At 42.9% G+C, this 72,089-nt stretch overlaps 1 protein-coding gene across 1 annotated transcript; it reads left to right on the top strand.

The window, feature by feature from the left end:
- Positions 1-12,961: 12,961 nt before the first annotated feature.
- On the top strand, positions 12,962-71,238 carry LOC101161713 (probable global transcription activator SNF2L2). Its single transcript, XM_023958129.1, has 34 exons — positions 12,962-13,086; positions 14,962-15,214; positions 16,796-16,925; positions 17,001-17,384; positions 18,507-18,605; positions 18,697-18,943; positions 19,293-19,419; positions 30,989-31,162; positions 31,248-31,421; positions 31,746-31,916; positions 32,228-32,278; positions 32,522-32,652; positions 34,400-34,457; positions 34,612-34,709; positions 35,038-35,185; positions 41,763-41,926; positions 44,068-44,134; positions 44,209-44,319; positions 46,389-46,631; positions 47,703-47,816; positions 48,943-49,047; positions 49,137-49,223; positions 49,867-49,913; positions 50,792-50,958; positions 51,676-51,839; positions 52,074-52,301; positions 60,415-60,492; positions 62,879-63,097; positions 66,573-66,796; positions 68,203-68,308; positions 68,374-68,475; positions 68,647-68,773; positions 69,521-69,651; positions 69,803-71,238. Exons 2-34 carry the CDS (start codon positions 14,981-14,983, stop codon positions 69,836-69,838), a joined length of 4,746 nt encoding a protein of 1,581 aa, XP_023813897.1. The 5' UTR covers positions 12,962-13,086; positions 14,962-14,980; the 3' UTR covers positions 69,839-71,238.
- Positions 71,239-72,089: the final 851 nt, after the last annotated feature.

Below are 72,089 nucleotides of genomic sequence, written 5' to 3'. Positions count from 1 at the left end.
AGTCTCTCAAATAACCAGTCCAAGCAGTCCAAACAAGAGCTTGACCGGGCTGTTGTGGAGTAAGAAAATGTTAGAGGAGTTTGGTGAGGCCACGGGAAAAGACCATCGGTCGGCTTTGAAGAGATTCTGGCAAACCATTCGGCACCAAAGGAGGGTTATCAGCGTCTCAGAGTCCCCACAGACCAACTGGAGGAAAATTGTTCACTGCAAGATGCTTTTCCAAAAGTATTCATAAACGTGACGCTTCTGACATGAATGTGTATGTGGGAGGAGCTACCGCCAAAAGGTTTACCAAATGAACAGATCCAGGTTGTCCTGGTTTTATTTTTCTCACCAGATTTTAACACTTTGGTTCACTTCTCTTTGAGATAGTTCACTATTCATTAGTTAAAATCCTGACATTTAAAACATCAGTTTCAATTAAACAGCAGCTCAGTTGAAGACACCCTGCAGGCATGTAAACAAGTCATTAAGTAATGCCAGTTATTTTCCTGATGAAAACAAACATCTCCGTCTGATTAGATCCTGTTCTCAATGTCTGGTGCGTCGTGGGCGGAGCCTCTCTGGACTGATGGGTTTTGAGACTCGTAATGAGGTTTGCTGTATTAAACGCAGTTTTGCCTTTACCCCCCTCAAAAATAATCTATATTTTAAAGAAATTAATCTTACAATTTTAAATTTAACTTAAAAGCAAAATCAGTTCCATTTTAAATTGCTACGTTTTTTTTGATAAAACAATTCACATGTAAAGGCAGTTTATAACCAAGACGCCATTCTGACCGGCATTTTGAAAATAACATTTTCATTTTCTTAAAACTTTATTTTAAGAAGAATTATGAATTGGATTTCTGATTTCATGCTAAGTTGCAAAAGGTATTTTTTTAAATCAAATTGAAAATTGAATTGCTACTTGAGAGTAAAAAAAGAATTTAAGGTTGATAAAACTTCACAGCATAACTAATTGAATGAAGGCAGCATTATGTCAAATAGCAGTTTTGCTCTCATCTGTATTGTTTATTTAAATAAATAAAAATGAATTGCTCAGAGTGCGTTATTCCTCAGAGCTGTTGGCATTTGCTGATAAAGAAATCTGCATTCTGTTCACTTTGTGATGGAGATTTTGTATTTATTTATTTAAGGGACAATGCATACAACAAACAGTGTAGAATACTCTAAAAGTAATGAGACACTGTAAATATGCAGTAGTAATATTTTTAAAGCAGAAGCTCGAAAATGTGTGTAAGACGCACAGGAAGTAGTTTTTAGTAACAGGCACTGTTCCAACTCATCTTTAAATCATAAATCCTTCATGGAGGGGACTTCCTCCCTGCAACCCCGAGCTTCTGACCTCAGGTGCATCTGAAGCTGCAGAGCTTCCGTTTCAGCTGCAGGAACTACAGGTCACTGCTGCCACCTGCTGGTTACTTTCTGAACTGCATGAAAGACCACAAACTAAGATAAAAATTTTTCTGTTTCAAAATAAAAATCCTAAGAAACCTGACTGAGTCACAGAAATGGTTTTATAAAACTTTAAGGATTTAGGAGATCCCAATTAGTTCACTTGTAGTTTGTAAATCTCGATTGGAATAATTTTTTAGGATTATTTAGTGCAACTTTCCTGAAATAGAAAACAAATGGGGCCCACATTTTTAGAATGTTTTTCCTAAAAACAACCACAGGTGAAGTTATACAGTTTGAGGACTAATAACTTCAGAATGTTCTACTCAACTGTCAACATCCTCCATGTTGTGTTGCGTGTGAAACAGCATTTATTCTCTATGCAAGCATCAGTGATTCAGCAGAAACTTTAGAGGAATTTCAACTCCGGTTAAAACTTTTCCTGGATGTATGAGAGCAACAGTTTCATAAAGGAGGGAATTTGAGGAAAATAAGTATGATCATGTCAATATTTTAACCTCATACAGTCAAAAATAGAATTTAAATGAATTTGGTTTTTTAGAATTTTAATCTTTCAGTATTTAATTAAAAAAAACATTTTTAAAAATACAAATGAATTTTTGGGGATTTTCAGTTTTTTTATCTGAAGATTTCAACTTTCAGCCACTGAAAATTGAATGAGACAGAAAATGAGAACAAAAGAATTGAGCAATAAAATGTTTCAAATCAAATTTTCAAAAGAGACTTAAAACAATATGAAGAATAAAAACATGTTTTTTTTTAATCCTGAGCAGATGTAATGAATATTTAGTCACCAGACAATGAAGTCATTATAAACTGACCTGGGACCAGTGTAAGGACTGGAGAGCAGGTCTGATGAGGGTCAGCCGTTTGGGATCAGGCTAAATCCTGAATCTTTCCTAAAGTACAGATAGAAAACAGTTGCAGCGTCTAGAGACACAAATCCAGTTCTCTAATTCTGAGATTGGTTTCACAGACACGACGTCCCCATAGATTGTTTTTTTTACAGTTGATCGACGGCCGGAAAGATGCAGGTCTCTGATTCTGTTCAGGATCTGCTGAGCTGAAAAGTTTGGATCCTAAGAAACAAAGAATGTTAACAACAGCAGCTGCTGGAAGCCTTCATGCTAAAACCTGCAGGACGACTTTCAGTTATTTTTTAGCTTTTCCATTTAGGATTTCTTTTTTTTTTGTTATAAATTCTTTTAAAGATAATTCTGATTTTCTAATGTACTTCATTTCAGCTGCTGCCTTCAGGGACCCCACAGGGATTTACCGTTTCATGTTTTACGTCGGATACTCACCCGACAACCCTCTGCATTTATCCGGACTTGGGACCGGCGCATGGAAGCACTGGACGCTGCTCCATGTGGTTGCATTACCTAAACTAATCTATTTTTAATCATACTGGCACACACGTGTTTAACGTTATAACACCCGGTAACATTAAGTTAAATATTGACATTTTATTACATTTATTGTGAGTTTTCTAGCTATATTCATTATGTTTTAAGACAGTATCTACATAAACTGTACTGTTTTTTATTTAATACTTCAGTTTTTTAGAGTTTGTGAACTCAAAACATTTAAACCCACTGGTACTTCAGTGATTACTTCTGACATTTAAATTATTTGGCACATTTCCACTTCCTGCAGTTCCTAACCTTCAGTTTTTACAAACATTTTTGTAGAACAAGTTTTCCTGATGATGCTTCAGAAAACGTCCTCCACAGACAAATGATCACATGCAGCAGGGATCCGGATCTCATCCCCGCCGTTCCAGCAGGTCCAAAGAAGACAAACTACTTATTGAGAGTCTGTGAGGAGTGTGGATGATATTCTGTAACCGTTCTTTTAAATAAGCGTCAGCTTCTCCAGATGGACAGACGCAGCCTTTGTCGGGTTTGGTTTGAATCCGTGCTGCGGATAAACCTCCTTCAGACGCGTCAGATGGTCATGCAGCTGCTAAAGGGAACAGAAGAGCCCCGTTCACCTCATCCATTGTTTAAGACAGGTCTGTTATGGTTGCATTTGTTATCCTTTTCCAGCCCTGATCTATGATCCAACCAGGGGAATTGGATCATCCGTTTGTGTCTGAGATCAGAAGAGGGATACCCGTCCACCATCACTGCCTTGTCCTCCAGATTCCTGGTAGTATTGACACTTTTCCCATTGGAACAGTTCTGTTCATGTTTGTGAAAATTTCCCCGCAGACAGAATAAAAAGTTCTTCTGTCTGGACCTCAACCGACAAGAACTTCTTTAGATTTTAGTGCTGTGCCCCCCCCCTTCAAAAGGTTGAAGAAATCCAAACTTCAAGAAATAAAAATTTGCTGGAAGATCCAAACTTCATCATCTGAACCTCCTTTAGGTAAATGTTTATCCAGAAAAACACACTTTAGGATATAAAACCATCTCAATCCCATTCCAGATGTTATTTTCATAAAACCACGGCTGAGAAATTTAAATTAAAAGATGTTCTGCCATCAGTTTGTTCCACAGAGAAGAACATGTCAGGAAATTGGTGACAAGTGGATTTTTGTTTAAATCCAAACCAGCTGTGGAACGGCAGGAGCTTCCCTTTGGACTAGAGGTTCTCCCCCCAACTCAGTCCCCCAAGAACAAAGAATGAGAACATTTCTGCATTTTGACCAGAAAACACAGATTCAGGTCCTTCCACAGAATCCCTGTGGAAGGACACTGTTGTAACTGCTGTAGAGACGGTTTTGGTTCTGGACCACACCAACAGAACCTTCAACCCGTCAAACCAACCTTTACAGAGATGTTTTAAAGTTTAGATGGAACCCAGAAAACTGTCCCGACAGACCACACAGCATCACTGAATCCAGTGAAAAACATCAAACGTTTGTAGAAAAGCCCGTTTTTAAGTCGGGGAGTCATTTAGTCCAGTCACATCAGAGTCTGATCGACTCCACGGCGCCTCCTGCAGGTTCTTCAGCTCATGAATTCGTGCAGAAACCTGTTGGTGAAAACTCCTTTAAAACCAGAGGCAGTTTTTTCTGCCCCCAGAGGGCAAAGGGTTAGAGAAGCAAAGATGTGAAACGTCTGAACATCAGGAAGCCAAACACTGGAACACGCTTCTTTCCACATGCTTCTAGTAAACGTGTTCAGCAGGAGTTCAGACATGCATGAAAACTCTGGAAACCATCTCTAGAAAACACCCGTGGTGCTTCTGAGGTGGAGGACTTTGAAAACCCTTCATGTTCAACCAGATCAATGAGCCTCATGACTGACCAGAGCATCAATGAACCACCAACCATCAATATGATCAACAGTTTTTCATCCAGGTGGACTGGAGTGCCACGCTGGAGTCGGTAACAAAAAGAAAAGAGGGTTAGAAGTTTGAAGCGTTTTGTCGTAATATAAATGAGTGAGAAGAGGGTTAGGGTTAGTAAAGAGATTCATCCCGAACACACCTGGAATCAGGTAAGAGATGCACCTCTTACCTCCCTTTAGACAAAGACCGACATCAAAGCATCAACACTGTAACCATTTTTGTTTTAATATGAAGGTTTTGGTTGAAATTGGCTCCAGACCAGCTCCTCCTGTGTTCAAACTCCCACCATGCAAACCACATTCAGAAGGATGTTCCAGCTGGAGCAGAGCCTTCTAGAAGAACCGACCCATTTGGAACCCAGTTTGTTCAATAACCAGGATGAGATGTTGGTGAACCTCGGATCCATGGACTATACAAACCTGTGTTTTCCACAGACATAATCCAGAAACCTGGAGGCTGTAGAGGAGGAATCCTGATCCAATCAGAGGCAGGATGAAGAAAAAGACCGATTTAAGGGTTCACCAGGACAAACGGTAGAGACCAGACAGCCTCCATGTCCAGTTACAGGGTCAGGTTTATGAGGCAACATTTAGGAGGAATTCTGTTCATTCATGGGATGTTGAAGATATTCTAAACAGGTTAGAGGTCACTGCAAAATATACACTTAAAAAAAAAAGCACAAAGTCAGGCAAAGATATCAAACTTTCACTTGTTGGGACATGTTTGTCAGTTCAACCTGAACTTCCTGTGAATTTTTATTCAGTTTTCAGACTCAAACCCAAACAGAGTCCTGTTGCATCACAGGGCCTGGTACCTCCAGAGTCCAGAGCTTCTGTTTTGTAAATTACCCACCTTCTGTTTTAAAGACTTTTCAATCAACCATTTAGCAGATATCCCATAATGAGTCACTTCTACTCCACATGGATCCAAATCAAACTAATTGTTTTCAGTTCAGTTCATTTGTCCCGACAGGTCACCTGAACTCAAACCCGTTCATCCTCTCAGGTGTGTCGTCTGAGTACAGGATGGGTATAAACTTAACTGGAAACTCCAAATCCCAGAGTTCTCTCTGAACATGGTCTTTAGGTTGGTATGTCAGGAACTGCTTCGCTTCCAGTCCCATTCCACGCATGTCAAAAAGAAAAGTGTCCAGAAACTATTTTAGAGATTTGGCTTCAGCTCAGTCAAGTCCAAACTGTAATGCTCTGTAGCATCTTCAGTCTTATGTACATATGTTCTCCCCACTCCTCCATTGGTCTCTGGAACATGTGCGTTCTCTGTAAAGAGTATCCGTTCAGAACCTGTACCATTTCTCAAGCAGCTGCAGTTGCCCAAATCCTTTAAATACATTGGATTTGCTGAAAAGTCTTACATCTCTTTAAGGTTTGGCACCAGTTTAGGATTCTTCAACTTTCTGCCAGAGTCCAGGTTCTGCTTCAGGTTGATGCAGTGGATCCTTCAGAGGCTGCAACAGGCTTCATGCAGCTCAGATTCAGATGATGGAGTCAGTTCACGGACAAAGTTCCTCCCAGGAACAGAAACTCCAGGTGTTTTTCCTTTTGCTGAACACTTCAGTGACGGGTTTTCCAGATGTGGTTGAACTTTCATGATTAGTTAACCTCAATCAGGTTTCTAGTCTTTGTTCAAACTGTCCCGTTGGCTCTTAATGGTACAGTCCAATCCAAACCAATACTGGAATTCCATCCACAGTTCCAATAACTTTCAAAGCTTGTTCCTGCTTTGTAACACGTTTGTATTTGACGTTTCCATGAAGTGAACATCGTCTGTGTGCGACGGTTTAGTTCCAAATCTTTACATTCAGTGTCCTGTAAGGTCAGTTTGTCTCCATGCGTCTGCCTGCCTCCGATTGACTGTTCAAGTCCCATCTCTGTCAGCGTTCTGGTGGGAGAGTGGATGAGCTGCAGAAATCTTCCACTAAAGAGAACTCAGAGTTTCTTTTAATCTGCAGAACACAGAAGCTTCTCCTCCTGGGTTCGGTTTCAGGTCCAAAGTTCTCTGGAAGCTGCTTCATGTTCGTTTACAGACTGATGTCCTAAAGACTCTCAGCTCTTTAAACCACTAAAGTTCAGAGGTCATGTTAGACCCTCTGCAGGGAGGCCTCCCTTCTCATGACAATACTTTAAACCTGAACCAAAAAACATTTAGAAAGGAGTTTACTTAAGCATACTAAAGACTAAATATTTAATTTTAAATTCTTTTTCTTCACATTTAATATTTAGGCTAATTTTAGGTTTGTTACTGTACAAGTCCTGCTTTTTGGATGAGTTTAAGTTTACTGAATTATTTAAAGTTAATGTTTTAAAATTGTAGAGACCAAGAGATGGTTAGGAAAGGGAAAGGGTAGAAAAGCAGCGCATAGGAAAGCTGGACGGGCATGAAATGATTTAGAGAAACATGATCCAGAACAGAGAAAAGATCTCTGCAGGTGGAAAGGAAAAAAAACCTGGAAAGGAGAGCAGAAGAATCAGCTTAAGGCGTCAAAAGATTCAGACAAAGAAAAGCATCTACAAGAACCAGACAGACAAAAGATCCAGAATTTAGAAGAGAACCAAAGCAAACCCAGACGGGTCCAACACAAAAGACCAGAGAAACACCAAGCGTGTTTAGATGAAAGATCCAAAGATGAAAGAGAGATCAGAAGATGTAGATTCAGGACCAGAACAGAGGAGACCCAGACATGCATCCATGCAGCACCAACACAGGTGGATGTGGCAGACGCGGTCGGCATGCAGTCCTCCCTGATCTACAGCTCCCTGGTTGTGGGCTAGGCTTTCACAATCACGGACACGACCGCACCAACAGAACCACAAGAACCAAACCGTCAGACCAGCATTAGGAACAAGTCAGGGTCCAATGACCCACCATCATAAAAACCATAATCACAACCAAACACTTTCCGAGTCCAAACCAGACAGAACCAGCACAATAAAACGGCTCAACCACGGCGGGAAGGCCGGGCGCCATAACAAAAGAAAAAAAACTGGGTCTTACCTTTCGTAGCACCACCTGAAAAATAATGCACAAACTGATCCAACCACAGAAAAAGGAAAGGACAGAATCTCTGACAAACCTCCAGAACTTCACTGATGCAGCTCCAGCCCAACAACCACAACCCTACTGGTCAGAAGAGCTTCAAACTACAGACCTGCAGGAACAGAACGGGCCTGAAGATCTGATCCTGACCAGACTGGACTCAAAGCTGAGAGCAGACTGTAAGCTGACGCTGAACCTCCACTTTAACCTGACAGACGGACAGGAAACGGCATTGAAGGTGACTTTAGCACAGATGAGGAGGAGCTTAGAGGACCAGGATCCAAGAGGGCAGATCCTACCGCAGGAGGGGAAGACACCCGACACGGGAAAATGCAGTTCAACGGCGCAAAAACGGACGCAAACGAAATAAACAGACAAGAGGCACGGCAGCCAAAGGGAAAGGAAGTGTAGCACGGCGGCCACAAAAGAGGCGGCACGGCGCCAGAAGGTCATAGAGCAGCGGCACGGCGCCAGAAGGTCACAGCGCAGCGGCACGGCGCCCTTTAAGGACAGAAACAGCAGGTAAGACCCAGATGGTACGTACCTTTTTTAGGATCTCCATGCAATGAAATGTGGGTGTGTGCATTAAAACCAGTGTCTCACGTACCTTTGTGAAGATCAGGGTGTAAATGAAATCTCAAAAATGTCGAAAATGTAAAACGACGGAAGCGAGCGCGCAGATGGATGAGGCTGGTCCACGCGAGGAAAATTCAGGAATTTAAAAATAAATCTTCCTGTTCCAGTTCGTTTCATATTCGACGGCCGCAAAGTTTTTTTTATTTGTTAAGAAACTCCATGAAAGGTCAGAAGGAAACAAAGTAGTTTCAGAAGCAGATCTGGAAAAGGTTATTGCTTCCAAATACATTGCAGCAGGAAAGGTCCTGAGACCACAAGCTCCATCCTCACTGTGAGCAATGAACAGCAGAGCTGGAAACATCCCATAAACCTAAAGGACGTCACCTTCAATGCAGCTTAGAGACGGAGGAAAAGAGCGGCGCGGCGGCCAGACAAGGAAACCAAGGACTTACCGGCTGAAGATCTTCCTGAGGAGAAAAAGAAAAAAAAAGGTTCATTAGAAGTTATTTATGACAAACAGAAATGTTGTTTTCTAAGAGTTCTGTCTAAAGACATTTAGAGTCAAAGCGCCGACATCCCACTGCTGGCAGAACAGCTAAGACTCAGTGGCAGAGCTGCTCTTCCAGAGTCTCCATGGTCGGCGTCTTTCAGGGTTTAACTGAACGTGGTGTTTAAACAGTTACCTCTCTGTTGAAGTCTTTGTGCTTGAGGCCCACCTGTCATTCTCCTGGACAGGTGCTGTCCTTTGCATGAATTCTGGGGAGGGAAAGAAAAGAAATCAGCCACAGTTACAGTCCGCTTCAGCCACATCCGGTACCGGCCCGCGGGTCACTGCCGCCCGGGTCACTTGGTACCGGGCTGCAGACAAAAACCAAGTCTGCTCTGCACACTATGCAACTTAATGTTAAAGGATGCTACAAAATAAAGTTCCATTTACATTGGATTCAGGTTTGTCATTACTCATCTATGTAGTAAATATCAGATTTGATGGTATAATTTTAGTTTGTAGTATTTATTCACTAAAACCTAAAGTTCCACTCCGATCGTCCTGATGCCGTTTTTATGGACTTAGTTTCTGCAGAGCGGCAGGAGTTCATTAGAAATTCACCTCTGAGTTGCGGGCGGGACTGTTGGCACAGTGAGCCTTCATTTCCCATCAACCCTTTGTCTGCATGCTCTCCCTCTAGCTTACAGCCCCCCCCCCCCCCCCCCCAAACATAACAGTGGTGTAACAAAAACAGCAGCAACATCAAAACTATCCATCCGTCCAGTTCTGATCCAGATTCCAGCTCAGACCAGGAGAACAGAGACGTTCATGGATCTGTTGGCCTCATCATTCTCAGCTATTTGAAAAGGGAATTACTCAGAAACCTGATTTGAATGTGAATCGCCTTAATAAATGCCCTCCATCATAAGAAAAATGCTACAAGAATACGTTAAAAACACCAAAAACACCATTTTAATTGGAGTGGATCTTGGGAAAATCTACATCACATTTGAATGGATCCTTCACAAAACGAGGAAAGTTTAAACCAACTGTAAATATTGAAGATTCAATGAATGAAAACTGCTGTGGAGAATTTTTCCACATCAGGTAAGTTTACTTTAGTTTGATTAAATTCATTTCCATTAAAGAATCTAAAGACAGTTTCAAATCATCTCGAAACTACGTTCTATAACTTATAAGAGCATTTTAATTTGAAAATGTTGATTTTCTGGAAACCAGAAAAAATCTGGACAAGGAAAAAAAAATTGAAGACCACCGACTAACACCAGAGCTTTTAAATTAAGAGAAAAATCTAAAAAAAAAAATGTCCTAAACTGAACCGAACCTTCTCTGGGTCTCATGTTCTCCATGACGGAACCTCTAAAGTTCCTCTGGCAGGAGAACGGCTCCAGAAAAAACAGAAGCTCAAAGATTTTCACCAACAAACCGAACAGAATGAAGATCCACTGACCTGCAGCTCCGCCGGAGCCGCGTCCCGCAGAACCGAGCCACTCAGGCGCAGCTGGACCCAATTACCTTAATGAGGTCTCTGCAGCAGGTGAGCAGAGCACGTGACCAGCAGCTCTTCCGGGATAGCGACCAATCCCATTGCAGGTCAGATAGTGACGCCTATAAATTGGAGAAAGTCCGCCAGAAAAGAAGGTTATGGTTATTCTGCAAATTCGATTAAAAAGAAGAATAAGAAGGTTATTTTTATGAATATTGATTTTGAATCGTATTAGGCAAATATTCATTAAAAATGAAAAAAGAAGATTTAGTTCATGCAAGATGGTAGTGTCAAACAAATTTTAAAAAAAAAGTCATTTCAACAAATGCTCGAAAAGTTTTTTTTTCTTTTTTGGTTCTTTGCTGGCTTTAAGATTTGTATGTATTTAAATTTTTCTATTTCTTTTCCCATTGCAATTACACATTTGTTGTACATTTTTTTTTGTCAATAAAATTTTTTCCTTGAAAGGTTAAGTGTAGTGCTGAAAAACATATATATATATATACACAGTGAGGTCAATAAGTATTTGATCAGCCTGTGATTCAGCAAGTTCTCCCCTTAGAAAACATGGGGGGGTCTAAATGTTTCATCATAGCTGCATTTCCACAGTGAGAGACAGAATCTGAAGTAACATTCAGAAATCACGTTGTACGATTTTATTAAACAATTTATTTGTATATTACTGTGACAAATAAGTATTTGATCACTTGAGTTAAACAACTTTAATATTTGGTCCAGAAGCCTTTGTTAACAGTTCCAGAGGTCCAACGGTTCCTGTAGTTCTTCACTAGGTTTCTACACACTGCAGCAGGGATTTTGGCCCATTCCTCCATACAGATCTCCTCTAGATCAGTCAGGGTTCGGGTCTGTCGCTGAGCAACAGTTTCGGCTCCCTCCAAAGATTCTCTATTGGATTTAGGTCTGGAGACTGGCTAGGCCACTCCAGAACCTTGATCTGCTTCTTACGGAGCCCCTCCCTGGTTTTCTTGGCTGTGTGCTTCGGGTCATTGTCCTGCTGACAGACCCACCACGACCCGTCTACAACGCTCTGACTGAGGTCAGGAGGTTTTTGACCAATATCTCCCAATCCAGAGCCCCTTCATCCTCTCCTTAATACAGTGCAGTCGTCAGAAAAACAGCCCCAGAGCATGATGCTTCCACCCCCGTGCTTCACTGTAGGTATGGTGTTCTTGGGATGATGCTCCTCCTTCTTCCTCCTCCAAACACGCCGAATGGAGTTAAGACCAATAAGTTCTGTTTTGGTCTCATCTGACCACCAGACTTTCTCCCATGATCCTCTGGATCATCAAGCTGGTCATTGGCAAACTTCAGACGGGCCTGGACATGGGCTGACTTCAGCAGGGGAACCTTCTGTACGATACATGATCTTAAACTGTGACGTTTTAATGGATTACTTATAGTAGCCGTGGAAACGGTGGTCCCAGCTCTCTCCAGGTCATTGACCAGCTCCTCCCGTGTCGCCCTGGGCTGATGCTTCACCTTCCTTAGCATCATCGATACCCCACCAGGTGAGATCTTGTGAGGGGCCCCAGTCCGAGGGACAGTCATCATTAGCCTCTTCCATTTTCTGACAATTGCTCCATTGCTCATGTTGGTAGTTAGACTTCTGACTGATTGGGGGGGGGGGGGGGGGGGGGGGGGCACAGGTATCTTTATGCAGGCTAACCACCTCAAACAGGTCCCACTCATTTAGAATCAGAGCAGAGTGGAGTTGGACTATTTCAAAGCAGAACAGCAGCTCTTTGCTGCTCAGAAATCTATCTGATCATCAAGTGATCAAATACTTATTTGTCACATTAAAATACAAATAAATTGTTTAATAAAATCGTACAACGTCATTTCTGAATGTTTCTTCAGATTCTGTCTCTGACTGTGGAAATGCACCTATGATGAAACATTTCGACCCCCCCATGTTTTCTAAGTGGGAGAACTTGCTAAATCACAGGCTGATCAAATATTTATTGACCTCACTGTATGTGGTGGATGTGGCAGTACCAAGCGATGGGAACATCAGGAAGAAGGAACATGAGAAACTGGAGAAATACCAGGGACTCAGAGAAGAACTGGAGAAAGCCTGGAAAGTGAAGGTGACAGTGGTGCCTGTGGTAATTGGAGCACTGGGGGAAGTAACCCCCAAGCTGGAGGAGGGGCTACAACAGATACCTGGAAAGACCTCAGACCTCTCAGTCCAGAAAAGAACAGGAACAGCTAAGATACTGCAGGACCCTCAAGCTCCCAGGCCTCTGGTAGAGGACCCCAGCTTGGAGGAGAAACCACCTGGGGAGGGGGAGAGGGGCGTTTATATATAAATAAATTCTTGTATAACTCATATATTTGAATACTTTTTGTATAAACTTCAAAGAAGTGTTGCTTGCGTTCTACTATTTTACTGTAGTTTTTAACGCATCAAGGCTTTCTATTGGTCCGTTAAGGCTGGTTTTGGCTACAAATGAATGCGGCAGCATCACTAAAAGTCGGGGTTGTTGCAGGTTGAAGTCCCACAGCAGTTCCACGCCCAAAAGCCTGGCTAGATGATTGACAGGTTTGCAGCCAATCAACCTGCAGGTGGGCGGGACTTCCGCTGACATGAACAAATCAATAACAGCGAGACGAGAAAACTCTTCGTGACAGCAAAACAACACGGAGGGGGGGTGAACTTCGCATTTTTTTGGGAAACATTGCTCTAATTTTGTGTAATTGTGGACATTTCCAGATCAGCTTAGAGGTAAAACCGCTCCAGGTGCCTCGCAGTCGGTATATTTTGACCTTTAACCCGCTCACGCGCTGCTAACTGTTGAATTCTGCGCGGAATGACGTCCGTATGAGCAGCGCTGCGGCTAGCATGCTAATGTAGCTCATCTAGCTAGCCTTTAGCTCGGGTCAGACCGAGCGAAACGCGTCCAAACGTAAACAGGACCGCATTTCCGGTCAAACATTCCTAGACTTTACATTAATTTGTCATGACTAAAGGCTGACGCCGAACGGGGATCCGCGATGGCCCCGTGGTTTGGGGAGAGCCACGGTCCAATACGGGACGGTTCCACAGACCAGAACCCGCGTTTCTGTCGAAGCACGGACCCGAACAATGGACCGAACCGGGATCAGAACTGTTCTGTTCATGCATGCGGGTGTTTATCTGCTGTCAGTGCGGCAAAGACCGCCGTGACGTCCGGAACGTTTGAGCCTCGACCGGACGCTGGTTTGTGGCGGAACCGAACGGAACAAGTTCGTGTTTGTTAGAAATACTGATATGGATTTGATCTAATTATTGATCAGTCAGCGGAACCTTTAGGCATTCATCGATATATTTCATTGTTTCTAATTAAAAAAATATATAGATAATAATAATTTGACTTAAAAAATAGGAGTCGATTTAAAGATTCTTTTTGAGTTCCTACCAAAATGTACATAAATGTATTTTTGTACATTTATTCTTTTGTTTCATTATATTTTCCATGTTTTTCTAAGAACTAACAGCTAAATGAACAAAAACATAAAACAACAACAGAGTTAATGTCTCAGGTGGATGGAAATGTGTACAAATTGCAGAACAGGAAAAAATAAAACAACTAACAAAACATTATCTATTTATATACATGAATGCTTATATAATATGTGAAAAAGATGACATCATTCCAGTTGAATACATTTTTCCCAAATCAAATGAGTCGGAATTGCTTCTTGGTTTTGAAGTTGGTTAATGTTCCAGTTTCTGATTGATTTCTGTCAGAAGATGCTGGAATCTAAAATGGATTTAGACCATTTGACTTTATGGATATAGATTCTTGCTAATAATAAAACAACTGTGCAACAAATATCATTTCTTTGTCTGCTTTGTCATTAAGGTAAATTATTTTACATATGAAATTCAAAAATATGTTTAGTCAAAGCAGATGTTCTTTTGAAACTGGAGATTCTGACCAATCAGCATCAACCTTGCTGTGCATGGCTGTGATTGGCTGGCTTTTGGGCGCATTTGCAAAGTGGCGCCCTGCTTCGTTTTGGGTGGAGAAGAGAGCGAACATTGTTTTGTTTGCACGTATTGTTCAGTTTCAAGTGCAAAATAATTTTTTGAGCACACAATTTTTTATTTTCGTATTTTGCTCAAAACAGTGAGTGTTGGAATAATGGCACAAATAACACTCCATAAATAAAAACTAGATGGCAAAGAAAAGCAAAAGTATATCTAACGAACTAATATCTACAGATGTTAAAGTATTGTTTCCCTTTAAATGCATAAACTACATACTTTAATATTCATACTTTAATAGTTTCATATATCTAGATTTGTTTTTTAATGTCTTTATGAATATTAAATTAACTAAATAATTATTATTCATTAATGTAATTATTAATATTTCATGAACAGAATAGTTTTAACTTCTGCTTTTTAATATAAATTATAAATCAGAACCCTTGTTTTTCTTTTGCATCAATTGTTCTGTAGACCAACTTTTAGTTTTTATGGTCAGAAATGGAGAAGGTTTCCGGTGGTTTTTGTTCTGCAGTTTTGATGTGAAATAGTTTGGGACCCATCCAGATCTGCAGGCAGGTCCTCCACATAGCGACACCATAACCAAAAGTCTCTGTCCTCCCACAGGTGTCACGCGTCCCGGTCCATGTCCACCCCGTCGGACACTCCAGGTGGCATGTCCCATCCTGGCCCTTCCCCTGCGGCGGGGCTTTCCCCGGGGCCCATCCTTGGCCCCAGTCCAGGCCCAGACCGCTCACCAAGTTCTGTTCACAGCATGATGGGGCCCAGTCCGGGGCCCGGAACGCCCAACGCCCCTCATGGGATGCAGGGTCAAGGACAAAGTGACTACTCTCAGGACGGCATGTATCCTATGCACAAGGTGGGATGTTGACTTCAAGTAGCAAAACCGACTTTTTGTTTGTTCGCTTATCAGAAATGTTTAGATGCATGGTGGTGTAGTGGTCAGCAGTCTTGCTGCGCTGCAAAAATAAGACCCTGGTTCAATTCCCGGCTGGGTCCTTCCTGTGTGGCGTTTGCATGTTCTCCCTGTGGATTAACGCCTTTTCTTTCACTTTAATGTGAGTTTGAAGAGCAGCTTTAAAACATCTTCCTGATCTTAGAAAGTTCTTTATCTTTTACCATGTTGACTCATATCTGGCTAAATAGCAATCATAGCGTTTCCCCGCTTATTGGTGCGTCACGTATTCTCAGAATTCTTTTCAGTCACATGACTCCTCCGGTTCAGCTCAAAAGCTCAGACAACTCAAGACGCCTGTATGAGACTTTTAGGTCCTTGGAAGGTGCTGCGGGAATTTCTGAGGAAGGGGGGCGGAGATGAAGAGCACGCCGGCCGGTCGGCTTCCTGGCCGGCTGCTAAAGAATATTTGACAGCTGGTTCCAGCGGTTCCTGAACCGGTATAACCGAGGTTTGTGCTCCTGCATGGAGAAACGGCAACAGCTGACCCAAAAGAGGCCATCAAGTGTCCTGAAACACAGAGGAGGATAATCGCAGAGAATATTTATCATCCGGATCAATGAATGATGGAGGAAACCGCCTCTTCTACAAGAAATGACGCCAAACCCACACTGCTGCTGGACTGACGCGCCGTGCCAGACGCTCAAATCTGCAGGACCCATGAAGGAGGAACACGGGCTCCTAATGTATGTTATAAAGTCTGCCACGGTACAGGCTACTGATCTGGAAAAAAAACTCTTCATGTTGAGCAATACTCCAATGTTCTTCAGTAAATGTTTGACAAAGCATCAGAAATGTTCCAGAAGGGTTTGGATGAGGAAGGATCGGTGACGGACATCCTTCACCCGCGGGGCTGGAGGTGGTTCTCAGAATTCTGCGGATTCGTGGCTGTCTCTGGTCCCTGACCCCCACCAATATGGGGGGAGTACTGGCTCCACAAACGGTTATTTGTTCTGAATGTGTTGTTAGGCTGAGACTGTCCGCCTGCTGTTGAAGAACCATCAGTTTAGTTCAAACAATAGTTTTTCCCAAATCAGTCAAGTCGTTTAGAGTTTTGTGAAATGACGCCTCTGTTACTCAAAGTCATGCGTGAGTTTTTTTTCCAACACGTCACATTCCAGATGTGTAAAAGTGTAAAGCTGTAAAACCTGCTAAAAATGTCCAGATGTTGCAGCTGACAATCCCACCGTGTTTGGCTGACTCTGTCTGAGTGATTTATGTCTAGTTTGATTTTCAAATCACAGCCTGAAGAAGGTTTACTGATCGTGTCAAACGTTTGGGTCTAAATGAATGAATGATTTTAGCATAATTTACCCAAAATGTTTGTGTTTTGATCCACAATCAAAGAAAAGGGATTTCATCTTCCACAAATGTCTATAAAGGAAACATTTTTCCGGAAGAGCTTTGATCTTCTAACTCAACGTTCCCTATATGGCTACCAAGTCTTTAATATTGTATAATAACTGGGAATGTTTTCCTTTCCAGCCCATGGAGGCCATGACTGACAAGTCAATGACAGAAGCCATGCATTTTGGGCACATGAAGGGTGTGGGGATGAGATCGCTCCACAGCGGGATGGGTCCTCCTCAGAGCCCCATGGACCAGCACAGCCAAGGTAACGGGTCTGAACCGGACGCACCATGAGTCCCATCCATCCACCATGCTCCAACGTGTCACCATTCTCTTCAAGGTTACATGTCTCCACATCCTTCCCCCATGGGAGTCCACGAGCACGCCTCCAGCCCCATGCCAGGAGGTGGAGGTGGAGGTGGACCCACGCCGCCGCACATCCCTCCCTCCCAGTCAGGTCCCATGATGCCCATGGAAGGAGGCATGGCCGGCATGGGCCAGCAGGGCCGCGGACCCTCTGCCTTCAGCCCGGTCCAGCTGCAGCAGCTCAGAGCTCAGATTCTGGCCTACAAGATTCTGGCCCGCGGACAGCCGCTGCCCGAAAACCTCCAGCTGGCCGTTCAAGGCAAAAGGAGCCTACCCACAATGCAACAGCAGCCACCGCAGCAGCCACCGCAGCAGCAGCAGCAGCAGGCGTCGAGTGTGAGCCCCTACAGACCTTCAGGTGAGGATGAGGAAACAAAGGTCAAACAAAAACAATGTAAAGACACCATCGTTAAAAAACAGGCATAAAAAGGAAAACTTACCAAGAAAAAGCCTGAACTGAAAGAGGGAACATACAGTGGAGGTATGGGGGGGCGGGGCTGTGGAACACCTTGTAGGTAAAAAGCAGGACGTTTCCCACCTCCATGAGCACAGTTCTGGGGTTTACAGCTGTAGAGAAGGTGTGGAGGGACTCCTGTGGAACGATCCCGGAGCGCTGGCAGGTCCTCCTGGTGACGAGGTGGAAATCCCACGGAGCTAAAACTGGAGCTCAAAACCTTTTACTGTGATTTGGTTTGTCCAGGTTTAAAAAAGTTCAAACGTTAAAGATGTCATCATGAAGAGCAGCAGCAGAATCTGAAGGAAAAAACCATCATTTATGGCAGGAGTTCTGTTCTAAACCCGCAAAAGATTTGAGGCAGTAAAACGTCTCACAACAGACGTTCTACACTTTTCCCAGACAGACACCAACATTTTCACACTTTTGTTTTAAAACTTTTATAGAAAAATACGTCCAGGATAATAGAATGAAAGCAAAGCTCTGATCCCAGTCAAAGATTTATGTTTGGTAAACTGAACATATTTCACGGCGCAGAGAAGCTTGATTGACAGCCCAGAACGCAGTGCGCTGTTAAAAACACAACAACAAAAACAGAATTGCTCTGAAAAAAGCAGAGAAACGGCAAAAAGTGAACCACAATATCACGAGGGAACTCTGTAATGTTTGCAGTCATCTTTTGGGTTTTACATCCAAACTAATGTGACGGGGATAAAAAGTCTGCACATTCATAATTCTGATTATCAGTTTATTATTTATAGGATCCCCGTTAGCTGTGCTGAGGAGGCAGCTGCTCTTCCTCATAAAAATCCCCAATGCTATTTAATGTGAATCCCAAAAATACACGATGTAAACACGTAAAATTCACATTTTAAATATCATAAATAGAGTTCCTGGACCCTGAACCGTTGTGCTTTAAATCAGTCACACCATCAAAATCTGGATCTGAAAATATGCGGCTCCAAAATGTGACCTCAGTATTTTCATGGAAAAACCAAACTCATCCAACATCTGCTTCTTCCAAAGGGATGCCAATGGCGCAGATGGGCGGCCCCCAGGCCAGCCCCTGCCCGGCGCCTGCCATGCAGGGAGCCAATCAGAGTGCAGCCAAGCCGTGGAGTGATGGTGAGTCTGCTTCCTGCCGGCCTCGGGTCTTAGCGGTGAAACATCTTCTGGCTAAGCAGGCTCAGAAAAGTTGAAGGTCTTTGTTTGACAGGTGGAGAAAATCAGGCCCACGTGCAGAAACACCTCACCCCCGTCTCCAGCGGGCGTCCCTCTCCCGCGCCGCCGCAGACCTCCGCTGTGCCTCCGGGGCCGGCACTGAGCGGCTCGGCAGCTGGACTCCCACCGGGCCAGCAGGTGTCTCCCATGCTGCAGATGCAGCAGAAGCAGAACCGCATCACTCCCATACAGAAGCCCCAGGGCTTGGACCCGATGGGGATCCTGCAGGAGAGGGAGTTCAGGTATGGATGCGCTCGCACACCTCCATGATGCTTCCTCAGTGTTTACAGTGGAGGTTGGTGACCATTTCCTCCAGGAACTCATTAAGTGTCATGCAAAGTGCATTCATGTCAAACGTTCTCAGTTTTCTGAGGTTGGGAGCGTTACTATGGAGGCTGTTTGATCCGTTTTCTCATTAAAGACGTGTGACGCGTGAGGCGCTTTATGTTGTTCATCAGACTCAAAGCTTTAGCTTCTTTTTCATGTCATAGTCACCATTTCAGCATTTCAGACTGGCTTTACTGTTTGACTTATTGTGTTTTAGTATCATTAGGGTTATTTTACCACATCTGTCTTTATACTGTTCTTCAGGCTGCAGGCTCGCATCGCCCACCGAATCCAGGAGCTGGAGAGTCTACCGGGGTCTCTGCCTCCTGACCTGAGGACCAAAGCCACTGTGGAGCTCAAAGCGCTCCGTCTGCTCAACTTTCAGCGGCAGGTACGGCAAATATGTACCAAATATTTGCTATGGATGTTAACGTAAAGCAGAATGTCAAATCATCAGAAGCCGGCTGACGCTGAAACAGTGAAACTATCAAACAGGCTGACGCTGAAACAGTGTAACTATGAAACAGGCTGACGCTGAAACAGTTTAACTATGAAACAGGCTGACGCTGAAACAGTGTAACTATGAAACAGGCTGACGCTGAAAGAGTGCAACTATGAAACACGCTGACACTGAAAGAGTGTTGCTATGAAACACGCTGACACTAAAGCAGGCTGACGCTGAAACAGGATGACGCTGAAAGAGTGAAACTATGAAAAAGGCTGACGCTGAAACAGTGAAACTATGAAACACGCTGACGCTAAAGCCAGCTGACGCTGAAACAGGCTGACGCTGAAACAGTGTAACTGAAACACGCTGACGCTAAAGCAGACTGACGCTGAAACCAGCTGACGCTGAAACAGGGAAACTATGAAGCAGGCTGACGCTGAAACAGTGAAACTATGAAACAAGCTGACGCTGAAACAGTGCAACTATGAAACAGGCTGACGCTGAAACAGTGAAACAATGAAACAGGCTGACGCTGAAACAGTGAAACTATGAAACAGGCTGATACTGAAACAGTCTAACTATGAAACAGGCTGACGCTGAAACAGTGTAACAATGAAACAGGCTGACGCTGAAACAGTGTTACTATGAAACAGGCTGACGCTGAAACAGTGAAACTATGAAACTGGCTGACGCTGAAACAGTGAAACTATGAAACTGGCTGACGCTGAAACAGTGAAACTATGAAACTGGCTGACGCTGAAACAGTGAAACTATGAAACACGCTGACGCTAAAGCCGGCTGACGCTGAAACAGGCTGACGCTGAAACAGTGTAACTGAAACACGCTGACGCTAAAGCAGACTGACACTGAAACCGGCTGACGCTGAAACAGGGAAACTATGAAGCAGGCTGACGCTGAAACAGTGAAACTATGAAACAAGCTGACGCTGAAACAGTGCAACTATGAAACAGGTTGACGCTGAAACAGTGTAACTAAACAGGCTGACGCTGAAACAGTGAAACAATGAAACAGGCTGACGCTGAAACAGTGAAACTATGAAACAGGCTGATGCTGAAACAGTCTAACTATGAAACAGGCTGACGCTGAAACAGTGTAACAATGAAACAGGCTGACGCTGAAACAGTGTTACTATGAAACAGGCTGACGCTGAAACAGTGAAACTATGAAACTGGCTGACGCTGAAACAGTGTAACTAAACAGGCTGACGCTGAAACAGTGAAACAATAAAAAACAGGCTGACGCTGAAACAGTGAAACTATGAAACAGGCTGATGCTGAAACAGTCTAACTATGAAACAGGCTGATGCTGAAACAGTCTAACTATGAAACAGGCTGACGCTGAAACAGTGTAACAATGAAACAGGCTGACGCTGAAACAGTGTTACTATGAAACAGGCTGACGCTGAAACACTGAAACTATGAAACTGGCTGACGCTGAAACAGTGTAACTATGAAACCGGCTGATGCTGAATCAGTTTAAATATGAAACAGGCTGACGCTGAAACAGTGTTACTATGAAACAGGCTGACGCTGAAAGATCGTTACTATGAAACAGGCTGACACTGAAACAGTGTAACAATGAAACAAGCTGACGCCGAAACAGTGTAACTATGAAACAGGCTGATGCTGAATCAGTCTAACTATTAAACAGGCTGACGCTGAAACAGTGTAACAATTAAACAGGCTGACGCTGAAACAGTGTTACTATGAAACAGGCTGACGCTGAAAGAGTGTAACTATGAAACAGGCTGACACTGAAACAGTGTAACTATGAAACCGGCTGATGCTGAATCAGTCTAACTATTAAACAGGCTGACGCTGAAACAGTGTAACAATGAAACAGGCTGATGCTGAAACAGTGTTACTATGAAACAGGCTGACGCTGAAAGAGTGTAACAATGAAACAAGTTGACGCAGAAACAGTGTAACTATGAAACAGGCTTACGCTGAAACAATGTTACTATGAAACAGGCTGACGCTGAAACAGTTTAACTATGAAACAGGCTGATGCTGAAACAGTGTTACTATAAAACAGGCTGACGCCGAAACAGTGTAACTATGAAACAGGCTTACGCTGAAACAATGTCACTATGAAACAGGCTGACGCTGAAACAGTTTAACTATGAAACAGGCTGATGCTGAAACAGTGTTATTATAAAACAGGGTGACGCTGAAACAGTGTTACTATGAAACAGGCTGACGCTGAAAGAGTGTAACTATGAAACAGGCTGATGCCAAAAAAGTCTAACTATGAAACAGGCTTACGCTGAAACAATGTCACTATGAAACAGGCTGACGCTGAAACAGTTTAACTATGAAACAGGCTGATGCTGAAACAGTGTTATTATAAAACAGGATGACGCTGAAACAGTGTTACTATGAACCAGGCTGACGCTGAAACAGTGTAACTATGAAACAGGCTGACACTGAAACAGTGTAACAATGAAACAAGTTGACGCAGAAACAGTGTAACTATGAAACAGGCTTACGCTGAAACAATGTTACTATGAAACAGGCTGACGCTGAAACAGTTTAACTATGAAACAGGCTGATGCTGAAACAGTGTTACTATAAAACAGGCTGACGCTGAAACAGTGAAACTATGAAACAGGCTGATGCTGAAACAGTGTTACTATGAAACAGGCTGACGCTGAAAGAGTGTAACTATGAAACAGGCTGACACTGAAACAGTGAAACTATGAAACAGGCGGACGTTAAAACAGTGTAACTATGAAACCGGCTTATGCTGAATCAGTCTAACTATTAAACAGGCTGACGCTGAAACAGTGTAACAATGAAACAGGCTGATGCTGAAACAGTGTTACTATGAAACAGGCTGACGCTGAAAGAGTGTAACTATGAAACAGGCTGACACTGAAACAGTGTAACTATGAAACAAGCTGACGCCGAAACAGTCTAACTATGAAACAGGCTTACGCTGAAACAATGTCACTATGAAACAGGCTGACGCTGAAACAGTTTAACTATGAAACAGGCTGATGCTGAAACAGTGTTATTATAAAACAGGGTGACGCTGAAACAGTGTTACTATGAACCAGGCTGACGCTGAAACAGTGTAACTATGAAACAGGCTGACACTGAAACAGTGTAACAATGAAACAAGTTGACGCAGAAACAGTGTAACTATGAAACAGGCTTACGCTGAAACAATGTTACTATGAAACAGGCTGACGCTGAAACAGTTTAACTATGAAACAGGCTGATGCTGAAACAGTGTTACTATAAAACAGGCTGACGCTGAAACAATGAAACTATGAAACAGGCGGACGCTGAAACAGTGTAACTATGAAACAGGCTGATGCTGAAACAGTCTAACTATGAAACACGCTGACGCTAAAGCAGGCTGACGCTGAAACAGTGTTACTATGAAACAGGCTGACGCTGAAACAGTGAAACTATGAAACAGGCGGACGTTAAAACAGTGTAACTATGAAACAGGCTGACGCTGAAACAGTGAAACTATGAAACTGGCTGACTCTGAAACAGTTTAACTATGAAACAGGCTGATGCTGAAACAGTGTTACTATAAAACAAGCTGACGCTGAAACAGTGCAACTATGAAACAGGTTGACGCTGAAACAGTGTAACTATGAAACAGGCTGATGCTGAATCAGTCTAACTATTAAACAGGCTGACGCTGAAACAGTGTAACAATGAAACAGGCTGACGCTGAAACAGTGTTACTATGAAACAGGCTGACGCTGAAAGAGTGTAACTATGAAACAGGCTGACACTGAAACAGTGTAACTATGAAACCGGCTGATGCTGAATCAGTCTAACTATTAAACAGGCTGACGCTGAAACAGTGTAACAATGAAACAGGCTGATGCTGAAACAGTGTTACTATGAAACAGGCTGACGCTGAAAGAGTGTAACTATGAAACAGGCTGACACTGAAACAGTGTAACTATGAAACAAGCTGACGCCGAAACAGTGTAACTATGAAACAGGCTTACGCTGAAACAATGTCACTATGAAACAGGCTGACGCTGAAACAGTTTAACTATGAAACCGGCTGATGCTGAAACAGTGTCATTATAAAACAGGCTGACGCTGAAACAGTGTTACTATGAAACAGGCTGACGCTGAAACAGTGTAACTATGAAACAGGCTGACACTGAAACAGTGTAACAATGAAACAAGCTGACGCCGAAACAGTGTAACTATGAAACAGGCTTACGCTGAAACAATGTTACTATGAAACAGGCTGACGCTGAAACAGTTTAACTATGAAACAGGCTGATGCTGAAACAGTGTTACTATAAAACAGGCTGACGCTGAAACAGTGTTACTATGAAACAGGCGGACGCTGAAACAGTGTAACTATGAAACAGGCTGATGCTGAAACAGTCTAACTATGAAACACGCTGACGCTAAAGCCGGCTGACGCTGAAACAGGATGACGCTGAAACAGTGTAACTGAAACACGCTGACGCTAAAGCAGACTGACGCTGAAACCGGCTGACGCTGAAACAGGATGACGCTGAAACAGTGTAACTGAAACACGCTGACGCTAAAGCAGACTGACGCTGAAACCGGCTGACGCTGAAACAGGGAAACTATGAAGCAGGCTGACGCTGAAACAGTGAAACTATGAAACAAGCTGACGCTGAAACAGTGCAACTATGAAACAGGTTGACGCTGAAACAGTGTAACTAAACAGGCTGACGCTGAAACAGTGAAACAATGAAACAGGCTGACGCTGAAACAGTGAAACTATGAAACAGGCTGATGCTGAAACAGTCTAACTATGAAACAGGCTGACGCTGAAACAGTGTAACAATGAAACAGGCTGACGCTGAATCAGTGTAACTATGAAACAGGCTGACGCTGAAACAGTGAAACTATGAAACTGGCTGACGCTGAAACAGTGTTACTATGAAACAGGCTGACGCTGAAACAGTTTAGCTATGAAACAGTCTGACGCTGAAACAGTGAAACTATGAAACAGGCTGACGCTGAAACAGTGTAACTATGAAACCGGCTGATGCTGAATCAGTTTAAATATGAAACAGGCTGACGCTGAAACAGTGTAACAATGAAACAGGCTGACGCTGAAACAGTGTTACTATGAAACAGGCTGACGCTGAAAGAGTGTAACTATGAAACAGGCTGACACTGAAACAGTGTAACAATGAAACAAGCTGACGCAGAAACAGTGTAACTATGAAACAGGCTGATGCTGAATCAGTCTAACTATTAAACAGGCTGACGCTGAAACAGTGTAACAATGAAACAGGCTGACGCTGAAACAGTGTTACTATGAAACAGGCTGACACTGAAACAGTGTAACAATGAAACAAGCTGACGCCGAAACAGTGTAACTATGAAACAGGCTTACGCTGAAACAATGTTACTATGAAACAGGCTGACGCTGAAACAGTTTAACTATGAAACAGGCTGATGCTGAAACAGTGTTACTATAAAACAGGCTGACGCTGAAACAGTGTTACTATGAAACAGGCGGACGCTGAAACAGTGTAACTATGAAACAGGCTGATGCTGAAACAGTCTAACTATGAAACACGCTGACGCTAAAGCAGGCTGACACTGAAACAGTGTTACTATGAAACAGGCTGACGCTGAAACAGTGAAACTATGAAACAGGCGGACGTTAAAACAGTGTAACTATGAAACAGGCTGACGCTGAAACAGTGAAACTATGAAACTGGCTGATTCTGAAACAGTTTAACTATGAAACAGGCTGATGCTGAAACAGTGTTACTATAAAACAGGCTGACGCTGAAACAGTGTTACTATGAAACTGGCGGACGCTGAAACAGTGTAACTATGAAACAGGCTGATGCTGAAACAGTCTAACTATGAAACACGCTGACGCTAAAGCAGGCTGACGCTGAAACAGTGTTACTATGAAACAGGCTGACGCTGAAACAGTGAAACTATGAAACAGGCTGACGCTGAAACAGTGTAACTATGAAACAGGCTGACACTGAAACAGTGTAACAATGAAACAAGCTGACGCCGAAACAGTGTAACTATGAAACAGGCTTACGCTGAAACAATGTTACTATGAAACAGGCTGACGCTGAAACAGTTTAACTATGAAACAGGCTGATGCTGAAACAGTGTTACTATAAAACAGGCTGACGCTGAAACAGTGTTACTATGAAACAGGCGGACGCTGAAACAGTGTAACTATGAAACAGGCTGATGCTGAAACAGTCTAACTATGAAACACGCTGACGCTAAAGCCGGCTGACGCTGAAACAGGATGACGCTGAAACAGTGTAACTGAAACACGCTGACGCTAAAGCAGACTGACGCTGAAACCGGCTGACGCTGAAACAGGGAAACTATGAAGCAGGCTGACGCTGAAACAGTGAAACTATGAAACAAGCTGACGCTGAAACAGTGCAACTATGAAACAGGTTGACGCTGAAACAGTGTAACTAAACAGGCTGACGCTGAAACAGTGAAACAATGAAACAGGCTGACGCTGAAACAGTGAAACTATGAAACAGGCTGATGCTGAAACAGTCTAACTATGAAACAGGCTGACGCTGAAACAGTGTAACAATGAAACAGGCTGACGCTGAAACAGTGTAACTATGAAACAGGCTGACGCTAAAACAGTGAAACTATGAAACAGGCTGACGCTGAAACTGTGTAACTATGAAACAGGTGGACGTTGAAACAATGTTACTATGAAACAAGCTGACGCTGAAACAGTGTAACTATGAAACAGGCTGACGCTGAAACAGTGTAACTAAACAGGCTGACGCTGAAACAGTGAAACTATGAAACAGGCTGACACTGAAACAGTGAAACTATGAAACAGGCTGATGCTGAAACAGTCTAACTATTAAACAGGCTGACGCTGAAACAGTGTAAAAATGAAACAGGCTGACGCTGAATCAGTGTAACTATGAAACAGGCTGACGCTGAAACAGTGAAACTATGAAACTGGCTGACGCTGAAACAGTGTTACTATGAAACAGGCTGACGCTGAAACAGTTTAGCTATGAAACAGTCTGACGCTGAAACAGTGAAACTATGAAACAGGCTGACGCTGAAACAGTGTAACTATGAAACCGGCTGATGCTGAATCAGTTTAAATATGAAACAGGCTGACGCTGAAACAGTGTAACAATGAAACAGGCTGACGCTGAAACAGTGTTACTATGAAACAGGCTGACGCTGAAAGAGTGTAACTATGAAACAGGCTGACACTGAAACAGTGTAACAATGAAACAAGCTGACGCCGAAACAGTGTAACTATGAAACAGGCTGTTGCTGAATCAGTCTAACTATTAAACAGGCTGACGCTGAAACAGTGTAACAATGAAACAGGATGACGCTGAAACAGTGTTACTATGAAACAGGCTGACACTGAAACAGTGTAACAATGAAACAAGCTGACGCCGAAACAGTGTAACTATGAAACAGGCTTACGCTGAAACAATGTTACTATGAAACAGGCTGACGCTGAAACAGTTTAACTATGAAACAGGCTGATGCTGAAACAGTGTTACTATAAAACAGGCTGACGCTGAAACAGTGTTACTATGAAACAGGCGGACGCTGAAACAGTGTAACTATGAAACAGGCTGATGCTGAAACAGTCTAACTATGAAACACGCTGACGCTAAAGCAGGCTGACACTGAAACAGTGTTACTATGAAACAGGCTGTCGCTGAAACAGTGAAACTATGAAACAGGCGGACGTTAAAACAGTGTAACTATGAAACAGGCTGACGCTGAAACAGTGAAACTATGAAACTGGCTGACTCTGAAACAGTTTAACTATGAAACAGGCTGATGCTGAAACAGTGTTACTATAAAACAGGCTGACGCTGAAACAGTGTTACTATGAAACAGGCGGACGCTGAAACAGTGTAACTATGAAACAGGCTGATGCTGAAACAGTCTAACTATGAAACACGCTGACGCTAAAGCAGGCTGACGCTGAAACAGTGTTACTATGAAACAGGCTGACGCTGAAACAGTGAAACTATGAAACAGGCTGACGCTAAAACAGTGTAACTATGAAACAGGCTGACGCTGAAACAGTGAAACTATGAAACAGGCTGACGCTGAAACAGTGAAACTATAAAACAGGCTGACGCTGAAACAGTGTAACTATGAAACACGCTGACGCTAAACCAGGCTGACGCTGAAACAGGCTGACCCTGAAACAGTGTTACTATGAAACAGGCTGACGCTGAAACAGTGAAACTATGAAACAGGCTGATGATGAAATGGTGTAACTATGAAACAGGCTGATGCTGAAACAGTGTTACTATGAAACAGGCTGACGCTGAAACAGTGTAACTATGAAACAGGCTGACACTGAAACAGTGTAACAATGAAACAAGCTGACGTCGAAACATTGTAACTATGAAACAGGCTTACGCTGAAACAATGTTACTATGAAACAGGCTGACGCTGAAACAGTTTAACTATGAAACAGGCTGATGCTGAAACAGTGTTACTATAAAACAGGCTGACGCTGAAACAGTGTTACTATGAAACAGGCGGACGCTGAAACAGTGTAACTATGAAACAGGCTGATGCTGAAACAGTCTAACTATGAAACACGCTGACGCTAAAGCCGGCTGACGCTGAAACAGGATGACGCTGAATCAGTGTAACTGAAACACGCTGACGCTAAAGCAGACTGACGCTGAAACCGGCTGACGCTGAAACAGGGAAACTATGAAGCAGGCTGACGCTGAAACAGTGAAACTATGAAACAAGCTGACGCTGAAACAGTGCAACTATGAAACAGGTTGACGCTGAAACAGTGTAACTAAACAGGCTGACGCTGAAACAGTGAAACAATGAAACAGGCTGACGCTGAAACAGTGAAACTATGAAACAGGCTGATGCTGAAACAGTCTAACTATGAAACAGGCTGACGCTGAAACAGTGTAACAATGAAACAGGCTGACGCTGAAACAGTGTTACTATGAAACAGGCTGACGCTGAAACAGTGAAACTATGAAACTGGCTGACGCTGAAACAGTGAAACTATGAAACTGGCTGACGCTGAAACAGTGTAACCATGAAACAGGCTGACGCTAAAACAGTGAAACTATGAAACAGGCTGACGCTGAAACTGTGTAACTATGAAACAGGTGGACGTTGAAACAATGTTACTATGAAACAAGCTGACGCTGAAACAGTGTAACTATGAAACAGGCTGACGCTGAAACAGTGTAACTAAACAGGCTGACGCTGAAACAGTGAAACTATGAAACAGGCTGACACTGAAACAGTGAAACTATGAAACAGGCTGATGCTGAAACAGTCTAACTAATAAACAGGCTGACGCTGAAACAGTGTAAAAATGAAACAGGCTGACGCTGAATCAGTGTAACTATGAAACAGGCTGACGCTGAAACAGTGAAACTATGAAACTGGCTGACGCTGAAACAGTGTTACTATGAAACAGGCTGACGCTGAAACAGTTTAGCTATGAAACAGTCTGACGCTGAAACAGTGAAACTATGAAACAGGCTGACGCTGAAACAGTGTAACTATGAAACCGGCTGATGCTGAATCAGTTTAAATATGAAACAGGCTGACGCTGAAACAGTGTAACAATGAAACAGGCTGACGCTGAAACAGTGTTACTATGAAACAGGCTGACGCTGAAAGAGTGTAACTATGAAACAGGCTGACACTGAAACAGTGTAACAATGAAACAAGCTGACGCCGAAACAGTGTAACTATGAAACAGGCTGATGCTGAATCAGTCTAACTATTAAACAGGCTGACGCTGAAACAGTGTAACAATGAAACAGGCTGACGCTGAAACAGTGTTACTATGAAACAGGCTGACACTGAAACAGTGTAACAATGAAACAAGCTGACGCCGAAACAGTGTAACTATGAAACAGGCTTACGCTGAAACAATGTTACTATGAAACAGACGCTGAAACAGTTTAACTATGAAACAGGCTGATGCTGAAACAGTGTAACTAAACAGGCTGATGCTGAAACAGTCTAACTATGAAACAGGCTGACGCTGAAACAGTGTAACAATGAAACAGGCTGACGCTGAAACAGTGTTACTATGAAACAGGCTGACGCTGAAACAGTGAAACTATGAAACTGGCTGACGCTGAAACAGTGAAACTATGAAACAGGCTGACGCTAAAACAGTGAAACTATGAAACAGGCTGACGCTGAAACTGTGTAACTATGAAACAGGTGGACGTTGAAACAATGTTACTATGAAACAAGCTGACGCTGAAACAGTGTAACTATGAAACAGGCTGACGCTGAAACAGTGTAACTAAACAGGCTGACGCTGAAACAGTGAAACTATGAAACAGGCTGACACTGAAACAGTGAAACTATGAAACAGGCTGATGCTGAAACAGTCTAACTATTAAACAGGCTGACGCTGAAACAGTGTAAAAATGAAACAGGCTGACGCTGAATCAGTGTAACTATGAAACAGGCTGACGCTGAAACAGTGAAACTATGAAACTGGCTGACGCTGAAACAGTGTTACTATGAAACAGGCTGACGCTGAAACAGTTTAGCTATGAAACAGTCTGACGCTGAAACAGTGAAACTATGAAACAGGCTGACGCTGAAACAGTGTAACTATGAAACCGGCTGATGCTGAATCAGTTTAAATATGAAACAGGCTGACGCTGAAACAGTGTAACAATGAAACAGGCTGACGCTGAAACAGTGTTACTATGAAACAGGCTGACGCTGAAAGAGTGTAACTATGAAACAGGCTGACACTGAAACAGTGTAACAATGAAACAAGCTGACGCCGAAACAGTGTAACTATGAAACAGGCTGATGCTGAATCAGTCTAACTATTAAACAGGCTGACGCTGAAACAGTGTAACAATGAAACAGGATGACGCTGAAACAGTGTTACTATGAAACAGGCTGACACTGAAACAGTGTAACAATGAAACAAGCTGACGCCGAAACAGTGTAACTATGAAACAGGCTTACGCTGAAACAATGTTACTATGAAACAGGCTGACGCTGAAACAGTTTAACTATGAAACAGGCTGATGCTGAAACAGTGTTACTATAAAACAGGCTGACGCTGAAACAGTGTTACTATGAAACAGGCGGACGCTGAAACAGTGTAACTATGAAACAGGCTGATGCTGAAACAGTCTAACTATGAAACACGCTGACGCTAAAGCAGGCTGACACTGAAACAGTGTTACTATGAAACAGGCTGACGCTGAAACAGTGAAACTATGAAACAGGCTGACGCTGAAACAGTGTTACTATGAAACAGGCGGACGCTGAAACAGTGTAACTATGAAACAGGCTGATGCTGAAACAGTCTAACTATGAAACACGCTGACGCTAAAGCAGGCTGACACTGAAACAGTGTTACTATGAAACAGGCTGACGCTGAAACAGTGTAACTATGAAACAGGCTGATGCTGAAACAGGGTAAAGAAGTCTTGTAGAATCAGAATTCTGAAGTCAGTCTTAACTTGAGGTGTGCTTTGCTGAAGCTGAGGCAGGACGTGGTGGCGTGCATGAGGCGGGACACCACCCTGGAGACGGCGCTCAACTCGAAAGCTTACCGACGCAGCAAGCGGCAGACTCTGAGGGAGGCCCGCATGACGGAGAAGCTGGAGAAGCAGCAGAAGCTGGAGCAGGAGAAGAAGCGCAGGCAGAAACACCAGGTGATCGACGCTGGCGTGCACCGGCCCGTGGCCGCCACGAGCTCCTGGGTTTGTCACCTTCATGATGCGCTTTGTGTTCTTTCAGGAATACCTCAACAGCATTCTGCAGCATGCCAAGGACTTCAAAGAGTATCACCGCTCGGTTTCCGGCAAAATCCAGAAAATCACCAGATCCGTTGCCACGTGGCACACTAACACGGAGCGGGAGCAGAAGAAGGAGACGGAGAGGATCGAGAAGGAGAGGATGAGGAGGCTGATGGTGAGGAGTCATGTGGACTTCAGTCCATGTCAGAAACGGAAACCTTGTTTGCATGGCGGCCATCTTTGTTTGAAAGAATCCATGATCAAAGCGATGTTCTGTTGGAAGAGACACGCCCACTGTGGAAAGCTTTCATTCAGCGTGAAGTTCAGTCTGTGATGGAAATGAGGCTGGAAAAGCAAAGATTATTGCTCTGTAACTGTTCCACTGAGGAGAAGCCATGAAACAAACAAGGAAGAGAGGAATAGAAGACAATTACGAAAAGAGTTTCTCATGAGGGTTCAGCCTGATACCGTTCTGACCTTCTGTTGCTGTCTCTTCCAGGCTGAGGATGAGGAGGGGTACAGAAAACTGATTGATCAGAAGAAAGACAAGCGTCTGGCCTACCTGCTGCAGCAGACGGATGAATATGTGGCCAACCTCACTGCTCTGGTTTACGAGCATAAGGCTGCTCAGGCTGCCAAGGAGAAGAAGAGGAAGAAGAAGAGAAAGAAGGTATGACGAAGAGGCTCACGTTGGTCCCTCACTGTATGTTTCTGTTGCAGGTGGACGCCCTGCTGGTGTTCAGATCTTTGAATTCTTTCCCCGCTTGTTGCAGCAGAGCCCCCGACTTTCAGTACTAAAAGCAAAACATCATCTGGATATATTTCCTCTAGTTTTGTCAGGAAACCCCCAACGCGCTCTCTGGTTTCTATGAAGCTCAGCTTTCAGTCGTTCATATTTTTAAATCAAAGTTTGTTTGCTTGCTCTTAAAAAGGTGAATCTTTGATGTGATCAAACTGCTGATGTCTGTGTGGTCTGTGCAGAAGGTGGACGGAGACGGTGAAGGCACCAGCGCCTTTGGACTGGATGGAGAGGTGTGCTGCTAATGCTTCTTTTCTGCATGGGGGGGTTGAAAATAGCGTCAGGAAAGCAGCGTTTCTCCTTCCAGACGGCGTCTCAGCCCCAGAGGAGGCCATGATGGCACCTTTTAGGAAGACCAGTGCCTCCCTGTGATCTAAGATTCAGGCGTTAAAATGTGGGGTTGGGGAAAACCAGAGGAGGAGGAGGGCTTTGGAGATGAAGGCTCCTCTTTTTTACCTCCTTTTCTTGTCTTGCAGCCCATTGATGAGAGCAGCCAAATGAGCGAGCTTCCTGTCAAAGTGATTCAGACCGAGACCGGGAAGGTCCTACAGGGAACCGACGCCCCCAAGTCCAGCCAGCTGGAGGCTTGGCTGGAGATGAACCCTGGGTGAGACGCTCCACCACTGCAGCTGTAATGATCCAAAATCCCACCCGCCCCCTGCAGAGAAGATTCAGGGGGGTTCTGCTGGCGGGTTTCTGTTAAAAACACGGCTCCTTCAGTCAAAGGAAAAACATTTTGTCTTTGTTTAACCGCACTCGCACAGTTTGAATCTGTCAGCCGCAGGATTTCTCCTGGATAGGAAACCTTCACGGTTCAGTGTTCCCTCGTTTATCGTGGGAGTTACATTCTATACATAACCCACCGTCGGATGGATTCGTTTTTATTTTTACAATAATTCTAGATGTTTTAAGGCTGTTGAACTTATCATTACACTTTTTTCAGACAGACATGAACATTTTCATACTTTTCTCTCTTGTTTAAACTGTCAAACGGCCGGTATTAGAATGAAAACAGAGATCTGATCAAAATTGAAGATTTATGTAGATTTGGAAAAGTGAAAAAGTCTGTACAGGAGACTAATTAACACTAGCCAATGGAAACACTGCACTGTAAAAAAAAACATGTAAAAACTGTAAAAAAAAAAAATCCACGAGACTGCAAAAGGTGAACCGTTATAAAGCAAAGGGAACGCCATTTTCCTGCATTTGATCTTACTTTTGACCTGAAGCTCTTTGTCTTATACCATCGTCTGGATAAATTCTCGATTCTGATTGGCTGCTGTGTTTGCATTAAAAAATGATAATCCACAGTGATATCACCTAAAAAAGTAGTTCCGGTCACAAAGCTTAAATGCTTCTTTAAAACAAACTTTTTCTTCATCTACAGAGAAAAAACTGACAAAGACTTAAAATAATGTTTAGAACAATCTCCTTTTAGAGTCACAACGACACTAAAATGAGCTCCACATGAACTAAAACAGGAGATTAAAACATCATTTTCTGTTAGACATCAGTGAAATGATGAAGATACGAGTCATAACAAAAATCTGCCTTTAATGAAAGACGGGGTGCAAAGCTCAGCCAATGAGACGTCTCCATTTTTTGGTGGTTCCAGATGGCGAAACTGGTGAATGAAAAGCCAGAATATAAATAAAAAAATAAAACAAATGTTGAAAACAGTTTTAGACTCAAAAACCCAGATAGTGAATTTGAAAGAAATATTTAAAAAATCCTTTATATAACAGTGGCGATAAGACTCCCAAACCAGAGGAGGAAGGCCTGATGTCAATCACGAACTGGTAGCCTTAAAGCCCCGCCCCCACAAAAAACATCAGACCATCCTGAAAACAAGAAGTCTGGGTTGATTTGATGAATCGAGACAAAGTGAAGAGAGAGAGAAATGAAAAACAAATAAAACAGCAGCTGTTACAAATAAATATTATTTTTATTCAGCTCTTCCGTATTACTTCAAATTTAAAATAAATTTGTGTCAAATTTACAATTTCAGACAGATTTGCTTTCAAGTTTACAATTTGTACTGTCAAACTTTAAACTGTGTGTTTCGAGCCGACAGGCGGCCAGATGAGCGAACATCGGCGGACTAGACGGGTTTTTGTTATTAGCTCTGTGTGCAGTTCTGGACAGAGAAACATGGTGCTGATCCGTTCTTTAAAGAGGCTGTGTGAATTTCTGTCATCAAGGGTTACATAGGAGGGGTTTTATTTATGTGTCCAAAAAAACGTCTCTTTTGGACGTCCCTCCTGTCAGGCAGCATTCAAAGTCCTGGATTGATGCGTTCACACTCCTGAAGGCGAATCCTCATCGGATTTCATGAATAACCTCCTCTCTGTCAGGTATGAAGTTGCTCCGCGGTCAGACAGCGAGGAGAGCGGCTCCGAGTTTGAAGAGGAGGTGGGTGATTCTGCTTTTAGAATGATCTTCACCCCCATTCTGAACAGCTGGCCTAACCACAGCTCTCCACCAGGGGGCTGTAGCGGTGCGCCCTCTGCTTCGTCAGAACTGATGTGACGGTCTCTCTTTGCGTTTATCAACATCTCCTTTTAAGGAAGAAGACGAGATGACAAAAGGAGAAATGGAGGAGAAGAAAATAATCGATCCCAACGGAGACGAAGTGACAGTGAAGGCTGCCAAGCACATCATCGAGTACTGCATCTCTCATTCCACCGTCTCACACACACTCTGCAAAAATTTCATTGAGAAATACTAAACAAAAGATATGTTCACATCTTTTCATGGTTTTAGCTACATCGCTGAGCAATAATTAAACATCTCCCATTTTTCCATCTTGCTTTAACATATTTGTGACGACAGGAAATTATTGAATGTAGCTTCCCCTGTGGGGGGGTGAGGAGCTCCGGCTGTCCTCCAGCTGAGCTGCCGGCACCAGTCCCATCCAGGATCATTACAAGACGTTTAGTTCATGCAGGGTCAGCGCAGCTCCACATTTAATCTGTGGTCCCCCTGCTCTCAGGTCGGCCAAACAAGACGTGGACGATGAATACAGCGTTCCTACGGACCAGACCAGCCTGCAGTCCTACTACGGCGTGGCGCACGCCGTCATAGAGAAGGTGGATAAGCAGTCCACGCTGCTGATCAACGGCATGCTCAAACATTATCAGGTATCCAACATCCCACAGTCCCGCCTGTCCGTCATCCCAAAAACCTGCTACAGCTTTTACAGAAACAGAAAAACAACCAGTGGGAATGAATGGATGCTGGAGTTTCATGCTGAGTGTAGTGAGCTGTGGTCTGTGATGATCCTCTGAACACAGACGCACTTCCAGCTTTCCCTAAAGATCCAGGCCCATGTAAACGTGTTCTTGTAGCGTTTTCCTGATGATGGAGGACGCTTATAAGGAAAATTAAACTCACGATTACTTTTCTGAGCTTGTCTTTGTTCACAACATTCTGAGTGAGGAGCAGAGGAAAAAATGCAGTTTGAAAAAGATCCTATTTGTGACAGAAAATACTCTGGCTCCGCCCCTTTTTGATCATCCTCCTGCAGACCAACAGATGCATGAACGTCTTTGATTTCCTGGTCTGAGCTGGAATCTGGCTCCAAACTGTACGACTGGATAGATCTGATATTGCTGCCATTTTTGATGCACCGCTGATGTTAGCGGGTTGTGAGGGGCTGTAAGCTAGAGGGGGAGCATGTAAACAGAGAGCTCTCAGCTATGGGTGGTGGGATTGCTCCCCACCAAATGTTCCGCCCACAACCCAGTGGTGAAATTCTAATGAACTTTTGACGCTCTACAGCATGGGGGGTGAACAAGTTTTAGACCAAGAGCCGAAGTTTTTCACTGTGAGAGTCAAAGAGCCACACCACACACTGACCTGCCAAGACGCACACACAAACACACAATTAAAGCCGTATTATTTTCCATAACACACTCCTCTCCCTACAACACAACAGCAAGTATTGCACTTGTGTTTATTTCAAGGAAAGTGTTCACCATCAATACATCAAATGCAGCTTAGTTAACACAGTTAACCCTGGAGGTCAGATACCCCCCCCCCCCCCCCACACACACACACACGCATAGGCACCTCACACACACACACACACACACACATAATCTTTTTCTCTCTATCTCACTCTTTTCTCTGCCTCCCCCTGACACACACTACTACTCAGTGAGGTGCGGTGAGGTTGATGCTGGTGAGGCACCGACTCCTCTGAAGTCAGATTTATGATGATAAAAATGGAATATTTCACTATTCATCCAACAGTATTTAACTGGTAATTCTTTATAACTTATCAACATTCCTCTTTCAATGACCATTACACCAATAAATACACAAACATCTGGACAGGGCATCCTTCTGGTGTCTGAATAATTTATATTCACAATAAACACATTAAATACATTACATTTCAGATTTGTAGCATACATTAATTTTAACCTTCAGTAAAAAATTTGCTTTTATAACTTTTTTTTAATTTAAAATTAATGATTGACTCTTTGTATGAAAAGCTAATAAGTGATGAAATAATAATGCATTGCAATGAGTCATATCATACCTCAATGTGGCATGCAAAAAAAGCGCTAAACTACCTATTAACTAGCTGCATAAAGAGCTATTCACGTTCCTCTGGTCCGTGTTCAGAACATGTTTAACTGAACAAACTTAAACAGTCAAACAGCATGCATGTCACTTCTGCTCACAGCCCCCTCACTCATGGTTTTACACCCTATATTCCCCGCTTCCCATGAGTCTTAGGGGCTGAAGGCGGGGCTAGCCCCCAGGCCAGTTGTAGCCTCTCTGATCAGTTCCTTTACGCGAGTGTCGGTCGGAACAGACCGATGCCTTGATTTCACGTGTTTCAAGGTAATAAATAGGGACTGGCAGACATATACAGTGGTGGACAAAATTGTTGGTAGCCCTCAGTTAAAGAAAGAAAGTCCACAATGTTCACTGAAATGACTTGAAATGTTCAAAATTAACAATAAATTAAAATGTATTGAAAATTAAATAATTAAAATCAGCCATTACTTTTGAGTTGTTGATTAACATAATTATTAAAAAAAAAAAAAACTGATGAAATACGGCTGGACAAAAATGATGGTACCTCCATAAAAGACTGAGAACTAATTGTCCAGGGGGTCATTATGAACTCGGGTATGTTAGCTGTTTTCAAACCCATAATCAGTCAGTCTGCCTATTTAAAGGGAGACAAATAGTCACGTTTCTGTTTGGTGAGAAGGTTTGAACCACACTGAACATGGACAACAGAAAGCCAAGGAGAGAATTGTCCCAGGACATTAGAAACAAAATTATAGACAAACATCATAAAGGTAAAGGCTATAAAACCATCTCTAAGCAGCCTGAAGTTCCTGTGACCACAGTGGAACATGTTATTCAGAAGTTTAAGACCCACGGGACAGTAGCCAACCTCCCTGGACGAAGAGGAAGAGGAACATTGATGACAAATTGAGGAGAAGAATAGTTGGAACTGTATCCAAAGAGCCCAGAACAACCTCCAAAGACATTAAAGGTGAACTCCTAGATCAAGGTACATCAGTGTCAGATCGCACCATTCGTGGTTGTTTGAGCCAGAGTGGACTTCATGGGAGGAGACCAAGGAGGACACCACTGTTGAAAGGAAATCAGAAAAAAGACAGACTGGAATTTGCAAAAATGCATTCTGGGAAAATGTCCTTTGGACAGATGAGACAGAACTGGAGCATTTTGGTCAGGCACATCAGCTCCATGTTGGTAGACTCAAAAATGAAGCATCCAACCAAAAGAACACTGTCCCTACTGTGAAACATGGAGGAGGCTCAGTTCTGTTTTGGGGCTGCTTTGCTGCATCTGCCACAGGGTGTCTTGAAGTTGTGAAGGTCAAATGAAATCTCCAGATAATCAAGGCATTCTGGGTAGAAATGTGCTGCCTAGTGTCAGAAAGCTTGGTCTCAGTCTTGGGTCATGGGTCTTCCAACAGGACAACGAACCAAAACACACAGCCAAAAACCCCCAAGAATGGCTGATAGAAAAGCGTTGGACTATTCTGAAGTGGATTCTATGAACCCAGATCTGAATCCCCTTGAACATCAGTGGAAGGAGCTGAAACATGCCATTTGGAGAAGACACCCGTCAAACCTGAGACAACTGGAGCAGTTTGCTCATGAGGAGTGGGCCAGAATACCTGTGGACAGGTGCAGAAGGCTCATTGACAAATACAGAAACCGTTTCATTGCAGTGATTGCCTCAAAAGGTTGTGCAACAAAATATGAAGTTATGGGGACCATTATTTTTGTCCAGCACTATTTCATTAGTTTGTTTTTTTAAATAATTCTGTTAATCAACAACTCATAAGTAATGGCTGATTTAATTATTTAATTTTCAATACATTTTAATTAATTGTTACTTTTGAACATTTCAAGTCATTTCAGTGAACATTGTGGACTTTCTTTCTTTAACTGAGGGCTACCAACAATTTTGTCCACCACTGTATTGAGGAAAACGTCGACAGCAGCTTAGAGCAGCTCTTTTACACACGGGGGTTTCTCTGTTCTCGTAAACGTACTAGGACCTTCTTTCAGAGAGATTTCAGCTCAATCATCTCCGCTTCGCTCGCTGCCTCATTAGTGACAAGCGGGGATCTCAGGCAGTCAGTCTCTGCATTAAGGATCCATGAGAAAAGTGATCTGGGGTCGTTTCTGCGTCACGTTCTGCTTTATTCGTTTGGATTGCAGCTTCTGCTGTGAGCTCCTCAAAGAAGGAAAGTGGGATGATGGCCGTTTGAATGTTTGAAAAGCTTCAACTTGTTCATAAAGGAGACAATTTGTGTCAGATCAGGAAGAGTTTTTCATTTTCTCCGGGATACGTTTTGTTCTTTTCTGGCATAAAAAATTTTTACTGCTTCCAAAAGCTCATAATGATAAACATAGTGACGTGATTCAGTTCAGTAAAAAAGTAAGAATCTTCCCGTTCTTCCAGAAACGTATCTTTATACTCTGAATTAAGCCATTTTGACCATGAAGGTAACAGTCTGCACGCACATCAATGTTTAGTTATTTTTTCCGGCATTGGGCGTAACCCGCGCAAATGATTGGCGGTCACTTATGTGTCGGGAGCAGCACCAAACACACACACTGACAAATTACTTTCAGTATTATTTATTTTTAATACCCTCTGATGGATTTGAGTGTGGTTTAAGAGTGAAAAAACTATGAAATGAGGCACAGTATATAGAATAGATGATGAGACGCAAAGAGCCGAATGCTCATTGGCCGAGAGCCGCTCTACAGAAACTATGTCCTAGAAAAGGACACAGATTTTGGCTAAAAACGACATCATCATAATGAAAGGACCCCTTTGGAGATGGATCAGAAGATGATCAGAGTGGGACTTTAGTGGTGTGAATGTGGCAGACAGCTCCCGCTAAAGACATTTGACACGTTCATCGTTTCAACAGCAGCAGGAGTTACTTTCTTTTCTAAGGGTGTTTGGCTTCTTCTACACAAAATGGTTTGGAATATTTTACAGTATTTTTGTATTTCACGTGTTGGAGGCGTCCAGTTTCAAGGGAAGTCAATGTAACAGGCGTGTTACTGAGGTGGCTGAGGATTTAGGCGGTCATGGCGCCATATTTCCAAAGTTCACATATCTGAACTCTGACAGAGAATTTCACCCAACAGAGAATCAGCCTGTGACGCATTGATGATGTCATCGGTGGGTGGAGTCCAAGACCAATACGGAGGAGAATCTAATCCTTCTCCTCCTGAGTTTTATGATATTTTTATTATATTTATAGAGATATACAGCAGCTCGTCCAACTGGGTCACAGAGAGAGGGAAGTACCGCCGTCATTCAGACGCAGCTCCTGCAGTAGATATTAACGCTCATTTGCATCCGGTGTGAACGCAGCATGTTTGAAGATTTCATTGTGACTGAACAGAATCATTTAGAAAGGTTTCTGCATTCCTGCTCGCCCTGCAGGAATGCTCCAGGCGACAGTCTTTAAGGCGCCTGTCATTTACACGTCACACACTGACCTCCATTAAAGGCCTTCACGGGGACGTTTGCGTCTGGACACGTGTGTTTCTCTATGGTTCTCACAGTCAGGGACTGAGTTTGGGCTCAGCTAAAAGACTCGATCATTTCCATCAAACTTTATGATGAGCCCCCCGTGATGTTTACCACCACTTTCTGTTCCCGCTGTAATCTGGTCTGAACTGCAGATTGCTTTGATGGATAAAATGAGAGAAACAGAAACTCACACTTTTTCTTTGGTTGCAATCAGGATGCTGTCTGAGCATCGCTCTGATTTATTGTGTGTCAGGCTTTAAATGAGATACGGCTTTGAAACGTCGCAGCTTTTGCAGCTATTCTGTAATTGGATCCCTAGTCTGTAGGTTCATCATCAATCTGTGTAACAAGACAAGTTGTTTTTATGTGTGTGTGTCTGTGTGTACACATGTGTACAGTTTAGAGTGAATTTAGACGCATCCGCGGACGGTGAAAGAAGACTTGACAGCCGGCGGATATAAAGATTCATCCAAGTGTAATTTTGCTGATGTATGTGCAGAGAAGAGCAGTTCAGGTGATGCTTTTCTCTGCAAATACATCATTGTAATGAGAGGCAGTGACATGGAGACCAAATGGATTTAGAGTAAACAAATGCTAAAAGATAGGAATAAATAATACAAAATACATCTATCTATAAAAATCAATAGATCCTTTTCTGATTAGCCAACCCAAACCCCCGTACGGGTGAATGTGACTAAGGCTTTAGTTCAGGGGTCAGCAACCGGCGGCTCCGGAGCCGCATGCGGCTCTCTGTGGTTCAGTAAAATAACCATCACGTTCTCAGATGGTCGTGGAGCCTTCAACACCGTCAGGTAGAGCGAGCGGCCAGGAGAAAGAAAGCAGCGTGAAGGAGCAGAGGGGGCGTGTCTGCAGCTGTGAACGCCGACCAGAGTCTGTTATGGGATGGAAAGTTTTCTAGAAAGACAGTCAATGGTGATTAAATTTGCGTCAGGACGCCCCCACTATCCTGTCACCGTGCTGCTACGATGACCATATGTTGATCTGTCTGTAGAACACACTGGAGGGGGGGGCTGCACGCGGGGGAAAACAACAAACAGGTAGAGTGGCGGGGGCGGGGCTTAGACTCACCGCTTATGATTCCAGACAAACTAACAGCTGCTTCCTCAAAAGGAATAGTTGTCATCCATAAAATTAACATAATTTATTGGGTTTATTGAATTTAAAGAAAAAAAATAGAAACGAGTCTGCATCAAAGTGAATTTGTTTTGAAAGACGGAAAAGTCTATTCAAGGTTGTGGAAAATGGACAAAACATCAAAGGAAACATCACGCTCATAAAGAATAAAAATAATTAAAATAAATAAATATCCTGACAACATTTTGAATCAATACAAGTATCTTCAGATGAACTATTGAAAAGAGGTTTTAATCTCTACGGGACTTTCCTGGTTAAATAAAGGTTAAATAAATAAATAAAATAATAAAATTGGGATATATGGGCCAAACCATATTGTCTAACACCCCTACTGTTGTGGCTCCCTGTGCTTTCCTCTCAGTGGGAGACTGATCCAAATGACTCTTTGAGGGGTTCAGGTTGCAGTCGATCACAATGGGTCCAATTGGTGTCCAGTTGAATATCAAGGTTATTGTTTTTTTTTGACAAATGACGGCCTCCTCTTTTTGCCTTTGCGTTTTCTAGATCCAGGGTCTGGAATGGATGGTTTCTCTCTACAATAACAACTTGAACGGGATCCTGGCTGATGAGATGGGCCTCGGTAAAACCATCCAAACCATCGCGCTCATCACCTACCTGATGGAGCACAAAAGGCTCAACGGCCCGTACCTCATCATCGTTCCGCTTTCGTCAGTAATTCTCCTTTCATCAATCTTTTGGTCCAACATGTGAACCCAGTCAGAGCCCAGAACTGTTGCCCTAAAGCCTGTTTTTCTACCGTCGATTCACTCCAGTCTTTTACTTCCACATACACAATAGTCACACACAGAAACACACACCACCAGACTTACAATGAACACAAACGATGTGGAGAAGGCCAGTCATTTGTATGAAGGTGATGAGTCTGACTGTAAAGATGAAAAGCATCTTATTTCCACGTTTGCTGTCAGGCACAACGCAGGAATGTTAACACACATCTTGTCAAATAAGAGACGGAGCTGAGGTGCATGATGGGAACATAGACTGTAAAAACAAAGGACTAATTGACCGTCATTGACGTCATCCATAGAAAATGCCAAATGATCTATCTGTAACAAAAACCCGGCTTTTGCAAAGTTAGCAGTGACTTTACAGTCTCCTTGATTTGACTGCAGCTAGCTTTTAAAACTTACAGTTTTTAGTTCAACCTTAAGTGTCGGACGAAGTTGGTCGTTGTTAAGTCTACATGCAGTTTTCTTTGAACCGGATTTTCTGCAAACTGCAAACCCTTTTTTGTTTGAAAGGTCATCATTTTTATTCCTGAATGTAAGAACCTCAGGAATCCTGTTTACGAACAGAAACTGGCGCCTTGTTGGACGGATGACGTTCATTGGTTGGATGGGATTGGATAAAATTAACGGGGACCTTATTTGATTGGATGTTGTGCCAACAGCACACACTGACACACACATACACAAACAGCGGTCTATGGTAACTGACTTTTTAGGCTGTTGGGGAAAACGGTAAATCTTTTCTAGTCAGAACACACAAGTCCAAGTGAGGTTACGAGTTCCTGCTGTAAAAATTCAAGTCGAGTCGCAAGTCTAAAGATGTTGTCAGGTCTAACGTCATCAGATTCATGACTTGAGTCATGAGACTCGAGTTCGAGTCATGAGAGTTGAGTCAGATTCATGTGACTCGAGTTTCATGGCTCTAGTCATGATTCTAATCATGAGACACAAGTCCACACCTCTGTCCACTTTGATAAGACAAGTGAAGACACTGTTAACAGATTTATTCATAACTTTACAGGTTACTGATAGCTGTCGGTTCCGTTTCACATCACTGTGAGGAGATTTCCTCCTCAGTCTAAAGCAAATGTTAAACTGTGATGAAACAAAGCAAAACTCTGTAAATTGTGCTTCTGTTCCGCACACAACTGGGTACACAGTTTGTTTGACACAATGGCAGCACAGCCTGCGTCTCCTTGCGACCTGATTCTAGAAACTGCTTTGTGGAGGGACTGGATTCATGCTAATGTTGGTTCAGAACGTTGTTCTCTGCAAATGAGGTCAAATGTAAAAGAAACTGCATCCACTGCTGCCTGGTTCAAACATGTAGGAACAGAAAAATCTTCAGATAAAAATGACACAAATGTTTATTGTAAATTTTAAATAAATCAGCAAGATTTTTTTATAAATACCAACTGATTTGAAATACTGTTTTCCTAATATTTTGCTGGATAAAAAATGCATCTTTTGACTTTGTTTTTGCAGTTAAACCATCATTGAAAAGTGATTTTCTTTAGGTTTGACTCGCGTGACGGCGTTTGAGATTCTCCCTCTTCACTATTAATCCCCTCCGTATTTTCAAACACCTTGAAGCCTCTCGAGTCGTCTCCTGCAAACGTCAGGAGAGCTTTCCGTTAAGGTGGGCGAAGGTGCAGCTGCCCTTCAGCTTTCAGATGAAAGAATCGCTTCTTCTCACGCAAGAAGGGAACAAAAATGTGTCAGGATGCTTCCCGCCTAAAAGCTCTCCCTTTTAAGTCAAATTGACCAAAGAACTGACAGGAGCTCTGGGTTTGTTTGGAGCTTCTTCCTGATTCCTGCTGGCTGTGGAGCGTTGACGCTCCAGGCCGTGTTGTTCCACAGATGATTAGAATGCTGGTGGATGCTCTTTCAGAATAAAAGCATGTCTGCAGATTCTTTGATCACGCCGCTGCTCTCTCTGCGTTTTCACGCAGAGATTCTTAAACTTTCCTTTTCACATTTCAGAAACTGCTTTTAATCCCGGGTGACCCCCCCCCCCCCCCTCCCCACTGTCTAATGATTTGTGTTGGTTCTGGTTCCAGGACTTTGTCAAACTGGGTCTATGAACTCGACAAATGGGCTCCTTCTGTCGTCAAAATTGCTTACAAGGTAAAAAAAAGATTTTTGCAGCCGAGGCTCTGACGCCGTGCTTTTCACTGACTCCAGCCCCCTCCTCATTCCAGGGAACTCCCGCTCTGCGCCGGGGGCTCGTTCCTCAGCTTCGCAGCGGGAAGTTTAACGTCCTGCTGACCACCTATGAATACATCATTAAGGACAAGCACATCCTGGCCAAGGTGAAGGAGATCAAAGTTATATTCTGTACACCAACAGCTTTGGGATGTTTCAGTTTTCTGAAAGTTTCAGGAAGTCCAGCGGCTTTTAAATCCACCGCTTTGATTTGAGATGTTTGAATAAATATCAGTCAACAGGTTTTACAGTTTACTGACCCAAAATGGAAGCATATCATTCTTCACATGAGTGAAGCCTTGATGTCACTCATCTGAAGAATGTCACGCAGCCATCATGCACGTTTGGCGCATATTGCTCCGATGTAAATTGGTCACAGGTGAATAGACGTGGAAAAAAAGGGGGGAAAGGTTTCAGTGTAATTTTCACAGAAGTGTCACGAATGAATCAGGTTAAAAACACGGAAGATGTACAAATACACCACGCAAAGAACACGTAAGCGTAAAAATACGTCCGTCAATGACGTCATCTAGACGTGATGTGTGCGCCGTATACGCGATGTAAAAGTTAGACATCGGTGGTTCATGCGTGAAAAGTCTGTTAGACACACGTGGAAAGAAACACATGCATCTCGCAAAAGTCACACAGATTTACATAGTAATTGTATGTAGTATGTTTTTTAGTAAGTACGTTTTATTTATATGGCGCCTTTCCCAGGTAAAATCACAAAGCGCTGAACAATAAAACAATACCATACAGTACAGTAAAAACACATTAACAATCAATTAAATGTAAAACTAAATGAAAGAAAATAAACTTTGAATAGAATTAACAAAAAAACAGTCAGCTAAAAGCATTTTTAAATAAATGTCTTCAGTAGACTTTTAAAAGAATCGACAGAGTCGTATAAACTATGTTTCCAAAAATTCTGGATACCTCAAAACCGAATTGGCATAAAGACCCGTCGTTCAAAACCCTCCATGTACATCTGCACATCCAGGAATGACAGCGGCAGAAACACTTGAGTTGGGTTTATCACGCAGGGATCACGACGTGCTGGCCGTCAGACACGGCCTTGACGTGAAAATCACAAGCAGCTTTTCTCTCAGAAGAGCTTGGATTGGCCCTCAGACGGGACGGAGCTGTTGGCTGCTGGGGGGCTCTCACAAAGATCCACATCAGAGATGTGCTGCTAGAGGGAAAACACAGTTCTAATGTAATCTGATGTCATGTGGAGAGACATGAGCAGCAGGGGGAACCGCTCTGGAGCTGCAGCACAAACATGTTTGATCCACAGCCAGAACTTGAGAAAATGCAGTGGATAAAAGGTGTTTAAGGGGGGGGGGGGTCATAATTTAAAATGAAGGGTTAACCATAAACAGGGAGGGGTTACATTTGATTTGATTTGAAGTGGTTTATTTCAAGCAATCAAAGCAACAATAATGCATAAAATTCAGGTGTCCATTCATACAAAGACGTATTAAACGTAGGATAATTAGACGTTCAATCAAATGTTGCTTAAAGAGAGAGGAAGGAAGTGAACTTCTAGAATCCAACCCTGTTCCACTGTAACCATTTGATTACATTAACTATCATTATCCGGTTCATGACGTCTATCAGACATCTATGCCTTACCAAAGAATACATTAAGAATCCTTAAGTATCAAGAAATCACATGACAAAGATGAATGACTTAAAATAGACATAACTCTATTTTAGAAATCAACATAGAAGCAAATGCAGATCAGTTATCTAAAATATATGCAACTTATGTTCATTAGAAAAATTCTGACTATGATTAAAAATAACACTATTTCAGAAAAAATGGACATAATACTGTTTCAGAAATCTTCATAGTGTTTGCAGATCAAGTATCAAAAGTTAAAAAGATGTGCAGATTATTTTTCATTAGAAAAAAATCATTTTTTGGGGGGAAGTGAAGTATTTATCACTTTAATCACTTTAACCATCCTCAGTAATAGTTTAAGCCATTTATTATTATAATTATATGGTAATGCTGTGAACACAAAAAGATGTTTTTTCTGGTTCCATTTACCGCTAAAACTAAAGTCTGCACTGACGTCTGAAGGATAAATGTGTCAAAACGGTCAAAAACCAAACACGGACGTGAAACATTCCTTCCTTTAGATGAAACGACCGTTTTTTCCCTTTGCAGATCCGTTGGAAGTACATGATCGTGGATGAAGGTCACCGCATGAAGAACCATCACTGTAAGCTGACTCAGGTGCTGAACACCCACTACGTGGCCCCCCGCCGCCTCCTCCTCACCGGCACGCCGCTGCAGAACAAGCTGCCCGAGCTGTGGGCTCTGCTCAACTTCCTGCTGCCCACCATCTTCAAGAGCTGCAGCACCTTCGAGCAGTGGTTCAACGCTCCGTTCGCCATGACGGGAGAGAGGGTGAAAACACCGTCTTCATCCGTTTCCTTGACCAGTTTTTGTACTGTCAGCGCTCCCCTTTCCTGGTGGTGTGACTCTCAAACGTCTGTTAAAAACACTTACACCACGGTCCGGCTGAATACGCCATTCTGATTGGCTGCTGGGTGTGCATGAAAGACCACAGTGATGACCGCAAGTAGCAAGTATCACTATCCCCTCATGCACTATGGAGACACACTAGTCTCACTGCACATTTGTGTGTGTACCACATGCAATACCATCGATGTGTACCAGTGTGTACTTGCTCTTGTGTATTCACATGTACAGTCGAATAGGAAATACAATTTACACACACACAAGGTGAAATGACGCCAACTTCAAACTTTCAAACGGCTTTTCCACAATCTAAGTTCAAACAGCAGATCAGAAAACTCTGATGACCCAGCATTCTAGCAGCATTTGAACACATCATCTAGGCACACATCTGAAGGCCTCCAGCACTGGTGGCTCCCTGCTTTTGTCGGCGTGTCTGATGCGATGGGTGCGTAGATTTGTACGCCTAGGAGCCGTTTTTTGAATTCCCGGTTAGTTTGAAGGGGCTGTTCTTTTCTAGTTGCGCGTAAATTGTATTTCGTATTTGTACATTGTTGATATTTGAGTGTGTCAATAATCAATTGCACAAATATGCACAACATGTACTATATGAGCTGCAAATCCAGAGTTACGCACACACAAACATCAAGTGTGTCTATTTTCTCTCTATTGTGTTCAGGTCCTGATAAACTGCAGAACATAAGACTAAAGATTTGAAAATGGAAACTCGGTCCAACATTTGAACATTTTATCGATTTGACTTTAGTTAATTCTGCAGTGAAAACACAGCAAATGCATGTTTTTAACAGAATTTCAGTCACTTCCGTTTAATAATTATACTTTCATGTATGTCAGTGAGCGTCATCTGTCAAAACTTGGTTTACTCCGGAAAACCGCTTTACACATTTTGATATTTTGTTTTTCCCGAATCTTCCAGAAAATCAGCTGTTTGTGTTATTTCCTATGCGTTTCCACATTTGTTTTTCATCTACTCTCCAGGTGGACCTGAACGAGGAGGAGACCATTCTGATCATTCGCCGTCTGCATAAGGTGCTCCGCCCCTTCCTGCTTCGTAGGCTGAAGAAGGAGGTGGAGTCGCAGCTTCCAGAGAAGGTAGGATCGTCTGTTTCATCAACGGACTGTTCTCGTCACTATAGATTATATTATAGTTGCTCTGACCATTCCCTTTATTCCAACTCCTGGAATTTGACAGAACGATGATTAAACCTCGTCATGACTCAGACATTTTACACGTCTGCGGCCTTTTCCACACTCACTCAATCATTTATGACTTGTCACTCGCGTTTCCATGGCAACCCCCAGTAGAGCATAACGGAGGGGTTTAATGTATATCTGTTGAATGTTTGTTTTCTACACAAACCCTCCTGATGACTTCCTGTTTTAGCTGGAGAGCAGAGTGGAGCCGGACGCAGTTCAAAATACTTCCATGTCACGTCAGGTGATTAAAGTAAAAAAATAAATAAAATAAACTACAAACAAATCTAATTAGATGACGTGTCCATTCAAAGTAAGTCTGATAAGTTACATGGATAAAAGCGACGTAAACATGCTAATTTCACAGAAATACAAGAGCATGACATTTGAACGCAGTGGTCCTTCATTTATCGAGGTGAGGAAATAGGATTCCAGATGTTTAAAGGCGGTAAAACTCCTCATTTCTCCTCAGTTTCTGATCAAATCCTGAGTCTACATTCTAGGAAAGCTTCGTTTTTTGAATGGAATTATGGAACTGAAACCCCTTTTCGTTTTGACTCACAGTTTGACTCACTTCCCAGCGAGCAGCAGAAACGGGTTCAAACTTTAATCGTCGTTGTTTTGTTTGTGTGCGAGCTCGTCTTCCAGAGTACAGGCTCCCTCTGAACAGCGGTGCGCCTGTCGACCTTGACTGCTTCCTCCTTTGTTCCTGCCTCACAGAGTAATTGAAGCTGCCAGCTCAGGCCTGCTCTGAAAGCAGAGGTGGGGGGTCAGAGCTTTGCTGCTTTCCAAAATAAAATGCCCTCCTCTTTCATGGAGATAAGCACATCTCTGACACGGCCATAAGTCATCTTACTTCCCTTGTGCATATAAACGCCGGCGGTAAACTGTCGACGCCATCAGCTGATAACGCGGCTACAGTCGTGTTTTTCTGTTTTCTGATCAGAAATGACGATAAGAAAAGTTTCTCCATAGAGTCACCTTCAGTGAGATCCACCTGAAGCCTCGTGTGTTCCTGCTGCAGGTGGAGTATGTCATCAAATGCGACATGTCGGCCATCCAGAAGGTTCTGTACCGCCACATGCAGAAGGGCATCCTCCTCACCGACGGCTCCGAGAAAGACAAGAAGGTGAGCGTCACGGCTGATGCCGGGATCAGCTGGACTCCACGCCGCCCTTCAGACATGCACACAACGTCTGTCATGACCTCTGCCTTCAGGGTAAGGGAGGCGCCAAGACCCTGATGAACACCATCATGCAGCTGAAGAAGATCTGCAACCATCCATACATGTTCCAGCACATTGAGGTGGGTCAAACCGACATCTGCTGAACGTTTCCACAAACACTCCTGATGGAATCGGATGTGGAAAGTTTCACACGGATGACCTCTGAGCTCATCACAGCCGTCACAGGATGACATGGGCGACACGTCGGTCTCTGTCCATACATCTCTCTCTCTGGATGACCTTAAACCCGTCTGAGTCAGACTTGAACCTGTGAGCCGTGTGGGATAACCTGTCACTTTAGCTGCACTGCGGTCCGACTTTCACAGTCTCTCTGCGCCAGACGAAGCAGCGCGTTGTGTTCTGCGTCCTGATTGGCTGTTGACCTTGTCAAACTCCATGCCGTGTCTTCTGCACAGAACGCCATCAGTTTGCCAAATGAACATAAATCTACATGGATCTTTGTGTTTATTCTATAATCCTGGACTTGTTTTTCTGTGAAGGTTTGAGCTTAAATGTTCGTCTCTGTCTCAGAAAGCGGATAAAGGGTGAAGTGAGGAGGATTTCATCAGCCTATTCATAAATCCCACTACATCCTCTGGATGTCTGCATCCGTACCTTTGTCCCTCTAGCCTCTAGATGAGGTTTCTGTTTGAGTTAAAGGTCAAATCTGCCTTTTTTAATGTGGGAGCTGAATCTTCTGACAGGAACTCTACTTTCCTGCAGGAGTCTTTCGCGGAGCATCTGGGATATCCAAACGGCATCATCAGTGGGTAAGCAGCACAGGAACGAAGCGTCTTTGCAGCTTTACATGACGATTCACCTCTCAGTCTGAAGCCTGACCCACTTCCAGCAGTGGCATTAAAAACCGTTTGCTTGCAGTTGGGAACCAACCTTTTTAGAGAAAACCCTGAGTGTAAACTAAAAGTCCTTTATTCCACATCCCTGCTGCATCTGTGGTTTTAAAAGCTCGTCTGCTGTAATAAAAGTGTGTTAGCAAAATGAATTTTCTTTTGCTTTTGACATAAACTTGATTGTATTTAAATTGACGACACACTTTGACCCAAAAGCTGCTGAATATATTGAAGAAAACACTTTTCCTGAGGTTGGCTCAGGTTTTGATGTTTTTGCTTTTGTGGGTGAATTAAAAACTTTTCCAGCTTTTTCTTTCTAGAAATCTTAGAACTGATTCCAACGATCGTAGACTGGAAAGTCTGGACAGCTATATCCTGATTACTACACTATACTACTACACTTTACTAACACGACTTCCCATCTCTTATTTGCATGTCTTGTATTTCCTGCTTTTTATAAACATCCTCGGTGTTGCTAAATCCTCTACCCTCCTGCTGTTAGCCTACTTCTCTGTGCTCACATTGTGGTAAACTGCACCAGAGTTCCCTTGCAGGAGGACAGAGTTCCTTTGATAGAGGGGAGCTTTCACACCTGGAAAATGAATCAAAGGTAGACGAACTCCACTGCTGTGGACCAAACGGCTCAGTGTGAAAGTTCCCTCAGAACAAGGAGGATTCAGGCAGGAACAGTAGAGCTGCAGCGGCCTTCAGAAACCCAGCAGTCAGGTTTCCTGCTGTTGATCCGCTCTGAGACCAAACTGATGTTTGGATCCCGCTGACGTCCCTCCAACCCTCAGGCCCGACCTGTACCGAGCTTCAGGGAAGTTTGAGCTCCTGGATCGGATCCTCCCAAAGCTGCATGCCACAGGCCACCGAGTGCTGCTCTTCTGCCAGATGACCACCCTCATGACCATCATGGAGGACTACTTCGGATACCGCAACTTCCTGTATTTACGCCTCGACGGTAAGACGACTCTGGAGAGAATCTGGCCTCGTATTTACGCGTTTTCACGAAAACCTGCTAGAAACTTGAGATGATTGAACATGAGTCTGTCAGAATGAAGGTTTGAGAAGTAGTGACGTGATAATATCAACCATTTAGAGACACGACGACACAGAAAACCTTTTCTTCACATCTGCAGTTCAAGCATTTACTTTACTTTATTCCAAACAATTCTTTACTTTTGACATGAACACGTTCTGACCCAAAGTTTCTGCAATTTTGGATATCAAACGTTTCCTTAGTTCAGGATGTTTCTCTCATCTGTCAATAAATATAATCTATAATAAAAAAATATGTTCAGTTTTAAGCTGAAAGCAAAGATGAACAGCTGTAATTTAAGGTTTTTGACAGGGATGCAGTTTTAATCTTGTGTCGGAAAACGTAGAAAAGTTCAAATAACAAACATTTTCAACGTTATTATTGTTTATAATACTTCAGACCAAAAGTCATCCAAACTTTTGGGTCAAATTCTCTGTGATTCAGAAGAAAAATTCACAGGTTTTCTCTCCAAGAAATGAAAAACTTTCCATTTTTGGCCATTAGGAGAAAAAACCTTTTACTTCAGGAATTCTGTGAGATAAAACGGGAATGCACTGCTTCACCGTAAGAGAAAGTTTCAAATGAGACAAATCAAGACGAAAAGTTCAAAAGAGCATAAAACTCCAAATGATGTTTCAGGAACAACCAAGTCAGAGGACCGAGCCGCGCTGCTGAAGAAGTTCAACGAGGAAGGATCTCAGTACTTCATCTTCCTCCTCAGCACCAGAGCCGGCGGCCTCGGCCTCAACCTGCAGGCCGCCGACACCGTGGTCATCTTTGACAGCGACTGGAACCCGCACCAGGTTCTCCCATCATCCTATCTGCTCACTCCAGCTTAACGTGCTGCCGGTATCCTAAAGTCTCTGTGAACGCCGTGGTTTTCTTTTTCTACTGGCAGAGCATTTTAGCACCATTAATGAATTTATGTGTTTCCACTTTGTTCAAACTGAAAAACTCCTCACTGCTGATTGGTTTAGCCTCTGCCCCTTTGGTTGAGCGGACGTTTTGGAGCTGAGTGGTGTGGCTTTGCTCTGCAGGACCTCCAGGCTCAGGACCGCGCCCACCGCATCGGGCAGCAGAACGAGGTGCGCGTCCTCCGCCTCTGCTCCGTCAACAGCGTGGAGGAGAAGATCCTGGCGGCTGCCAAATACAAACTGAACGTGGACCAGAAAGTCATCCAAGCCGGCATGTTTGACCAGAAGTCCTCCAGCCACGAGCGCCGCGCCTTCCTGCAGGCCATCCTGGAGCACGAGGAGCAGAACGAGGTCTGTCCGCTCCATGAGCGCCACTCCTCCTTCAGCAGAGCCGTAAAAAGAGGAGATTTGATCTTCCTCTATTGATGGAGTTGAGACTCTGGACAGGAAGACAGTTTAATATGGAGTTAATTCAGTCTCAATAATCAGAAATGCACACAACCAGTTTTACAAATGCACACGCTCCGATTCACAAATGTCATTTTATGCAAACGTGAAAAATAAATTCGGAAATACACACCCTGTGTTTCACAAACACACAGATTGTGTTTCACAAATGCACACTAAATGTTTTACAAATGCACAATAAGTGTTTCTCACAAATGTGCACACTGTGTTTTACAAAAAACATTTTAGAAATTCACAATAAATGTATCAGAAATACACAGTAGGTGCTTCACAAACATGATTTTTAGGTAAACATGTGATGTGAACTCACAGATCATTCGAAATGCAGACTGTGCATTCAAAATCCCGTTCTCGTTTGTGAATCTCCCCGTGTGTGTGAGAGATTTTTCTACGGTGAATATTGAGACTCATCTGACGGAGCGGGTCAACTAATGTCACCATTGGCTAGTGAATCTGTCAATCAAACTCATCGGGAAAGCAGGCGGGTTCGCTTTTAGCCAATCGAATGGCCCCTTACACTTTCTCTACGCTTTCTGCAGGTGGCAAAAGCCCCGCCCATATTTGATTCTGTACCAGTCGGTCGTTAGCGTGTTAGCCTTAGCATGGCTTGTCGGTTTATTTGCCTTCGGTTGTCAAAAATTACTGGCTTGTGCAACTTTTCAGTGGACCTGGAAGCAAGGCAACAGTGGTTGAATGCAGTTGACATTGAATCCATCGAACTCTGTACTGGTCATGAGATTTAAAATGAATGTTTCACTCGGGATTGTTTGTACGTTATTCTCTTAGCTTTCATGCTAGCGTCATTTCAACACTCAGACACGGTTTTGATCATATGAAGGTGGAGGAGAAAAACCTGCAACTTCCACAGTAGGTTCTGTGGAGAAACTGGCATCACTTTGCTCCGTACCACGCAGTGGGACTACATTACCTCAAGTTCATCTCACTGTCAATCACAGACGCCCAACACACCTCCCCTGCTCAGCCCGAAGTCACTTTGCTTGACCTTAATTTTATTTTTTTAATAACTCAAATGTCATTGATTTTATATTGTAACCATATACATATACACCTCTTGGCCAGGTCACCCTTGCAAAAAGATCCTCATCTCTCTGGGTTTTATAACTGGTTAAATACTAAACAACAAAAGATGGTCATAGAACAACAAAGTGCAAACATTCACCCTTTATTGCAGAGTAAAATTCAGAGAAAACATGGACAGATTAAAACATCAAAATTTAAGCAAATGTGGAATCTCTACTGATTTGAATTTTATTTAAACTGGAACTAATTTTCATAACATCCTTACATACAATGAAGTCCCTTGAACAATACAGCAGTATTGATTTGAACTTTGTCTTACTCCCCTCAGTCTCTCTTCTTCTGTGTGTAATTATGTCGCCTAAATTAAGTTCTAAACACACTGGACAGTAAAGATGTAGGTCCACTCCCAAACGGTCTGAATTCCACAATGGATTGATGTCGTCTTGCAGTTCCAACATTTGTGGACCCAAAAGGGGACTGTCCCATACCAGGACATTGATCCCAGGATGAGGTTCAGCCATGGATCCACTCTCCTCCCATTCAATCTCTGGAACCAGCATACCCTGACAAAAAAAAAAAAAAAAAAAAGATACTGTTTATGAACAGCACTGTTTTTTGTGTGTTTTAGATTATGTAGGAACAGTGACCGACTAATAATAACTTATATTGTTGCTGGCAGGCAGACCTCATATCTCCATAACTGTTTATAATTTGCAAATAAGTGAACCTTAACAAAGTAGTGACATTAGTACATCTGATGGCTCATAAGGCCATGCATTGTGATGCATTTTGAACTTGCACATGTGCTATTCTTCCTACAAACAAACAATTTAGGGAAATTGTTTGCACCACACAACAATAATCCTTTTCATTCATTTTCGATAAAAATTCACTGTAGTCATTAAGATTTCATGATACTCTTCTTGATACTTTCCACTATAGTCAAACTGCACACAAATCAGTTGTCCAGTACAGTGAGATTAAATAAAGCATTTACCCGGGGATCAGAAACAGGGTTATGGGTCAAGCCCAACTGCCACAGCTGATTTGGTGTCATGCTTTGCTCCGTCCTGATTGGATGGCTGTCCCACGCGTCACTAAAGACATCCAAACTGGCCTGAATGCGTGGTAGGAAAATGTAATGGCAGCAGAATACGTGATGTGACTGATATTGAGCAAGTCTTGGTCCTCAGGAGAGTGCAGGATGTTGTAATATAAACCAGTAACACTCACGAAGACATCACACCAGAGGAGCTCAATCCTGTATTTGAAAAAAAGCAAAAAGAAATATTATATTGTCAGATTTATTTTTAATACATCATTCACTTTTATGTATCAGGGCTCCAGACTAACTTTTTTCACTAGGAGCATAGTGGCCCCTAACTGAAAATCTTAGGGGCACAACCAGAAAATTTAGGGGCGCATACCGTAAATCAACATTCTAACCAAATCTACTAATTTCCACTGTATTACAAATAAATACTTTAATAATAGATGCAGAAATTACAATGTGCTGTTTCTAATTCAGTGTCATATTTTATTCTGCACTTTTGAAGATGCAACATGAAGGTAAACTGAGAGCACCATCGCTGTCACGACAGTACAACTAAGTAAAAATAGTAAAAAAATACCATACATTTAGAATAAAAAAAAGTTTTTAGTAACAAGTGATTACCGTAGTAACCTTTCGTAATTTCACAGTTTCAAACAATACTTAAATGTATGTAAATCAGTGATGAAAGTCAGGCAAGGAAAAAATCCCTGAACTTTTCTTTGAGCGATATGGCGGGCACAGAGCGAAATTTTGGAAAAATACGTGGTCTTAGATGCATTCTGGTGCATTCTGGCAGCTAGTTATTCACTTCTTTATCAAGAAACTAAGACTAATTGGAGCATCATGATTTGTCATTCAAACCCCTAGTTTGACTCTCCATTAAGGACTTGCTGGTCCTAAAAAAGAATTTGGAAAATTGCTCAAAGTAACACAATCCTACAATCTACGCTTTTCCTTAAAGCTGCAAAACATACAATTGCTAAAATATAGTAACATCAAAGCCCCAAATGGCAAAAAGAACACCAGTAACTATGATATTCTATGAAAATACCTCAGTTATTTATACATTATTTCTGCTTTAGAAATGACTGATGTACAACATCCACTTGCACTGTTTTCTCAAACTATAATTACATCAAAATATGGGATCTGCTTTAAACTATAATTCTATAACATAATACATCAATTCTTTAACACCAATACTAAGTAATCTGGGAAATATCAAAACAAACATACAAACTAAACTAAACATTGTAAACATTATTTTTTAAGGGAGTGCGGGTCCAAACCATCAAATACTTATAATTAATGTTAACTATACTGAACTAAATCATGGTAATTAGGAAATACAAATAAATTAGATAAAGAAATGTATTCAAAATAAAAACTGAAACTCAAAACTAAAATTGAAATTATTTCAAAATGTGGTTTTGAGATTATTTTACACAAAAAAGTATTTGACCTACACTACCTTAAAAATCTTTTTTTTTTCCAGCCAAGACCACTTCAATTTGTTTTTTATCGTCTTCTCACAACTGAGGTCGTGACCACGCTCAATAATGACGATGCCTGCCATTATTTTAACACAAATTTGATCGCAAACTCTTCAGATGTGTTTGTGAAAATTTAGCGTGGGTCCGCCAGTTTTGGTCTCTAGGGAAGCAAGTCACGCTGACCACGTGGTGCAGACAGAGCCAATCAGACCCGTCGACGCATCCGAAAGCAACTAAAACGTCCCGTCATTGGTCAATTAGGCCGGGAAGACGAGAGATGGCCACGACCATAGAGGAAGCGATCTGCGGAGAAATATAGAAAATAAAGCTAAAATTAGCTGATTTCAGACCATTTTCTAATCCGGAAAGCGATTTGTCCGTAGAGATCAGGTCTTTATTTCCCGGAAAGTACGTTCGGTTTGCTCAAAAACCCGGATTTCCGGGAATTCCCGGAAGACTTTCATCACTGGTAAATATTAGAGGATGGAAATTCATGTTGGTGACACCAAATAGGTTCAGCCAAGATGCACAATAAGCGTGTTTGAGATCACCCAGATGGACGCAACACTGCACAGATCACCTGGTGTGAGATGTATGTTTTTGCTCCAACATCACCTGTCAATCAAAACAAAAATATCACGAGAAAGGGGTGAGAGCAAGACACCAATCAGAGCGAACGCAGCTGGAAATTTAGTATTGAACTGACTAAAAGCTGCCCTACAGACTACAAAACAATGCATTATGGGACATGCGTCCTGATGGGTTTTTTGTAGTTCACTGATCAATTAAAATAATTTAAAATACCAACTGATTAAAAAAAGGCTACATCCATTACAAAACATTAAAATAATTATAAAAGATGTAATATCACAGCTCATACTTAGGGGGAGAGGCATATTAAAACGAAATTGAATGTTAAGGACAACTCCTAATTCCTGGTCTCTTTCAGTCTCGCTGCAGCTTCGATTTCATGCGAGTTTGAGACCCCTGCTGTACACTCTGTCACTGGTACACTAGCTGCAGGTCGGAAGAACGAATCAATAGTTCGCTTGCTCATAGCTCAGACGCACATATCAGGTTGTGATGATATTTGTCTCCGTTTCCTTCCCACGGATGTTTACGTGCGCTCGATTATCTCTAGGCCCCGCCCCTCCACATATTTTAGCCACTTGCAGTGACTTTCCCTATTCTTCTCAGACGCATTGGCCGCCTCAGGCATCACTCAATGAAACGCGAGTGTGTGCTCGCGTGTGCTCCAGTCTCATGAGTATTCGCGCGAGTGTGTGTGTCTGCCTGCGTGCGTGTGTGTGCTCGCGTCTCATTGATGATTTCATCTCTCATTTCATCGATCATTGACGTGCTCCTTTCATGTTTAATGTATAAAAAATACGGAGGGTGGAGGAGGCAAATTTACTGGTAGCACATGTGCGACTGGGTGTAAAATTCAGTCGCACACTCTCAAATTTTGGTCGCAAAATGCGACCAAATGGACGCAGTCTGGAGCCCTGTGTATATATTAAAGCTTCTAAAACTAGGTTCAACTCACCGTTGATTGTGTGTACACTTTTCCCACAATGAAGCCGTTTGTGTCAGTTGTACGTACTGTGAGCATTAACTCGGCTGTGCCCACATTTTCTCATCCATGATCTCCTCTCACCCTGACAATAACATGAAAATCATGTCTCAAACACATAATTACAAATGCATCGCCAATACGGTACACATCAGTTTAAAATGTAATGTTCTTATGTATGATGCCAATAAGTAGAATTTCTAGGTTAAAAAAATTGCAGGAGTGGGTTACATGTATCACTGGGGAAAAAAATGAGGTGAGAGATACTGTTAAGGGGGGGTAAAATGTTATTCATTAGGGGAAAGTTTTAGAGTTGCCTTTGTTTATGGAGAGGAGTCTAAAAAAAGTAATTTTATTTTTGTACAAATAACCAAGTACTTATACTGCCTGATATGTGAATAAAATATTTCTTTATGAATAACATGAATACCTCAGAGGAAAGCCATAAACGTTCACAGCGTCACTGAAGAAGGCCAAGTGGGTGTCTGCACAGTTGTTCTATGCTATCTTCTCAGGTACAGGATACATGGAATACAAGTACAAATACTTTCAACTGACAGATGTTTACAGCGGCAAAAATGCTAAATTCCCAATTGACAGGTAAAACAGTAATACAATAGGATGATAAAATATGAAATAGAATAGAATAGAAGGGTATTTAATAATCCCTGAGGAAATTTTTTTTAAAATGGCCATCTTAAAAAAACACAAACACACATGCATTACAAATAGAAATATCACAAAATAAAAAGATTGATAAAAAAAGGTAAATAATTGGAAAATCAGTGGGTAAAATTAAAAGAAATTACTTGTAAGATGCCCTGCCAGAGAGTTGTATTGCCTGATGGCACGAGGAACAAAAGATTGTCACGCTGTCACATTCAGTAATTCCTAGAGAATAAATAAAAACACAACAAACATGGATTAGATCATTTAGCTGTCTGATCTTAAATTACATAATTTTCAGATATATGAAAGGGGAATTTTTTAAAACACTCTTGCTATGATAACTTGAGCTTGTAGTAAAGAACACCTTTAAAAAAAATCAGAGACAAGACACTGATCACAGGAAGCCTGTGTGGAATACTTACAGTAACTTCTACTCTAATCACTGTTGACAGCTGATTTCTCCCATCCACCCTTTCTGTGACTACTTATCGACTACAAAACAGCCTAAAAACATAATGTTTGGGATTCTTGTCATTACGTCATTGGAAGTAAAGATACGGGGATTTTAGTGGCTGACACTCTGACACAATCTCACAGGGCTGGTCATCACAATGAATACGGGTTCTAACGTTAGAAACTTAATGAGGCTTCTTTCATTCAACAGTGGATTCACGTCTGTTATATTTAAAAAATGCCGTTTTCATGAATGTCATATGAATTAACTTTGTTGCACAGTCCACCCCGTCTTAAAGTCTGGGTTGTGAAAATGCTGTGTCTAACTTTAACCCGGATCGCGTTTACATAAAGGCAGCACACGGAACAACTAGCTAGTTAGCATAGCATAGCATCAGTGTTTAAACAAATCGCCGTCTCCAAATCAATACTTTTTATTAAACTTTCTTTGCTGCTGTAAATCCGGCATGCTTTTCCCCTTAGTTCCTTATGAATCATGTTAAGAACCTACAGATCATTGGCTATAGACGCTAGCTTGAACCGACACCGGCTTGAACTTCACTCACACTCACACAGACACAACTTGCACAGGCTAAGCAAAACAAAGCTAAGCTAATTTGCGGTGGGGGTACTCTGCAAACGACTCGGCTGCAGTGTTCATAAAGCATTCACACATGTCACTTGGCAAAGGAGAACGCTTCAACTTAGTATTCAATAACATTACAGGACGTACAACGAGGGAATGATCAAATAAATGCATTACTTACGGGCTGAGACTGATCCAGTTCAGAAGACCTCTCCGCCATGTTTGCCGCCCGCGTCCTCCCAACTGCTGTGTTGAACAGCTCCCTCCCTCGTCAGTTGAGAGTGAAGAGTGTAAGGGGCCATTCGATTGGTTAAAAGCGAACCCGCCTGCTTTGCCAATGAGTTTGATTGACAGATTCACTAGCCAATGGTGAGATTAGTCGACCCGCTCCGTCAGATGAGTCTCAATATTCACCGTAGAAAAATCTCTCACACACACGGGGAGATTCACAAACGAGAACGGGATTTTGAATGCACAGTCTGCATTTCGAATGATCTGTGAGTTCACATCACATGTGTACCTAAAAATCATGTTTGTGAAGCACCTACTGTGCATTTCTGATACATTTATTGTGAATTTCTAAAATGTTTTTGTGAAAAACAGTGTGCACATTTGTGAGAAACACTTATTGTGCATTTGTAAAACATTTAGTGTGCATGTGTGAAACACAATCTGTGTGTTTGTGAAACACAGGGTGTGTATTTCCGAATTTATTTTTCACGTTTGCATAAAATGACATTTGTGAATCGGAGCGTGTGCATTTGTAAAACCGGTTGTGTGCATTTCTGATTATTGAGACTGAATTAACTCCATAGTTTAAGGAAATAGAGAAGTTCTGCAGAAACAGACGATTTAATGCTGATGAAAAATCCACAGAGAGAGTGGAATCTACCACATTTATCAAGAACATGCTGACAAAAGGCAACGAGACGTTCTTGTGCTGGAATTATCATGCATTTAGTAAAAAAGCTAAAATTGCAGGAAGATGACTTTAAAAACACAAATAGTGATAAACAGAGAAGCAGAGGAGTGAAGGAAAACGGGGCTTCAATCCATCCAAACTGATGCTTTTCTAGTGAAAACTGCTCTTTCTCATTATTTGAATCCTTCATCCTGTCTGCCGGCAGGAGGAAGATGAGGTCCCTGATGATGAAACCCTTAACCAGATGATTGCTCGCAATGAAGATGAGTTTGAGCTCTTCATGGTAAGAAACTCCTCTTCTCACTTCAGAGGTTTCCTGGTTTTGAAATCCGTTCTTAAATCCTGATGAACGACGACTAACGAATTCCCAGAACCGGGACCATTAAAGGCAGGGGTTGTCATGGTAACGAGGCTCTACAATGTAAAGTCATAAAGTCATCTTTTTTTTTTTTTTTTACCTCCTCTGTTTGTAATCTTTCAAATTATCTTTATTCTTTCTGTCTTTTGTACCTCAGATAATATCATATGATTGCATCTCATGTGATCCAGATGTTTTCCATGCATCTGGAAGCAGAAATGTCCTTCAGGATCTTCTGCTCCTTTTTAAACTACAATTGCAGCACAAAAAGCCCAGATTTTCTTCTGTTTTTGAAAGGGATTTTGATAAAATCTTCAATATTTCTAACAGTAATTTTCATTTAAAGGAAGAATGAACAACATTAAGTTTATTCGAGTGCAGTTTACTGTAACCCTAAAGAAATACTCAACGTTTATGTGAAATTCTGAGGCCTTCTAAATTAAAAGTAACTTTTTTTTGTTTGTGTGAGTAGAAATTGTAAAATAGCAGAACCCTTACACCAAAACTAAAATGTTAAGATTTCAATCATTTTTCTTATGTTTAACCCTCCTGTCGTGTTCGGGTCAAATCTGACCGTTTTACAACTTATAATACTCATAAATATTATGTTTTACATCTGATTACCTCAAGACCTTATGATATCCTTCACACTGTGTACTTGAACATATAAAAGTGATGATCACCTATTTCATTCAATTTTGAGTGTTTTAATCAACCTTGTTACACCTGTGGTGTTCCCGGTCAAAAGTGACCGTCATAGGAAATGAATGGGTATCCAGAGTAAATTCATTCAACATACAGAAAACATCCCCATACACACTGCCCCAGCTCACTCACACACTCTCTCTCACACACACACACACACACCCACTCTCACACCCCCCCCCCCCCCCCCACACACACACACACACACACACACACACAATTTCTTTTGTGGGTACACATGTCTTTCTGCTTATGTGCCGATCCTCTCACGTGAACCAACTTCCTAATGATACAATGTATCATATGTTTACACAGACTAGACAGGTGTCTTTTATGTGAACCCATTTCTTTCCCACGCTTCTGTACCTATCACACGTGAACCACACCTTCCAGACTAATCAATGTATCATTTTTACACAACCCCATACTATATATAGCTCGATGTTTGCCTTGCATTCCTTTTACTCTGAGCACAATGAGTAGACGACTGAAGCGTTTTTCTGTGGAAGAGGTTCTGGTCCAGGTTCTTGGGCATGATGAAGAGGGCACTGAAATTGAACCAGAGATAGAGGAGGATGTCTCGGAATTGGAAGACATCACAGATTTTGAACCAGACTCTGAGGAGACTGACCAGTCAACAGATGGAGAGGGAAAGGCACCTGAAGAACAGGCACCTGAGGAAACATTTCAGTCCAAAAGTGGACACTCGCTCTGGTCATCATCCCCCCAGGACCGAGGAGGTAGAGTGAGAGTGGAAAACATCATAAAGATGACACCAGGACCAACGCGTTATGCAGCATCTCGTGTGGATGACATCAAGTCCAGCTTCCAACTCTATTTACCAGAGTCCATTGAGGGAATTATACTTGAGATGACAAATCTGGAGGGAAGGCGTGTGTTTGGGGACACCTGGAGAGAAATCGACCTGGTAGACCTCCAAGCCTACATAGGTCTGTTGATTTTAGCTGGAGTGTTGCCAGAAAAGGAAGCGTTGTGGCCTCTGTGCCCCTAGAGACATCAAAACGAGCCTGACATGCTGCAAATGTAATGCTTATGTTTGCAAGGCCCACTCTGACCTGAGTGTCACATGCCACTCATGTGCATGAATACACACACAAACACACACACACACATACCCACACACACCCTGTTGAGTTTGGTGTTTGGTTTTCCATTTATTTTTTGTATTATATGTTCATTTTGTAGTTCATTTTCAGTGCCCAATTGTATTTTCACTGATGTTATTTAATGTTTACATCTACAAATTGTCGTTAGACACTACTTTTAAATGTTGTTCTCAACTAAAGAATGTTTAATAAAAAAATTGGTGGTGAAATTTTTTTTGTGTGCTAATTTAAGACCAGTTAAAACAGACCGGTCAATTTTGACCGGGAACACTAAAGTAGGGGGCTGAATGCGAACACGACCGGAGGGTTAAATCCAATTTAAAATTAAAATAAAATGTTACCTTTTAAAAATGTCTTTTCAGGAAAAACCAATAATTTCCGTTTAGTTTGTGGTTAAATGCGTCTCTTGGTCACTTATGGCCCTCTTTGATGTAGTTATCACGACTGGCCTGAATGGTTTTCCCGCCTTCCTCCTTCAGCGCATGGACATGGACCGAAGGAGGGAGGACGCCAGGAACCCCAAACGGAAGCCCCGCCTCATGGAGGAAGACGAGCTGCCGTCCTGGATCATCAAAGACGACGCCGAGGTGGAAAGGCTCACCTACGAGGAGGAAGAGGAGAAGATGTTCGGAAGAGGGTCCCGCTGCCGCCGGGACGTGGACTACAGCGACGCGCTGACCGAGAAGCAGTGGCTGAGGGTAAACGCCGGTGGAGACGTTTTGAAAAGAGAACTAAGCTGATGATGGCGTCATTCTGATGTGTGGCTTAGATGAACAGAGACTGTCATTATTCTGTTATAAACATTCCCTCCAGCCCGTTTGTCCAGAGATGTCAAAGGTTAAAAATGTCCGCTCCTCGCTGCAGCCTGACTGCTACAAATGAGACAGAGTGTAGTTTGTCTGGACGTCCTACGGGCGCTGACGGGTCACGTGCACGCCTCCTGTGTGCAGCATTTGTGAGGGGACTACAGTGTGGCGTAAATACGCCGTACGCCATAAGGGGTGGAGTAGGGTTGTGCCGATGGCCGATACCATCGTCCATCGTGATGGGTGACTGACATCCCGATGGAGAGACACCATCGTGATGCCACGCCCCCGCCACGTTGCGAGTCGACACCATAAGCCGTGGTTACATGTGAATAATATCTTGACCGGATCAATGGTCGGATTAGAATCCAAACGTGTACATGGTTCCAGAAAAATGTTTTCAGAATATAAAAAACGTTCACATGGCTCACACTTTTGGTCGGAATAAATCATTCACACATGCGCAGTAGGGTTTGAAAACCGGAAGCGGATATCAGTTCCGCCGAGCGGCTATTTTTTTCTCAAACTTTATTGAATGTAACAATTCAATACAAAACAATGTTGCCGAGCGGCTTTATACATTGGCTACGTTCACACTGCAGGGCTTAATGCTCAATTCGGATTTTTTGAAAAAGTCTGATTTGTTTGCTAGACCGTTCACATTTCCAAGTAAATCCGAACTTTTGTGATCTCCAGTGTGACCGTGACACGACCCAAACGAGACCCGCATGCGCAGAAGCCAGAAGAATACTCAACGGTGAACGACGTCACTTGTTTGCGGAGCCAACGTTAACATGGATGTCAACAACAGTGTTGTCAAAAGCGGAGCTCTTTTTGTAATATTAAATTTATTTTCACGAAGGAGCAGCACAATTACAATCTTCTCATTTTAAGAAGGCATTGGAGTCGGGATCGTCTGTACCCACTGTAGTGGAAGAGGAATGTGTATGTGTTGGGGCCGCGCCCCCCCGTGTGTGCAAGCGCGTGCCGCGATAGAGAATAGGTGGGGGGGGGCAGTGTGTGCGCGCATTCATGTTGTGTGTTACGGAGGACGGTAATAAAAGTAGGTTTCCCCCAGAATAAATGCTATGGACTCTTTATTAACCCGTTCTGGAGAATCTAAGGATCAGAACAGGGAGGAGGAGGAGGATCGCCTCGGGTCCCCCGCGCTTCTGAGCACGGTGGAAAGGGGAGAAAGAAAAAAAAGTTATCGCGGTAAAGGTTCACCACGCTCTGCCATTTAGCTGGAAATTTTTTCAAAAACCGCCCAGTTGCGATCAGAGCCCTGGAGTTTGGCCTGAATAGAGCTGTCACCCCAACTATGAATCCAATCAGTGACCTCCCTTCCCTTCCACTGACTGATCTCAGCAGCATCGTCCACCATGGTTGATGTTTACGTTCTCGTTCCCGCCTACTTCAACGCAAAATGATGACGTTTGTTCCGTGTCGATGACGTACGATTCGGAATCAAGTCGCCTGGCCGGTCAGACGGCGGTCGCAATTGAAAAGATCGGCTACAATTCGGAATCAGGACGGCAAACCCACGGGGCCTGGGTCGCAATTGAAAAGATTGGATCTGTGTCATTCAGACTGTCATGAAAAGATCGGAATTGGGCCGCTTAGGGGCAAAAATTTCGGAATTGGGTCGTTTCAGCCTGCAGTGTGAACGTAGCAGCTCTGTAACAAGACGATCTTCTAAACGTGCTTTTAATAATGTTACGATTATTATGAAACGCCTGTTCGCTCATCGTTTTAATTTTAATCCGTGTGGTCAGTGCTTTTTCTGTTGAAAAACGGAGCCGGAAAGAAGCCAGAATTAGTAGTATGCTAACACGGGCTAACAACATTAGCTTTGGGTGGTGCTGCAATCTGCATCTTGGCTGCATTTACACATGTGGGAATAACATCAGCCTTTATTTAGTCGGGACACGACTCGAAACACAAATCCACGTGATTGTTTGAACGATTTCTAAGGACTGAGCGGCCTTTCTGCTTTGAAGCTCACACCGCCCGAAGTGCTGTGTGTGTGCTCAAGATCCTCTGCTCAGACACACACTTTTAGACCCGGTTCTGAGTTCGGTAGCCCGTTCCCCTAGAGCTGCGGAACGGATCGCAGTTCTAAATCTCCCACATACCGCTCATGTAACAAAGCACCCCCCCCCCCCCCCCCTTCCCCTCAAACACAAAGCTGTGAGTCCGCGCTCCGCCGGTCCACTTGACTAGTTAAGTGCGGGAGCAAACCATTTCTTTTCTAGTTTGTTTGTTACTTTTTTTGTTAAAGTTATTTCCCTCAGTACTGCGGATGAGTCATTAGTTGGGAAATCAAATAAATAAAGTAATAAAGTAAAATAACGAATAGCAATTATATAAGACCGAAATATTAAAAATATACGTACGGGACGACCCCCTTGTACGGGTCAACCCCCCTGTACGGGTCGACGCCCCCTGTACCTGTACGGGTCGACCCCCCTGTACGGGTCAACCCCCCTGTATCTGTAGGGGTCGACCCCCCTGTATGGGTGCATCGTGTTACTATGGTTTTTGACAACGCAAACGTATTTGTGTGTTGAAGTGTCCTTGGGCAAGACACTGAACCCCACCCTCCCTCTGGTGGGAGGTTGGCACCAGCGTTCTGCAGTGGAGCCCCCACCCACGTGTGAACGGGACAGTAAAGGTCTTTGGGCCTTTGATGAAGATAGAAAGCCATTTAAAAGTAAACGCCATTTACCAATCTCCATATTTATCCTGATATTTCCTTATTTATTAGTTAATTTATTTACATGAACTTATTTGAATAAAACTTTATTTAATTTGAGCAAACGTGGTTTTGACACTCAATTAAATGAAAGTAGGAAAATCTAGAACTTTCTTTTTGAAACATTTCGTTTCCTGGCTGCAGTAATTTCCCCTTCAGCGTCTGCAGAGGATAATTGGACAGCAGAGTGTTGCTCGGTCGGTGTGAGGCCGGTGTCATTCGGTCGCCCTCACCACGCAGACGGTGATTCAGCCCCCCTGGGGAGGCGTCCTCCGCCCGGCAGAGCCATTTCAGTGACGAACGCCGAGCTTTCAGGCGGCGCAGAAATAGAACAAAGACATTCAGAGGCCAAGGTGACGGCTGCACTCAGACCTTACAGGAAATCCGTCTTCTGCCCGATCAACAAATGGGCGGCCTTCTCCCGCTGAAACACACGCCGCGGGGGCGGGGCAGCACAGCTGACTGAACGTGTTGGATGTCGTACAAGCGAATTGTTTTCCTCCTACCGGCCTGAGAACCTGAAAGCCAGAGCAGTGAAGCCATGTCAGATTGACGCTAACCCGCGCCGACACGGACGCCGCCTGACCTTGTCTGCTTTCCCTCCACCTTCAGGCCATCGAGGACGGAAACCTGGAGGAGATGGAGGAGGAGATCCGGCTGAAAAAGCGCAAACGCAAAAGACGCCAGGACAAGGACTCGTCCAGCAGGGAGGAGGGAGGCGGCAAGGCCAGGAAGAGACGTGGGCGGCCGCCGGCAGAGAAGCTCTCCCCCAACCCCCCCAAGCTCACCAAGCAAATGAACACCATCATCGACACCGTGATCAACTACAGAGACGGGTGAGGCGCCAGCAGAGAGGAAACATGCTAGCTTTAGCGTTAGCTTAGCCTTTTCTGTTTCCCTCCAAAAGAAATCAAAGTAAAACCTATAAACAATAATTGAATATTTATGGCGTTCAGCCGTCCTGGCCTGAAGGACCACATCATTTTCACAGTTTTCTATCTTTGAAACTCAAAAACCACCAAACTTTACTTACATGAATTATGGACAGTGACATCACAGCAGAGGAAACATTTCAAAAGAAACCGCTGAAACCAAAACACGGCGATCTTCAGGAAAGTTCACACAACCAACAGTTTGTTGACCTTTGACCTTTGGGAAGAGGCTGCCATCATGAAGGTTAAATGAAACCTCACCTTTAGAGTAAACTCCTCCCAAACTCCCCGAGCATCAGCGGGAATCAGAAGGGATTTTAATGGTTTTGGCGTGGCGAGCTCGCTAAAGAGCCGTCCTGCGCTAACTCGCTCATTTTGTACCGGATCAGTGTGAACAGGTTACAAACAAAACGATTTACCATATGAACATATTAGGGATGTGGGCGTGATTAACCAAAAACCGCCGTTGCCAAGGAAACCCAAAAGGTTACTTTTGCAGATTCTTGTGAAAATGACTTCTACCTGTGCATCGCCAAAACATAAAATGGTTGCTATGGAGATAAAACAGCAGAAAAGCTACGCTTCATTTGACCTCATTGGTCAGGAGCCGCTCTGACCCGGGTAGCAGCGGCAGAAGGCGGCGAAGGCAAGTAGCGCCTGTGGACCATCCACGCTCCGCCGCTTTAATTCATGGAACAGAAGAAAACAAATCAATCTGCACTTTCATATTCAGAAAATGGGATTTCAAAAGAAATCACCAGAAAATTAGCAGCAATGAAACGTGACTCAATCACGTGATGGGCGGGGCTAGCGTTGAGCAGACAGTCTGCTGTCAGTGGAAAACGTTTTGACCCTGAAATCAACCAAAACTCGTCTCACTAACCAGAAAAAGCTGGAATCTTTTCACCATAACGACAGACGTTCACAGGCGTCTCTTCCTGTTTGTGACGTGATGAGCGTCGCCGGCGTGTTCGGCCTTCACAGCTGCCATCCGTCACCCTCCACCTATCAGAGGAAGGCTCTCCTTTAGTGCTTCTCCTCAGGATAAAACAAATCCCCTCTTTTTATTTAAGAAGTTGTTATTTTATTCTGAAAATTGCTTTGTGTTTTCATAACCAAGTTTAGTGTTTTTTGAATGAAAAACGCCAAAACCTCTGGGTATTTTGGCAGTGACCTCCTTTAACCCCTTCAGCAGAAAAACTGTTTCCTGCTGAGGGACTGCAATCCTTCAGCCGTGTGTTAATCTGGAATCTAAGGAGGATTTAGGATCCTCCGGGTCAGAGCTTTAATCGGACCTTTTTGCTCTCCAGCGCCGGACGGCAGCTCAGTGAAGTCTTCGTTCAGCTTCCGTCCAGAAAGGAGCTCCCGGAATATTACGAGCTGATCAGAAAACCCGTGGACTTCAAGAAGATCAAGGTTTGTGGCGCTCTAGCTTTGGTGTGAAGGGGGCGTGGTCCAGGCTGACGAGCACTTGTTCACAGGAACGTGTGAGGAACCATAAATACAGGAGCGTGGGCGACCTGGAGAAGGATGTGATGCTGCTCTGTCAAAACGCTCAGACCTTCAACTTGGAGGGATCACAGGTGAGATTTCTGACTCTGACGCTTTGCAGGTTTTCCCTCCCCATGAGGGCTTTCAGGAGAGATTGGGGGGGGGGGCGCTGAGAGCTCTTCATCTCGTTCTGGTTCTGGTTCCTCGGCCCGTCGTCCTGGCGCAGTGACCTGAACCGACCTCGCCTTTCTTCCTCCTCCCAGATCTACGAGGACTCCATCGTCCTGCAGTCGGTGTTCAAGAGCGCCAGACAGAAGATCGCCAAAGATGACGACACGGAGGAAGACAGCGACGAAGACGATGATGATGACTATGAGTCGGAGGCTGAGGGTAACACACACACTCACACACACACCCACACACATCTATGGAGCCTGTGACCTAACATGGGTAAAAAAAATAATAAAAAATTTGGTCCCGCGAAATATTATTCAGATTTACATTTATCCTGCTGTATTTGAATGCACCACAGTTACAGGGACACGTTGATTGGTCCAGATGCATTGTGGGATATGTGTGATGCATGATGGGATAAGTAGCATGTAGCCTTTGGATGTAGAGTGACTGCTAACGAGTATGTTCATAAAAGACAAGTCCTGAATTTAGTTATTCCTATGATTAGTACAACATCCCATACTGTCTGCTAGCATGACAAGCTAACGAGCTGCGGCTACGAAGCTCGTTAGCTTGTCACGCTAGCAGGCAGACAGCGGCTGCGGTATGGAGAAGCAGCCAGCTTGGGCTTCCTAAATCTTAGGATATTTGTCTTATTTTCATCGAGACAGTAAGAAGTAGATCCTCTAGTTTGTCTTCCATGCGACGGATGGATTGCATCTGCTGTAAATCCAAGTATTGATCACATCCGTGTTTATGAATGACTTATCACGGGAATGTCAGGTGACAGCCGTTTCCTTTAGAGCTAACACTAAATGTCCTTCATGTAAGGATCACCCCCCCCCAGATTAGGACTTGAAACATTTCCCTGAAGGTTTTCTGATCAGACGCTGAGGGCAGGCCGACAGGAAGTGGGCGTGTCTCCGGCCGTACTCATGCAGAAACGCCGTCGTCTGTTTTCAGCCAAGGCCGTTCGCGTGAAGATCAAGCTGAGCAGGGAGGGCCGCGGCGACAAAGGAAAGAAGAGGCAGAGCCGGGGGAAGGCCAAGCCGGTGGTGAGCGATGACGACAGCGACGAGGAGCCGGACGATAACGTGGGTGCCCCCCCCCCAGTATAGTCTGTCTAAACCTGAAATTTTAGTCCTAATGATCAAGTGCTTCAGACATTTGGCCTGTTCCTTTTCTTTTGGCAGAAACTCAACTTTTGTTGTTAACTTGAATCATTCTGCGTCTCTGCTGTTGCAGGATCAGTCGGACAAAACCCAAAGTGACGACGACTGAGGAGGGAGGGATGAGGACGATCAGTGCACTTATGAAGCAGAGGTTCCTCTTTCACGCCTCGTCGTTCATTCGTGTTTCTGTTTTCTGACGACGGCGATATCGCCTCTGATCCCAGATCCGGTGCTTTTCCGGCCTTTTTTCTCATCTGTGTGCTTCAAAGCAAAAGCACCAAAAAGCTCTTTTACAAATCTACTTTATTCTTTCTAAATGTGCTTTTTCTTTATTTGTTTATTTACCAATCTTCTAAAAATGTTTAAAAAAATTCATGATCAGTTTTAGACCCTCAAAAGTCAGGCTTTTAATTTGTAGGAAGAAGTGTGTCAGGTGTTGAACGGCGACGGTTTTCCTGCAGCATTCCAAAGCTTTGTATCAAGGACACACCTGTGAGCCACACCTGGGGGCGTGGCTGTGAGCCATGCCCCCAGGTGTGGCTCTCCTTTGGCTTCACAGCAGCAGGAGATGCTGAACATTTGTAACCCAAACAGTATTACAGAAAAGTGACTTTTGGATCGGTGACCTGCAGCAACCACTCAGTTTTCGGGAGTCAAAACTTTTTCCCGCTTTTTTAAAAAAAAATTGAAACAAACCGCTTCAACTCGGGTCTCCAAACCCTGAAGATGGTCAAAAGTCTTTAAGTTGGGACGGCGTCTTCTTTTTGACCACATGAGTTTTTTTACGTTTTATTGTGTGGTAACTTTACGAATCTGCATTTTTGTTTTTTCCTCAGATCCATTAGGTCAAAGGTCAAACGTTTGCAATGGCAGACTTTTTTTTTAGAAATAAGAAATAAAAACTCCTCTTTGTTTTTTTCTTATTTCCCCAAACAAAAACATTTGAAGTGATTTTTTTTTTTATTAAAGTTACTTGTTACACATTTATAAAACAATCAGTTTGAAAAATCTAGAAATAAAAATGATTACATAACAAAAACATTAAGACAATAACTATAAAGCCGATGATTCTTCAGCTCCTTTTCCTTCAAACATTTCATAAAAATGTTGCTTTTTACCTTTTTAATGTTCGATATTTGATCTGTTCTGAGAAAAAACTTTCTCTTTTGTGTTTCTTTAGTGAAACCAGCAGTAATGAAATAAACAAGCCGTTCAGATAAAAACTGGTTTTTATTCTAGAACCATGAAAAATGGTTTATATCCTAAAATAGAAACTAACTTGCTTTGTTTTGAAAAGTGTTGATGAATTTGGCCGTTTGTGCTTTTGTGATTCCTTCAGGAACTTCCTGTTGTTGGTAGTGTGACTTCCTGCTTAAACCTTGCTCTCCGTGTTTGTGCTTGCTGACTCCATAAGTGTGACTTTAAATTTGCTTTCTTTGCACAGCGTCTTTGTGGTTGTATCTCATACCCCGAGGGCAAATAAATAAAGATCCGATTTTCAGCACAAAACTCTGAGTTTGTGTTTGGATTCTGCGCGGTTCATGTCTTCTCCCACGTCTTCAAATATTCACCAAATGAATATTAAGATGACATCGTTTGGGTTCTTAGCTGTCAGAAACACACATTTTTCACTACTACAAGGTAGAAAAGTACTACACAGGTATCCACCGTTTACTATTTTACTACTGCGAGCTTCCAGAGATCATAAACTTATCCTTTATTCTTTTTTAACACATAACTACAAAGTTGAAAAGTTTTTTTTTTACAATTTCAGGTTAAGTTCTGGATTTTATCTAAAAATTAAATGTAATAAAATGTTAAAGACAACTATTTATTTACAGGATTACATAATTCACTTAAGGTAGAAGAGAAGTTGCAGCATTGAGGAGTTTAAAATAATAAACTTGATAACATTTACATTTGCTGAATAATTTTAGTGATTTTACAGTTTTTTATTTTGCTGTTCTTGACTAAAACCAGGATTTTCATGATTGGTTTGCAGCTAATTTGACGTGAAATTATTTCACTTTTCTTTTTTGTCGTTTTGCATTTTCTTAGGAAATGGAGCCTTTTCTGAGCTTTTATTTATTTTTCTTTTATATTATACTATACATTTTTTCTTTTAATTTCAGCTGTTTTACACTGTTTTCAGATCTATGTGCAAAAGTAAAACTGTATTTACTATTTTCACCACTGAAACCAATTTAGGCATTTTTTGCTGTAATGGGAGTGGAAGCAGAGATGAAGATGCTGAGGTTCAGCATGGATCAGGAAGGAGGACATCAGAGGAACAGGACATGGTAGAGGTTCTGGAGATGAAGCCAGACTGAGATGGTTGAGACTGAAGGATGCTGAGTCTA

The sequence above is a fragment of the Oryzias latipes genome, chromosome 9, assembly GCF_002234675.1.
Source record: "Oryzias latipes chromosome 9, ASM223467v1".
In the NCBI taxonomy this organism is placed as follows: Eukaryota; Metazoa; Chordata; class Actinopteri; order Beloniformes; family Adrianichthyidae; genus Oryzias; species Oryzias latipes.
Note: the sequence above shows the minus strand (reverse complement) of the source record. Positions and strands in the feature narration are given on the sequence as shown.

Excerpts from the sequence above, each read along its gene's own strand:
- LOC101161713 (XM_023958129.1), top strand. The coding sequence starts at position 14,981 with ATGTCCACCCCGTCGGACACTCCAGGTGGCATGTCCCATCCTGGCCCT. Across the intron at positions 49,914-50,791 it reads CCAAACGGCATCATCAGTGG|GCCCGACCTGTACCGAGCTT; the intron begins GTAAGCAGCACA and ends TCCAACCCTCAG. Across the intron at positions 63,098-66,572 it reads CCGAGAAGCAGTGGCTGAGG|GCCATCGAGGACGGAAACCT; the intron begins GTAAACGCCGGT and ends CTCCACCTTCAG.